The sequence below is a fragment of the Pongo pygmaeus genome, chromosome 4 (genome assembly GCF_028885625.2).
Source record: "Pongo pygmaeus isolate AG05252 chromosome 4, NHGRI_mPonPyg2-v2.0_pri, whole genome shotgun sequence".
Taxonomy (NCBI): Eukaryota; Metazoa; Chordata; class Mammalia; order Primates; family Hominidae; genus Pongo; species Pongo pygmaeus.
The window spans coordinates 143781040-143847500 of NC_072377.2; the positions used below are offsets into that span (position 1 = coordinate 143781040).

At 41.2% G+C, this 66461-nt stretch overlaps 1 protein-coding gene, 1 long non-coding RNA gene and 1 other non-coding gene across 8 annotated transcripts; all 3 read left to right on the forward strand.

Moving 5' to 3' along the window:
• Positions 1 to 3839: 3839 nt before the first annotated feature.
• On the forward strand, positions 3840 to 15000 carry LOC129037050 (uncharacterized). The gene is made up of 4 exons (XR_010126484.1): positions 3840 to 4260; positions 6217 to 6246; positions 8423 to 8504; positions 9146 to 15000. It is a non-coding gene; the product is annotated as an uncharacterized LOC129037050 (long non-coding RNA).
• Positions 8877 to 9077, forward strand: LOC129037694 (small nucleolar RNA SNORA74). The gene has a single exon (XR_008502922.1). It is a non-coding gene; the product is annotated as a small nucleolar RNA SNORA74 (small nucleolar RNA).
• Positions 15001 to 20540: 5540 nt separating the features above from the next.
• MATR3 (matrin 3) lies at positions 20541 to 60544 on the forward strand. 6 transcript variants are annotated; one of them, XM_054488864.2, is made up of 15 exons: positions 20541 to 21089; positions 23232 to 24102; positions 44809 to 44870; positions 45836 to 45877; positions 46209 to 46321; positions 47191 to 47243; positions 47731 to 47856; positions 49035 to 49160; positions 49435 to 49602; positions 52009 to 52140; positions 52584 to 52627; positions 52719 to 53088; positions 55390 to 55756; positions 56254 to 56375; positions 59450 to 60544. In XM_054488864.2, the coding sequence occupies exons 2-15, from the start codon at positions 24055 to 24057 to the stop codon at positions 59498 to 59500; spliced, it is 1824 nt and encodes a 607-aa protein (XP_054344839.1). In that variant the 5' UTR covers positions 20541 to 21089; positions 23232 to 24054; the 3' UTR covers positions 59501 to 60544. The 6 variants fall into 6 exon arrangements, with proteins under 6 accessions (XP_054344839.1, XP_054344837.1, XP_054344832.1 ...); XM_054488862.2 differs by lacking the exon at positions 20541 to 21089 and adding an exon at positions 37392 to 38479 and having other exon boundaries at positions 23735 to 23846; positions 55534 to 55756; XM_054488857.2 differs by lacking the exon at positions 20541 to 21089 and adding an exon at positions 37392 to 38479 and having other exon boundaries at positions 23741 to 23846.
• Positions 60545 to 66461: the final 5917 nt, after the last annotated feature.

Consider the following 66461-nt stretch of genomic DNA (forward strand, 5'->3'; position numbering starts at 1 on the left):
AAAATGCTGGGATTACAGGAGTGAGCCACCATACCCGGCCCCACATGCTTTTCATTGTTGTTATTTAAACAGTTTTATTGAGATATAATTCACACACCTAAAACCTACACATTTAAGGAGTGCAATTCAATGGTTTTTATTATAGTCACAGTTACGTGCAACCATTGTCACAATTTCAGAACATTTTCATCACATCAAAAAGAAACTCCAAGCCCCTTAGCTATCACCTTGTCCCCCACTCAACCCTAAGCCACCCCTAATCTACTTCCTGTCTCTACAGATTTTCCTATTCTGGACTTTCATATGAACGGGATCAAACAGTATGCGACATTTTGTGACTAGCTACTTTATCTTAATGTCTTCTTTTCTTTCTTTTTTTTTTTCAAATGGAGTCTCACTCTGTTGCCCAGGCTGGAGTGCAGTGGCACAATCTCGGCTCACTGCAAGCTCTGCCTCCTGGGTTCACGCCATTCTCCCGCCTCAGCCTTCTGAGTAGCTGGGACTGCAGGCTCCTGCCACCATGCCTGGCTAATTTTTTCTATTTTTTAGTAGAGACGGGGTTTCACTGTGTTAGCCAGGATGGTCTCGATCTCCTGACCTTGTGATCCGCCTGCCTCGGCCTCCCAAAGTGCTGGGATTACAGGCGTGAGCCACCGCGCCCCGCCTATCTTAATGTTTTCAAGGTTCATCTATGTTGTAGCATGAATCAGCACATGATTCATTTTTTCCTTTTTTTCTTTTGAGACAGAGTCTTGCTCTGTTGCCAGGCTGAAGTGCAGTGGCTCCATCTCTGCTCGCTATAACCTCCGCCTCCTGGGTTCAAGCTGTTCTCCTGCCTCAGCCTCCCAAGTAGCTGGGACTACAGGCACAAGCCACCACACCCAGCTAATTTTTTGTATTTTCAGTAGAGATGGGGTTTCACCATGTTGGCCAGGCTGATCTCAAACTCCTGACCTCAAGTGATCCGCCTGCCTCAGCCTCCCAAAGTGCTGGGGTGCTGGCATTACAGGTGTGAGCCATCACGCCTGGCCTCTTTTTTTTTTTTTTTTTTTTTGAGACAGTTTCACTGTCACTCAGGCTGGAGTGCAATGGCATGATCACAGCTCACTGCAGCCTCAACCTCCCAGGCTTAAGCAATCCTCTCACCTTAGCCCCCTAAAGTAGCTGGGACTACAGTTGTGTATCACCATGCCCACCTAATTTTTTTATTTTTTGTAGAGATGGAGTCCCATCTCTATGTTGCCCAGGCTGGTCTTGAACTCCTGGGCTCAAGCAATCCTCTTGCCTTAGCCTTTCAAAGTACTGGGAATACAGGATTAATTTCCTTTTATGGCCATGTAATAGTCCATTGTGTGGATATGCCACATTTTGTTTATCCATTCATCAAATAATGAACATTTGGATTTGGGGGGCTATTATGAATAATGCTGCTATAAACATTTCTGTATAGGCTTTTGTGTGACGGGCTTTAATTTCTCTTGGGTGCATACCTAGGACTGGAATTGCTGAGTCATAAAGTAACTCTATGTTTAATCATTTGAGGAACTGCCAGACGGTTTTCCAAAGCAGCTGCACCATTTTACATTCCCACCAGCAGTGTATGAGGGTTCCAATTTCTCCACATCCTTGCCAATCCAACTATGCTTTTGAGAAATAACAAGGACAACTGAAGAGCCCCACTCTAATTGGGTAGCTAGTACATAGCAGCAAGAGGAGTGCAGGGATGGAGGATGAGTCCCTCCTCTACTCTAAGCTCTTAGGATCAGCCAGAGAGAATACAGCTATCTCTAGTACTCTTCCTGACCCCCTAGGCTATGTTAGCTGCCCCCAGACATGTGACCAAGTATACATATAGTACTTGTCATTCTCCACTAGACTGTAGCTTTAGGCAGGCAGGAATCTCTATTGTTCTGACTTTATCTGCAGCATCTGAACAGAGTCTGGCACATGATAGATGTTTCGTAAATGTTGATTGTCTGAGCGACTGACTAACTGAACAAATGACTAGATATTTCTCTACTGGTGGTTTTTCTCCCTGTCCAGGGAGAGAGAAAAAGAGCAGTCTTAGAGGCAGAAGGCATCAAGGAGGGAAGCAGGAATGAGAGGAGAGATGGAGGAGAAAGGGAAAGCCAGGCAAGAAGCTTGGGGACCTGGTATCACTTGAGGTCAGCTTTAAGTTATGAGGTCAAACTCAGAGCTAATGGACTTCCCCTAGTCCTTTGCTTTCCATCTAGCTGCATTTTTTTTTTCTAGAAATGTTCCCTTTTATTTTTTGTTATTATTCTCAATAATTTTGTCTTTGCAAGAAGAAACAAAAAAGCAGAAAAATAGTTGATATTACAGGTAAAAGAAAACATAAATGAACCCATCAAAATTAATTCAGAATTTAAAAGGATGGAAGTCAAAAAGGTTGACTATGAAGGATTTTTAAGTTGGAAACAAAAGAAATCATCATCTAGGTTTTTCTCCAAAGGTCATTGAAAGACCTATAGCCCAAAAAGTTGACCACTTGTTCAACAGGACATGAAAATATGGCTCACCTCACAGCCTTATTTATAATGGCTGGCCTTCCACACAAATCCTGCCTTCTACCTGGACTAATCTGAATCCAGTCATCACCAGGTTATTGGTCCCTCTCTCCCCAAAGGTCTGCATAGCTCCCTGTCCTCAGTTACTTCTTGTCTGTTCTCTGAAAGCACACATGCACATACACACACACACACACACACACACACACACCCTATCTTTCCTTTTCATGAATCTTCAGGGTAGCTCTGCCCTCTCCACTTTGTGTGTTTGGAAGGAAAGAAAGCGAAATATATGAGATGCCAATGCAATTTCTCCTTTAGCAGAGCTCGGTAGGACAATTACCCACCCAATCTGCCTGGTTTTATAGCTCTCATTACCTTCCTTTATGAACACGCTGTGACAGCCGGATGTAGGCATTGATTATGGCAGCAGTCTTCAGCCACATTCCTATTTAACTGCAAAGCAGAGCTCCTGCCTACCAGCCCAGCACTGATCATGTGACTTTTTAAATTACTGTATTTATGTAAGCTTTTTCCCAACCAGAGCCTATGTCCAACTCCATCAAAACTGGGGAGGATTTGAGCTTGCCACTTGCCCTCCAGTGGCTCTTTGGCCCTACAGCCTAGGGTCTCTTGCTGGAATCAAACTGGGGCTCTGGGCTTTCTTAGGAGAGGTCTGCAAGAGTTGGGGTGCACAAGAAGCATACCTTTTTCATTATGAAAGAGCTGAGGAAATAGACAATGAAACATGTTGGCAGATGCCAAGGGCAGTGGCTTGTTTCCCAGGGGTTCACCTGGCAATGGTGCCAGGTGCAAGAGATCAGCAAAACTTACAGGATTGGTCGTTGTTGTTGGGGGGCGGGTGTCGGAAAGGAATTTGGGGGAATTAGAGAATGGAGTTAGGAATTACTGCTTGTAGGCCTTCCACTGTGGACCCCAGCAGAATCATATGGACTCTAGCCACTGGGAGAGGGAAGTTTTAGTGTTCCAAAGAAATCCTGGTAGCCTTGCAGGCAGTCTGTCCTGACCAAGGACTCTGCCTGACTGTGCCATGGTGCAGGGCAAGTCTAGCAGAGAAAGCCAGTGTTCTTCAGTTACTGCAGCTCGGCGAAGAATCCCACTGCAGGGCACTAGGGATGTCGGTCCTGCAAAGGTAAGCAGTAGGAGTGACTGGCTTAATCTCTTCGAAAACCTCCTGGAAAGATCCCGAAGACCGTGGACCAAGGTGACCTGCGTGGGTGGGCGATCCATTAGCCGAATGACAGCGCTGCCGCAGAAAGCCAGAAAAAGGATATGCGTGGGAAGCGCAAAAGCGTGGGCTGGGCCTGCAGCAACGGAAAGGCGCCACGCTCGTGAGGGGAACCAGCGTTCCGGGGGCGCTCAGTGTGGGCAGGCAGGAAGCCTGGCTCCACTAGGACACACAAATTCTCTCCTGAGCAGCTGCGAACTATGCGCCCCTTCTACCCTTAAGAGATGGGATGGGAGTCCAACAAACGCAGCCATTACTCAGACCCCAGCCCTTCTCTCCTCTAAGAAGCAGGTTCACCTCTGCCACCGCACTCGCATTTTTTTTTTAAAGCCCGGCCTTTCCTAGGCGGGGTCAAGGGCCCCGCCCACCGAAGCCACGCCCAGTAGCCGCCCCGGGGCGGGGCTCCCCTCGGCTCCCGGCTGCCCTTTCCCCTCCGGCCTCTGCCGGTGCTGCTGCGCCCCGCGGAGCTCCGAACACGTGCGCGTGAGTAAGGACCCAGAGGGGAGAGTCCTTGGAGGTTTCCCAGCCTGGGGAAAGAAGCAGTGCAGGGTGGTTTCTGCCGGGGCACGGGACGAAATTGGGGTTCGTCTCCTCGTGACCCCGAGCTTGGAGGGCATCTGAAAGAGACCTGGGCCCCGGAGTCGTCCCCTGTTTTTCTACCATCCCTCTTCCCTCTTCTCCCTAGGGAGTCCCCTAGAGCCTGACTCCGAGAGCCTCGATCTTCCAGGGCCAGGGGCAGGGACTTTGGAAGGTTTGTGAGGAACAAATGTCCGGTGGAACTGAGTCAGCCCCTTTAACCCGAGCCTTGAAAGGGGCAGGCTATTTTTAGATCTGTTTTTAGACCCAGCGAAAAATGAACCCTCTCTACTCATTTTCCTGTTCCTCTAAATTATTTGGAGGAAGTTAGGAGTGAAATTTGGGGATGGCTGGAAAAACGTATGATCTTAGCCTTACATAAATTATAATGGTGACTGTGAGGCCGGGCGCGTGGCTCACGCCTGTAATCTCAGCACTTTGGGAGGCCGAGGCTGGCGGATCACGAGGTCAAGAGAAGAAGACCATCCTGGCCAACATGGTGAAACCCCGTCTCTACTAAAAATACAAAACTTAGCTGGGCGTGGTGTCGCACGCCTGAAGTCGGGAGGCTGAGGCAGGAGAATCGCTTGAACCCGGGAGGCAGAGGTTGCAGTGAGCCGAGATAGCACCACTGCATTCTAGCCTGGTAACAGAGTAAGACTACGTCTAAAAAAAAATGGTGACTGTGTAGGAATATTTATTATCATTTGTGCATTTTGGTTATTTTTATTTTTTTTTAACGGAGTCTGGCTCTGTTGCCCAGGCTGGAGTGCAGTGGCGCGATCTCGGCTCACTGCAACCTCCGCCTCCTGGGTTCACGCCATTCTCCTGCCTCAGCCTCCCGAGTAACTGGGACTACAGGCGCCCGCCACCACGCCCGACTAATTTTTCTTTTTTTTTTTTTTTTTTTTTTGTATTTTTAGTAGAGACGGGATTTCACCGTGTTAGCCAGTATGGTCTCGATCTCCGGAACTCGTGATCCGCCAGCCTCAGCCTCCCAAAGTGCTGGGATTACAGGCGTGAGCCACCGCGCCCGGCCTAACATTTTCGTTATTGCTTTTAATCAGTAGTTGAGGTCTTGGCATGACTACTGCCTCCAATTCCCCTCACATCCAATACTGCAGTTATTTTTCCAAGTGCTGTTTTTATTGTCCTTCAGGAAGTATTGGAGGCCCTCCTCTATCTAGTTTTCCCACTGTTCACTGCCCGTTTCTCTCACTGGATAACTTTTCCGTTTTTACTCACTCATATTCACCATCTAAGCCTTTTTTGGAATGTAGCTCCTCAGGTGTTTACTGAGTGCCCACACTATACCAGACATTATCCTGAGGGTTAGCTTATATTTCACTTAAGACTCCCAACCACCCTATTTACAGAGTACTATTAGTAATATCCCCATTCAGCTTGGTGTACTCGCTTGCGCCTGTAGTCCCAGCTACTCAGGAGGCTGAGGTGGGAGAATCACTTGAGCCCAGGAAGTGGAGGCTGCAGTGAGCCATGATTGTGCCACTGCACTCCAGCCTGGGCAGCAGAGAAAGACCCTGTAATATAATATCTCCATTCTACAAATGAGGAGACTGAGGTATAGAGAGGTTTCTCGCCCAGTGTCATTTGGCTAGACACTGGTTAGGGGATAGAGCCAGGCTCCCTGATATTTGTTTAATCGACTGTTTTGCTACTGTTGAACTGCTGTGGTGTATAAGTAACAAGAGGTGAAAACAAAGCTAAACGAGGATAAGCTATTGGTTTTATTGTCTGCTGTTTCTGTGGCTCAGGCCTAAGTTACCGTGTTTTGAGGGCAGGGACTCTGAGCTGCACACGTGTTCACTGTTGGCTGACTAACCTGGAGTTGTTTCATTGCAGAGAGGCCGGCTGTGGCAGATGCAACTGCAGGTGAGTGCAACCCCTTCAGCTCTCTTGGCTCCAGCTGTAGGCAGCTGCCTAGGTTGTCTTGTACCTAGGCAAGTGTTACACTGCTGGGAGAACAGCAGCCAATAGCTGGTTGGCATTCTGGCCCTGGTTCATGCCAACTCTTGTGTTGACTACCCCAGGATGCCAGCATAGTTGCTTATCCATTAAGGCAGGGGTGTTTTTTGGCTTCCCTGGGCCACATTGGAAGGATAAGAATTGTCTTGGGCCACACATAAAATATAGTAACACTAACGATAACTGATAGCTAAATTAAAAAAAAAATTGCCAAAAAAAACTCCTCATAATGTGTTAAGAAAGTTTACCAATTTGTGTTGGGCTGCGGGTTGGAAAAGCTTGCATTAAGGTTTAATCTGTGACAGCATGACTTTTTGCAGAGAATAAGTCCAGACCTTCCGGAATAATTCTGGTCCAACAGGTTTGGGTAGCATGAAGTTACTTGAATCATACCTTGGAAACAGAACAAAGCTAATGGGAAGAGGGGGTTGGTAAAAATAGACGGAAAAGTCACACCTTCATTTTTAGTGGCTACCAAGTGCTCAAAGGGGGCCAGATACAACGAGATTTTTGCTAATTTCACTGAAATTAAAGTCCATGGCTCCTACTACCCACCATAAAAGCTAGTCATGACACCCTTTGTAGAGGGATGGATTCCCTATTTGGGAAACATTGATGGTAATGCACTTTAACATTATGGGCATTCTCTAGCTGTTGAATAAAATGTTAAAATATTGATTGAGGGAGCTCTGGGAACTGAACAACTACAACCACACTACTTTCTCCTTTGGGCTGACAGTATATTTGCTTTAGTTGTTTACTGATTTTCGGAAATGAACAGTTGTTGCCCCATTAAAGTGGTAGATATTGAGTTCCTTTTGTAGTAATTTTGTTTTGGAATGCTTTTTCCCAAGTAGTTGGGATGATAGGTGTGTGCCACCACAACCAGCTAATTTTCTTTTTTTTTTAGTTTGTAGAGACAAAGTCTCATTATGTTGCCCAGGCTTTAGTAGAGACGAGGTTTCACCATGTTGTCCAGGCTGGTCTCGAACTCCTGGGCTCAAGTGATCCTCCTGCCTCTCAAAGTGCTGGGGTTACAGGCATGAGCCACTGCACCGTTCCTGGCCTGGAATGCTAATCTTTTGAGAAGAGATGACCCTCGGTTGCTGTGAAAAGTGACATGCTAGTTTCCACAGGAGGAAATGGGGAGGATGTTAGGGGGCAGGGGAGTTGTTTATCAAAGCTTGTTTTGTTAGATCAGTTGGCATTCCCTTAATAGGATTCTCTCAACTAAATGTGAGTGCTTTGTGTGAATGCCTCAACTGTGAATAGCCTTTTACATATGGGGTCTTGAGGCTAGTGATATCTGTATGGCTTGGGGGATGGTTAGCTTTATAGTACTATAGGCAGGGAAAAGGCAAATAATGGTAAATAAAATAATTCCTGAGGCTATAGAAATGGGGGTAAATGGCAAGCAGCATTCTATTTCCATCTCTCCAGATAAGGGTCCTTAGGAGCTGCTATTTTAGACCGGGGTGCCAAACATTCAAATTCATGGGAAATATACCATGTCTGCTCGTCTTTTTTTTTTTTAATTGACAGTAATTGTATATGTTATATGGGGTACAATGTGAGGTTTTCATACATGTTTACATTGTGGAATGAGTAAATCATGCTAGTTAACACATCTAGCACCTCACATACTTATATTTTGTTGTGGTGAAAACATTTAGTATCTTTTAGCAATTTTGAAATTGCTAAAATTGTGAGCCAGGCACGGTGGCTCACACCTGTATTCCCAGCACTTTGGAAGGCTGAGGTGGGAGGATCATTTGAACCCAGGAGTTTGAGACAAGCCTGGGCAACAGAAAGAGATCTCATCTCTATGAAAAACAAAAAAGAAATTAGGTGGGTGTGTTGGCATGCACCTGTAGTCCCAGCTGCTTGGGAGGCTAAGCTGGGAGGATCACTTGACCCAGGAGATTGAGACTACAGTGAACCATGGTCATGCCACTGCACTCAGTCTAGACAGAGTGAGACCCTATCTCAAAAAATATATATATACACACACACACACACAATGCATTGCTATTTATTATATTCTGTGTACTAGATCACTAAGTTTGCTTGTCTTCCGTTTTAGGATGACTTGAAAGTAGGGCATCCTTCACCCATCTGAAGGGAGGAAATAGTGGCAGGTGACAGTCTGCATGTGCAGTTTTCAGGTAAATATCCCTATTCATTCCAACATTGACTACCTTCTCTGTGCCAGGCCTGTGGGCTAGTTGGTATCCATCAGGAAACAATTGGAAGGTAAATTAACCTGTATTTGTAAGATCCATGAAGGAAAGGACAATATATCTTGTTTTATTCACTACTAGATCCCAATCACAGTGCTTGGCACATGGCAGGATCTCCCTGAATGTTGGATAAAACAACTGAAAACACGGAAGAGGGTTCCTGTTAAAGGGTTTGACAACAGGGTCTGCAATCAGTGCTTCCATGCCTGTTTTGCAGCCAACATTCAACTGATACGTCTTCTACCTGGAGTGCCTAGGTATCTGAAACAAATAATGAGAAAGCTGTTTCAGGAATCATCCAGCGGTTGTCAGCTATCCAGGCTCATGTGGTGCCTGTGATGGTGTTACACTGTTGGAAGAGCAAACACTGTCTTTATTGAGGTTTGGCCCCAAGCACTGTTTTGGTGTTGTAGCTGAGTACCTTTGGGCAGTGTTTTGCACCTCTGAGAGTGGAATGACTCCTCCTGTGGAGTTGATCCTAGTCTGGGTGCAAACAATTTTTTTCTGTTAGAAAAAGGACCCTGTCTTAGGGACAGCCTGTCATTCTTTACCTCTTTGAATCCTAGATGCCTTCACCTGAATGACATCTACCTCCATCAGGACCCCAGATGTCTGATAGCCCTGTGTGACACCAAGATAAGTAATGTGTGTAGTCTTCTTGTCATGTAGGTCCCAATTAAACTACTATAGCTCACATGGGGGTAGGGGACTTAAAATTATGATTTGAAAAATTATGTAGAGTATCAGACTTTTTTTTTTTTTTTTTTTTTTTTGGACGGAGTCTTGCTCAGTTGCCCGGGCTGGAGTGCAGTGGCTCGATCTCGGCTCACTGCAACCTCTGCCTCCTGGGTTCAAGCGATTATCCTGCCTCAGCCTCCCGAGTAGCTGGGACTACAGGCACCTGCCACTATGCCAGGCTAATTTTTTTATTTTAAGTAGAGACGAGGTTTCACCATATTTGCCAGGCTGGTGTGAAACTCCTGACCTTGTGATTTGCCTGCCTCGGCCTCCCAAAATGCTGGGATTACAGGTTTTTTTGTTTGTTTTTTGAGACGGAGTCTCACTGTCGCCCAGGCTAGAGTGCAATGGCGCTATCTCGGCTCACTACAACCTCTACCTCCTGGGTTCAAGCGATTCTCCTGCCTCGGCCTCCTGAGTAGATGGGATTATAGGCTCGCACCACCACACCCAGCTAATTTTTGTATTTTTAGTAGAGATGGGGTTTCACCATGTTGGTCAGGCTGGTCTCGAACTCCTGACCTCGTGATCTACCTGCCTTGGCCTCCTAAAGTGCTGGGAGTACAGGCATGAGCCACCGCGCCCAGCCAAGTATCAGAATTTTAGAGAATTCTTAGAATCTAAAGTCCATCCCTCACTTTTCTAGAGCTCTGCTGTGCAGTAGCTATATGCTACATGTGGCTGTGTAAGTTGATAAAAATTAATCAATTTCTTAATCTCAGAATCTGTTTGGCTGCTGACTACCCTATTGGACAACTCCAATATTAGAGAACATTTCCACCAATTCAGAAAGTTTATTATGCACTGCTGTTCTAGAGCAGGGATCAGCAAACTTGCTGTAAAGAGCCAGGTAATATTATGCTTGTTCAGCCATGTGGTTTTTGCAACTATTTTTGCAGCTCTAGTACAAACACAGGCTTAGACAATATCAACACATGAGCAAGTCTATAGTTCTAATAGAACATTATTTATAGACATTGAATTAGAATTTCATAAAATTTTCAGTGTCAAAATTGTTTTCAATGATTTACAAATTTAAAGACCATTCTTATTTTGAGAGCCATACAAAAACAGCAGGCTGGAATTGGCCCGTAGGCTATGGTTTGCCAACCTGTGTCCTGGAGAATGAAATTCAGGCCTTGAAAGTTGAACAGCTCATTAGTGACAGGTTCAGAGCCAATAGCAACGTGTCTTTCTGAAAAGTTTAATGTTATCAATAGCTTTGCCTTAGAGCATCATACTCTTCATCTTTTAGGGCACTAAGGTGACTGCAAGAAATTAACCAGTAGTAAAAATAGTCTGTTTTTTGTGTGTTTGGGATTTGTTTATGTGTTTTTTTGCATGGGTTACTCATAGCAGTTCTCTCCACTTTTAATGTGCCCCAAAGGGAGAGGTCTTAAGAAAGAATAGCAGTCTGCACTTATCAAACTCAGCCACAATCTCAGTCTGAGTTGGTAAAACCGAAATGGCTCCTAAGAGGAAAATTTTGTGTCATGAATAGTCACAGTATTTTAAATCTGAGGCCTCAAGTTCTAAGCATACAGGTTGTCTTCCTGACTACAGTAGTGCTATCCATGTGCAGAGATGTTCCTATGTTGCTGCTTGAAAAGAGATAATTCATTGGTATTTCTGTTCCTGTGTTCAATATCCCAAAAGGCATCAATGGTGTAATCATGTGCATTTAAATAATTTGATGGGATTTCCTACTTGATAAATAAAGTTAATTACTCACCTACTTATCCCTGTCAATTTTTTTTTTTTTTTTTTTTTTAAAGCAAAGAAATTATTTCCTGGTGAGTCTAAGAAGATTAGTTTTTAAAATCTTTTTTGATACAGGGTCTCAACTGTGTCACCCAGCCTGGGGTGCAGTGGCACAATCACAGCTCACTGCACCCTTGACCTCCTGGGCCAAGCAAACCTCCTGCCTCAGCCTCCCAAGTAGCTGGGACTATAGGCATGTGCTACCATGCCTGGCTTCAAAGTAGTTGTTTTTTTTAGAGACAGGGTCTCACTCAGGCTGGTGTGCAGTGGTGTGGTCACAGCTCACTGCAGTCTCAACTTTCTGGGCTCACGTGGTCCTCCTGACTCAGCCTCCTGAGTAGCTAGGATTACAGGTGTCACTGTGCCTGGCCTCGAAGTAGTTTGTTTTTTGTTGTTGTTGTTGTTGTTGTTTTGAGATGATGTCTTGCTCTGTTGCCCAGGCTGGAGTGCAGTGGCACGATCTCAGCTCACTGCAACCTCCGCCTCCTGGGTTCAAGCAATTCTCCTGCCTCAGCCACCCAAGTAGCTGGGACTATAGTCACACGCCACCATACCTGGCTAAATTGTTTTTGTATTTTTAGTAGAGATGGGGTTTTGCCATGCCATTTCGGCCAGGCTGGTCTCAAACTCCTTACCTCAGGTGATCCACCCGCCTCAGCCTCCCAAAGTGCTGGGATTACAGGTGTGAGCTACCACACCCAGCTGAAGTAGTTTTTTTCTGTTAATCTTTTCCCATGCTGCAATGGAAACTTGAATGAGACTGGCAGGGTTACTGGTCTGTAAATACCCAGGCTGCCAGCTGCCATAGGTAGCAGTAAACACAAGTGCCTCTTTTCATTGCGTAGGCCAAGTTTCAGGTCTTAGGCCTGTACCATATTAAGAGGAAAAACTAAAAATAAGGAGGGTTTCCAAACACCCTCACCACCAACCTTGAATTTTTTAAAAAATGAGGGTACCACAATTAATAAACACTATTCCTGGCACCTGTCCATGATTTCACTTGCTGGGTTGAAACAAACTAGTGTCAGTGGGATTTTATGTTGAAATTTTGGATCATGTCTCACTCAAATTTCAACCAGAAAAGCAAAACCCAGAGGGATAAATTCTGCAAGTCCCAAAGGGATACAAAGAGGTGGCTAAGTGCCTAGGAATTCACACAAAGGAAAACACCATGTTAAGAGCAACTAATTAAGAACTTAAAAAGAGTGACAATGACGCCTGTGAATGTTGTTGCTTAATTAGGGCTTTATGAACACAGCTCCAGTTAATGGACCTGTCAATACACTCTTGAAAAACAATTTCACTGAATTAACAAATTAACTGTAATAACTTAAAATCTCTGCTTAGCAACATCTTTCTCCTTAATGCTATTTAGGAACACTTGTAATGAGCCAACTTGATGAGTCATAAATTTGTCAGTTTAGTAGCCTAAGGCTTGTTCAGAGGAGTCCCTGTTACTTGTTTGGCCTTCCTTGCCCTCCAGTAAAGGCCCTTTAGGGTGTAAGAATGTTCTATGCTGCTTCTTAAGGGTGATATACTAATTGGGAAAGTACAGTAAAAAGGACTTTAAAATTTATTTTATTTTACAATACTTTTAGATTTATAGAAAAGTTGGGGAGATGGTACAAAGAGTTCCCATATATACCATACCCCGTTTCCCCTAATAACACCTTACATTGGTATATTATGGTTGTCACAATTAAATGGGCTAATATTGATACATTAGTATTAACTAAAGTCCATACTTTGTTCAGATTTCATTAGTTTTTAATGTAATGTCTTTTGTCTGTTCCAGGATCCCGTTGAAGATACCACATTACACTTAGGCTCCTGTTGGCCATGACAGCTTCTTAGACTTGTTTTTAATGACCTTGACAGTTTTGTTTTTTTGTTTTTATTTGAGATGGAATCTCTGTCATCCAGGCTGGAGTGCAATGTAATGGCTCAATCTCAGCTCACTGCAACCTCTGCCTCCCGGGTTCAAATGATTCTCCTGCCTCAGCCTCCCCAGTAGCTGGGATTACAGTCACGAGCCACCGCGCCCAGCCGCCTCCTAAATTCTTAAAACATTCCATTTTTATTCTGTGGTCTTAGTTTATTCTGTCATGTAGAGAATAGTGGTTGAGCCTGTTGTCTTTTGAGAGTGGATGCTGTAGTCCTTACATGGCTGATTTTCACCCCGTAAGCTTATAGTAGAGGATGGGGATTTTGTTATCAGCTGCTAAAAGGGAGAAGCCAAGCCCAGAACTAAGGGTTCTGATGAGTTGAAGGAGAGGGAAGATGCCCCTCAAGGCAAAGAGCCTCTGAGTTAGAATCTGTGCTTCACCAGAGTGACAATGGTAGAACTTCTCCTTCTCAGTATTAATTCTCCTGGAGAGAACTCTAGGGTTGTCTAAACCTGTTCAAATAGGCTGACTACCCCAGCAAGTCATGGGTTGGACATAAGGCAACGAACAGGAGGGGTGAAAGGGGGCAGAACAGACATTCTATCCTTTTTCTACACTGGGCTTCCATTTCTTACCCCAACCATGATCTGTTCTTCCAGGTGCTATCATTTAATTTCCCAGACACTTGACCTCCTTCTGATTTGTGTACTCCCTCCAAGGCTGAGTTGCAGTGAGTGACAATAATCTGTGCTAATTACTTATCTTGCCAGAAGACTCAAAGGGTTTATGGCTTTTATTAACTGAACTCTATGCTAGATGTTAGGGATAAATGGTTAACAGGACACAGTTCTTGCTTATCTTGCTATGGTCTGTCAAGCCTTATACAATCTAGCCTTATCTCTCTCACCCTCTTCTCTTTATCACCCGTAGATTCCCTTGCTGGCCACGCTGGTTTCTTTCAGTCCTTAATTAGCCTTTTGTCACTACCTGTCTACACATGCTGTTTTTCCCTTCTCATTCCATCTTGACATTGTCTATTTTGAGATCTCAGCTCAGTTGCAGAGAAGCTGCCTTCCCCGTCTGGCAACCCATTATATGTGTCATAGTACCATGTTGTACCATAGAGCTAGACACAGGTGCCATGTTGTGTCTTGAAATGTATTCACCAGCGTCCAAAGGTTTACCTCAATCCCCTTTACTCAAGAAGCCTCAGTTCTACTGACAGTTGGTAATAATAACCTCTCTGTCATAATGTACCCAAAATACAGTAAGAATATCATGCTTTTCAGTAATACTCCAGTGAGTGAGGCTAAGAGTACCATTTTTGTTCTTGTAAAAGAATTTTTTTGGACATGAATACAAAGGTGTCAGGTTACCAAATCATTTGCTAGTAGACCCTAACAATATCACCTATAGGAAACTAAATGTAGCCTTTAAACATTAAGTGATGATAATGGATTTGGCCGGGCGCGGTTGCCTATAAAAAAAATCCAGCACTGAGAGGCTGAGGTGGGTGCATCACTTGAGGCCAGGACAAGACCAGCATGGCCAACATGGTGAAACCCCATCTCTACAAAAGAAAAAAATACAAAAATTAGCTGGGTGTGGTGGTGCATGCCTGTAATCCCAACTATTTGGGTGGCTGAGGCACGAGAATCACTTGAACTTGGCAGGCAGAGGTTGCAGTGAGCTGAGATCGTGCCACTACATTACAGCCTGGGTGACAGACCGAGACTGTCTCAAAAAAAAAAAAAAGAAAATAATGGATTTGCAGAGACTTGCTATTTAGATTTCAGACATCTGTTAACTAAAACACATGTGTAGGCTTTTGTTACTTATTTCAGTGATCTGTAAATATCTTTATATTTGAGAAAAGTTGTGAGACATCTTTGTGTGTAAATTATAACTTGCGGAACCTCTCTTACAAGCAGGCATATTGGTAAGTAGCTGCCAGGATATAACTTATAACCAGATTGAAGTGTATAATTATATGTTATTATTCTGGGGTTCTATAAAAAATAAAATCTTTGAATCTATGATTTTTGTCATTAGGATATACTTTGGGACATATGGCGCCATAGAATATCAACACTATTTACTACATGTTGACCATGTTAAATACATTTAACACATCTCTTCAACAGCCCTACAAGGTACCTGTTACTTGCCCAAAGTCACAGTCACACAAGAACTTGTGTGGTGTTGAATGAATCTGGCTCCAAAAGTAGTGTTTGGTTTAGGAGCTTTCATGTATAGTGCTCTCAAGTCTTGTAAATTTCTGCTTCAATCATCAACCTCGTTCAATCTAACATCTTGAAGGAACTACTCAAATGCCCTACTTACAGATTCTTACAACTATTTCAAATGCCAAATACCTTGTTTCAGACGGTCAACATCTTGGCTACTCTTGCTGTAGTGTGCAGTGGGTTCTGTTTGTCCTAACAGAACAAAACATAGTCTTTTAGATTTTTTAAAAATATTCCTCTGGGAAAGCCTTAATGAATGCCACATTCTAATCCCTAGTCTTGCCCCATGATATGATTTATCACTTTTTATTAAAATTCCTCAATGCTTGCCCTGTTGTGTCTTGAAGAAACTATGAGCCAGAATAAGAATTTCAAGACATTTTTTAAATTTTTATTTGAGACAGAATCTTGCTCTGCTGGTGGCACAGGCCTGTAATCCCAGTTACTCGGGAGGCTGAGGCAGGAGAATTGCTTGAACCTGGGAGGTGGAGGTTGCAATGAGCCAAGATTGCGCCATTGCACTCCAGCCTGGTCAATAAAAGCGAAACTCCGTCTCAAAAAAAAAGAGAATTAAATGAGATCAGGAAAACAAGACATGAACAATATGAAATTCAACAAAGAGAAATCATTAAAAAGAACCAAATTCTGGAGCTAGAGAACACAATGACTAAATTGGAAAATTCCACAGACGTTTCAACAACAAAGAATCAATGAACTTGAGACAAATCACTTGAAATTAGTCAGAGGAACAAAAAAATGAAAAAGTGAAGAAAGCCTATGGGACACCATCAGGTGAACCCATATACGCACTTTGGGTATTTCAGAAAGAGCAGAATAAAGGGCAGAAAGTTTATTTAAAGGAAACTTCCCCAACCTAGAGAGACAAATGAATATCCAGATCCAAGAACCCCAAATATATTAAAGATATCTTGACCAGGACACATAATTAAACCCTCAAAAGACAGAGTTTTGAAATTCATATATGTATAACCTCTTCAAAAACTTTGTAAGACCTGACCCCATCCTCTTGCCACTGTTAGAAGAGCAGCTACTGGTTAAGTTTTCTGTTTTTAAATAGCCTTAAAAAATGACCTGGTTCCAGGGCATTAAAACTGTCCCAGTAGATTTCTGAGGTGTCAACTCTGCTGCAGACAGCATAACATTCAAGGCTCTGCATTTGTCTCTAGCTGCAAGATCATAGGCAATCTTCTTTTTAAAAGCTATTTATTTGTTATAAAATAGAGATGGGGTCTCACTGTGTTGATCAGGCTGGTCTCGAACTGCCCTCAAGTAATCCTCCCACCTCGGCCTCCCAAAGTGCTATGATTACAGGTGTAAGCCACTGTGCCTGGACTTTTTAATTTTATTATTTATTTCTGTAGACCTCCTCTGTGGACAAGCTTCTTGATATCTTATGTGAAATAGGAATAATGGTACATTGGCCAGGCACAGTGGCTCACGCCTGTAATCCCAGCACTTTGGGAGGCTGAGGCGGGCAAATACGCTTGAGGTCAGGAGTATGAGACCAGCCTAGCCAACTTGGTGAAATCCCGTCTTTACTAAAAATACAAAAATTAGCCAAGCTGGTGGCACGGGCCTGCAATCCCAGTTACTTCGGAGGCTGAGGCAGGAGAATTGCTTGAACCTGGGAGGCTAAGGTTGCAGTGAGCGAAGATCATGCCACTGTACTCCAGCCCGGGCAAGAGAGCCAGACTCCGTCTCAAAAAAAAAAGGAATAATGGTAATTAAAATGTGTTATCAATTGCTTAGTAGAGCATGTAAATAGTGGTCTATTCTACTAGACTCCTGAGCTCCATGAGAGCAGAGACCTTTTATTTTGTTTTATTTTGTTTACTATTATGTACTGGCAAGTGCCTAGTATACAAGAGTAACAAATAATCTCTCAAATATTAGTTGGCTGCTGAATATCAAATGGTTGACCTCAAAGGTGTGAATTCCATTTTGTCATCTTTTAGGACTTTTACCTTTGTCAAGCTTAATTTTCTCATCAAAAGAAATTTCAAGAAAAATAATGTCATTGATGACAGGACTCCTCATATTCACATAATATATTTTAATGGATTTTGTGGTGTCAAAATACATGCCCCCAATCTTTTCTTGCTTTTTCCTCTACCAAAATTGGAAAAGGTCCTCATTATAATCTCAAATCCATACTCTATTCCGGCATTGAAAGTTTCATTACAGGGCTGGGAGAGGAGGCTCACGCCTGTAATCCTACCACTTTGGGAGGCCAAGGCGGGTGGATCACCTGAGGTCAGGAGTTCGAGACCAGCCTGGCCAATGTGGCAAAACCCCATCTCTACTAAAAGTACAAAAATTAGCTGGACATGTTGGCGCACACCTGTAATCCCAGCTACTCGGAGAGCTGAGGCAGGAGAATCACCTGAACCCAGTGGGCGGAGGTTACCGTGAGCCAAGATCGCACCATTGCACACTAGCCTGGGCAACAAGAGCAAAACTCCATCTCAAAAAAAAAAGTTTCATCATTAAGCTGTACCAAACTTGCCACTTAGACCTTTCAAAGTCTCACCAGCAATTCTTGCTTTGAAAGGCCCCATTCTTTACCATTCCTGATGCACACCCACTCCCACACCCAAATGTGAATACAGCTTTTTACCCATGCCTGCTCACAAACAGGCCCACTTTGAGGTCAAATTCCTTGTCAATCTCCATCAAACCAAGATCCTAAGGGCTGGAAGTTTGTCTTTTCCACCATTGTAGAATGTCCTTCATGAAATAGGCATTTGATGAATGAAATCTTGCATTAATTTTGGTGGCCGGGCATGGTGGCTCACACCTCCGATCCCAGTACTTTGGGAGGCCAAGGCAGCCGGATCACATAAGCCCAGGAGTTCGACACCAGCCTAGGCAACATAACGAAACCCCATCTCTACAAAAAATACCGAAAAAAAATTAGCTGGGTTTGGCGGCGCGCTTCTGTAGTCCCAGGTACTCGGAGGCTGAGGTGGAGGAACACTTGAGCCCAGGAAATCAAGGCTACAGTGAGCCAAGATGGCACTACTGCACTCCAGCCTGGGAAACATGAGACCCTGTCTCAAAAAACAAACAAACCAACAAACAAAAACCAAACTTTTGTTTCCTTTGTGTCTTTTTGCTGATAAGCCCCTAAGCACCTGTTATATTTCTTTTGAATCTCCCACATCATCACTAAGTTCCTCAATAAATAATTACTCCGTTGAAAAAGTTTGACTTGCTCTGCACGATCACCAGATGGCATTAGAACCTTATGCAAACATGGGTAGGTGTGCATCTGAACTGAGATTTGATAGGCAGTCATGTTTCTGTCTGCCAAAGAACCAGAGGCTGTTGTTTCATCTAAGAGTTGAGAACAAGATCAGTTGGAATCAGACTTGCAGAGTAGAAAGCAGATCAGCTTTTGAGTGGAAGACTCAAGAGTCACTGAAAAGTAAGATTCCCTCCAAAAAAATTTTGTCTTTCCAAAGCTAGCTACATGGTGGGTTTAAACATCTTTTTTTTTTTTTGAGACGGAGTCTCACTCTGTCGCCCAGGCTGGAGTGCAGTGGCGCAATCTTAGCTCACTGCAAGCTCCGCCTCCTGGGTTCACGCCATTCCCCTGCCTCAACCTCCCGAGTAGCTGGGACTACAGGTGCCTGCCACCACGCCCAGCTAATTTTTTTTGTATTTTTAGTAGAGACGGGGTTTCACCATGTCAGAAAGGATGGTCTTGATCTGACCTCGTGATCCACCCACCTCAGCCTCCCAAAGTGCTGGGATTACAGGCATGAGCCACTGCGCCTGGCCACGCCCAGCTAATTTTTTGTATTTTTAGTAGAGACATGGTTTCACCATGTTGGCCAGGTTGGTCTTGAACTCCTGACCTTGTGATTTGCCCGCCTCAGCCTCCAAAGTGCTAGGATTACAGGCGTGAGCCACCACACCCGGCCAACATCATGAGGGAAGCCCCAGCCCTTGATGAATCCTACCAAATTCCTTTTCCAAGCCTGTCAAATGATTGGCCTCAAAGATATGAATCACATTTTGTAAGCTTTGCTCAAACCTTTGAAAAACAGAACATAACATACAGATGTAAGATTGCAGTTCCACTTTCACAATGGCTATTTAAACATTTTCCTTGCCTGGGCGTGGTGGCACACACCTGTAAGTCCCAGTACTTGGGAGGCTGAGGAAGGAGGATAGCTTATAGCCCAGGAATTAGAGGCTACAGTGAGCCACAATCAAGCTACTGCACTCCATCGTGGGTGACAGAGCAAGACCCCATCTCTAAATATATACCCTGTCTCTAAATTTATAAATATGATAAAAAAAACATAAATATGTAAATTTCCTTCTTGCAGCTCCAGCTCTCAACAGAAGATTTTCTCACAGAGAAAATTGATGTTACCTGACTATAATGTCCATGTCTTCCTTCTACCAATCTAATGAAATTTCAGCACTATCTGCTCCATACCTCCTGTTACTGTAAAGGAAATTATCTTTCTTCCCTATCCTTTCAGGAACCTTTGTTATGGATTATCCCATCTCTTTGTCTTTCCAACAATTCCTTCACTAAGATATCCTTACTGCCAGTTAGTTGTGCTGAAGTCCCTCATGTAGTAAAACAAAAAACCCTTAATCCTGCTTTCTCTCCTCTAGTCTCTTCATAGCCAAAATTTTCTGCATTCAGTAGTTTTTGTCTTCCTTCTTCGCATATTCAGCCCTTCCAGTCTATTTCACGCTTTAGTGGAAGCAACTCTCAATGTTACCTGATATCCATGTTGCTAAATCTTGTAGATGTCATTGGTCTCCATCTTGACCTCTTGGTAGCATTTGACTCTGTTGATCACTTTGTCCTTGAAGTATTTTGTTGTTGTTGTTTTCAAGGCAACACAATTTCTGTGCTTTCCTTCCTCTGCCTTCCCCTCACATATACATATATTTGCTTTTCTCCCCCTACCTCTGTCCACTAAGTTTCGTTTGCTATACTTGATTAAAGTTCCTCAAGGATTGGCGCTCAGGCCTCTTTTTTCACTGCATCCACTTAAGGTTCTTTTTTTTTTTGAGACAGAGTCTTGCTCTGTTGATCAGGCTGGAGTGCAGTGGTGTGATCATGGCTCACTGCAACCTCAGCCTCCCAAGTAGCTGGGATTACAGGCGAGCACCACCACACCCAGCTAATTTTTTATATTTTTGGTAGAGACGGGGTTTCACCATGTTGGCCAGGCTGGTCTTGAACTCCTGACCTCAAATGATCCGCCTCCCAAAATTCTGCGATTACAGGCATGAGCCACCGCGCCTGGCCACTCTTTTTTTTTTTTTTTTTTTAACAGGGTCCTGCCCCCTCCCAGGCTCAATCTATCCTTCCACATCAGCCACCCCTGACCCTGTCTACCCCTGCCCCGGAGTAGCTGGGACTACAGGTGGTTATGCCACCATGCCCAGCTAATTTTTGTATTTTTTGTAGAGACATGGTTTCACCATGTTGCCTATGATGGTCTTGAACTTTCTGGCCTCAAGCGATCCGCCCACTTTAGCCTTCCAAAGTGCTGGGATTACAGGTGTGAACCACTGCACCTGGCTTTATTTTTCAACTCCTGTTACTTCATTTATGGCATTAACTTGTAAATTTGTCACTAACCCACAATCTTTCCCTGGGCTCAAGACCCATATATACCACTCGTTACCTTAAAATTCATGTGTCCCCAACTGAACTTGCGTTGGATAGTATTAAATAGGACTTGTATTACCCAGTTTATCTTAGATTCTGCATTTGAATTTGTAACCCCAGGGAAATGGCCCTTTCCTACATCTCCAGCCCTTTTTAATGTCTATGCACAGGAGGCTGAGGCGGGAGGATTGCTTAAACCCGGGAGGCAGAGGTTGCAGTGAGCCATGGTCACACCACTGCACTCCAGCCTGAGCAACAGAGCAAGACCCTGTCTCCAAAAATAACACAGCAAAAATTCTGCAGTTTCCCAAAGTCTACCTCAGAATTTTCACACATTCTGATCCCTCTGCCTGGGGATGCTTTATTCGCTTCACCTAGTTAATTGCCTACTCGTCAGATATTAGCTCAAACCTCAGTTTCTCAGGAAAGCTTCCCATCCCGTCAGATTATTCACTCATCTCAAATATGTATTTATTGGTTCAATGTCTGCATAAAGTGTAAGCTCCATGAGGGCAGTGCCTTTGTCTCCTTTCCTGCTCTTTGGCTGAGGCCTAATATATTGACACAGTAGGTACTCAAGAAATATTTCTTGTATCACTGACTAAATTAAATTGAGATAAAGTAATATTGTGAATCAGTGGCTTACTACTTATTTTGTAGATAAAGCAATTTACCCTGTCCTGAGATGGTAACTTCATTTTTTTCTGAAACAGAGTTTTGCTCTTGTTGCCCAGGCTGGTGTGCAATGGCGCGATCTTGGCTCACCGCAACCTCCGCCTCCCGGGTTCAAGCGATTCTCCTGCCTCAGCCTCTCGAGTAGCTGGGATTACTGGTATGCACCACCATGCCCGGTTAATTTTTGTATTTTGAGTAGAGACGGGGTTTCTCCATGTTGGTCAGGCTAGTCTCGAACTCCCGACCTCAGGTGATCCACCTGCCTCGGGTTTCCAAAGTGCTGGGATTACAGGCATGAATCACCACGCCTGGACAAGTAACTTCATTTTTATGGCTATGCCATTTCAGGTAGTGCTTCATTGAGGCATCAAGACTCCACTGACTAGCTTTTTCACTTTATTGAATTACATAACCTTTTTTTTTTTTTTTTGAGAAAGTGTCTGACTCTGTAGGCCAGGCTGGAGTGTGCAGTGGTGCACTAAGCTCACGGCAACCTCCGCCTCCGGCTCAAACGATCCTCAGCCCCGTCCTCCGTACCAGGTGAGTAGCTGGGACCACAGGCGTACACCACCACGCCCAGCTAACTTTGTGTTATTATTATTATTATTATTATTATTTTAGTAGAGACGGGGTTTCGCCACGATGCCCAGGCTGGTCTGGAACTCTTGAACTCAAGTGATCCACCCGCCAAGGCCTCCAAAAGTGCTGGGATTACAGGCGAGATCTACCGTGCCTCAAATTACATAACCTTTTAATGTCTCAGTTTTGTGATTTACCAAATGGTATCCCACAGTAGCCGCCTCTCAAGGTTATTGTAGGGTTATGTGTAAACTGCTTATTGCATTGCCCACCCTATAGAAAGCACTCCATATTATAATCATTAACTGTGCCGGAAAATTCCCAACTCTCCAGATGCGGAGTTCTGCAAGGATGGTTGGGGAGAGAGCTGCAGCCAGATTATGTCTCCAAACAATTTACTTAAGCCTCTGAAGGCCGGAGCTCAAATCCCGCCAACCCGGGTACCTAACCAGTACCTCAGTCCCAAGAATGTACTGCATTCAGTCAAATTCACCAAAAGGCGGCGGTGGTCTTTAGAAAGGAAAAGGCTCGCGGTCCTCCGCCTCAACGACCCTCCGCCTCAACGACCCTCCGCCTCAACGACCCTCCTGCACAGAATTCCTGATTTTAACAACCAGCTGGTCACTTTGGGAGGCCGAGGCGGGCGGATCACGAGGTCAGGAGATCAAGACCATCCTGGCTAACACGGTGAAACCCCCGCCTCTATTAAAAATACAAAAAGAAATTAGCCAGGCGTGGTGGCGGGCGCCTGTAGTCCCAGCTACTCCGGAGGCTGAGGCAGGAGAATGGCGTGAACCCGGGAGGCGGAGTTTGCAGTGAGCCGAGATCGCGCCACTGCACTCCAGCCTGGGTGACAGAGTGAGACTCCGTCTCAAAAAAAAAAAAAAAAAAAAAAAAAAACCACACAGCTGGCTGGGCGTGGTGGCTCACGCCCTTAATCCAATGCTGAGAGGCGGAGGCGGGAGCACTGCTTGAGCCAAGGAGTTCCAGACCAGCCTAGGCAAAATAACGAGACACTGTCTCCACGGAAAAAATAAAAATACAAGTTAGCTCGGCATGGTGGTGCGAGCCTGTAGTCCCAGCTACTGGGGAGGCTGAGGTGGGTGGATCCCTTGAGGATAGGAGTTCGAGGCTGCAATGAGCCGTGATAACGCCAGCGCACTCCAACCTGAGCGACAGTTTATTTATGATAAATAAATAAACATACCTAAATAAAAACCAGCCAAAATGGTATCGTTTTCCCTTCGTGGCTTTGTAGCCCCAATATCTGGCGCTTTCCACCATTCCTTGGCAAACAGAACAACCAGAGAGCATAAAAGTCGGGTCTAAGCCAGGAACTCTCGCGAATCGCTTCTAACGCATACCCTATTTAAATTTTGTATTACGCTACTCAGGAGGTTGACAAACAGCCTTTTCGGGAATGGGACTCGAACTCGTAAGCCACGGCTGTTCCTCCATTTCCCGCCTCAGCTGGATGACTGAGAGGGATCTCCGGGATTAAAGAACAACGACCGCAGGCGAGGGCGCGAGTAAGGTGCGCGCGCTGGGTAGGGGGAGGGGCCTGGAGCGTGCCGAACCGGATCGAGGGGGTGGGGGCGAGCTCTCTCGCGAGAGTGGGTTTGTTCTTGGGCTGCAGCAGCTGCCGCCACCTCTCGCCAGCGCCGTTGCTGCGGGGGATTGTGGGAGCCTCGGCGTCCCGCTCGCTGGGAGAGAGGTACCTCTCCTTTTCCCTCTCCCTTTCCCTAAGGTAGGCGTGAAGCGGGTAAGAGTCGGGGTGGGGTGGCTGGGGGCTCTCCTTGTCCGCCGGGAGGGGACAACGACGGCGACAGGGGCTGCGGGGAGCCGGCGGCGCGCCTTTCTTGCTCGCTCCCGCTCTGCCTCCCTCCGCGTTGCGTATGTGAGCCGCCTGATCGGCGGCCGCCATGTTAGGAGCGCAGTGGCGGCGCAACCAGCCTTCTAGGGCGGCGGAGGTGAGCGGTCCGGGAGGGAAACACGCGGCCGACCAAGGGCCCAGGGTGCGGCGGGAGATTTTGGGTGAAGAGGTGCGCTGACCGGCCGAGCTTGCTGCGCGTCCTGGGCTCGTTGTGGGCGGGGGCGGGACGACTAGCCCGTTACACGCGGGCCGCGGCGCTGAGGGGGAGGGAGGAGCTCGCTCGAGGCCTGAGGGACAGACTGTCCATTGGGGGCTTGCCGTTTGGGGAGGATGGTTAAGATAGCTAAGTCCTTGGGTAGCGCCAGTCCCAAATAACCCGTTCGCCTTTTTTTCTCTGAAAATGTTCCCCAAAATGGAGGATTTCGCAGACTCCAAAGAGCCTGCTTGTTTGAGCAGCTTTTTTTTCTTTTCCCCGTGTGTCGGCCTTCACGCCGCTCCTTGCCCATCGCCTCAGAGCGCCCCCTAAGACTCCCGGCCCACACGCGCGAGCGCGCGCGCGCGCGCTTCTTTAGCTGGACATCAGAAACGACTCCTCCCCGCCCCCCATCGCGTAAAAATGGCCGAAAAATGAAACGTTAACGCTTGTTTTTCGTACTGCGTCGTGGAACAAGCCGCCTGCAGTACGGTGCGAGGCGGGTGATTTGCACTTGTTTAGTCAAGTCACCTCACATCCTTTTTCTCTTTATCAAAATAGTATTAGTTCAGGTTCCTCCAGAGAGGATCGTGTGGTGTGGGACCTTCCGGTTTCCAGACAAAGGGTTCTGGAGTACCGTGGTGTAGTCGCCGCATCGTTCTTTGCATTTCGAGCTCTGTGCCATGTTCTGTGTTCGGCATTTCCCGTGGATGAATATCCCCTAGGTGTTTATCCTGCTCTGTGGCCCTGTTCTGTGGAATATTCCTATTGGATCAGTTACAGTTTTTTAGCCAGACATTTCTAGAACGGTTATGGTGGTTCTGAAATGGCTAGTCTTTCGGGCGCGCTGGAATAATGTGAAGAATCGTTTATTTCGTAGGTAGGGGTCACGAGATTTTGTATTGGTATTGCGTTCTGTGTTTTAAACCTTGGCTTAAGATTTCTGAATAGTCGGTAAAATACATTTTTCTCCCAGGGAAATCTAAACAGTTGACTATGCGGACAAAAATGATGTTTCAGGCTATTTTAATAAATGTTTAAAATTTCCCTTTAAAAACATTTGTTTACTAATGGCTCAGTCATCTACGCAGTCTGTCGACGTTTTTCACAGTATTGTTTTAAAAATCAAGAAAAGCTTGACATTTTCGTTGCAAAAACGCTCTGGATGATGCCTTTTCCACTTAAATAGAATGTTTTTGCAAATTCGAAATTAAACAACATTAAAATACTGCATGAAGTTTCTTGGTTATGTAAGATTTGGAAAAGATCATTTAGCCAGATGTGTATGTTGAAGTGCTTTAAATTTGTATTTCTTCCTTTGCACTTAACAGTATATACTTAGAACATTACTTTGTACTTTACCCAGAGAAGTTTCGCTTTATCATCTTTATATATTTTTCAGCCGTGTACAGCTTTTATATCACATTTTGAACTAACTTGGAAGGATTTAACTACCCTTGATTTGTGCATTTGTTTTAGTCTTTAAACATGCTAATTTTCTTACTAATGCTTTTAGAGTTTGTAAACGCTAATATTACAAGTCAGTTAATGGTTTTTACTGAGGAGTGCAACGATGGTGTCATATTTTAGGAGCATCACGTAGTTCAAATCCCTAATTTTATAGAAGAGAAGGTTAAAGCCCAGATAGGTCGTGACCAGTTGCAAATAGTAGCAGTGCTGTCAGTGTGGTCCACAGAGGCCTTGGATCTTTTTTTCCCTCTGAAACAGGATCGCTCTGTTGCCCAGACTGGAGTGCAGTGGTGTGATCAGTGGCTCACGGCTCACAGCAGCCTCGACCTCCCAGGCTTAAGCAATCCTCCCACCTCAGCCTCCTGGGTAGCTGAGATCACAGGCGCGCGCCACCACACCAAGCTAATTTTTTGATCGTCTGTAGAGACGTGTTCTCGCTGTGTGGCCCAGGCTGATGTCGAACTCTCGGAGCTCTTAGATGTTGATTCAGACGCCTTCATAGTATAATAGGCTTAAAATGGAAAGACTGTGCGTACAGGAATTTATCCTAAGGGAGTAGTGTGTCAGATTTGCGTGTATAAATTTAATATCAGTTATTAAGAATGTTTTTTAAAAAAAAATTCAAGTTTTGGGAATCTGCTAATTCTGTTGTGGAAGTGGAAGTCTATACAGCTACTTAAAACAGTATCGTAGGTGAAGAGTATGATGGGAAAATGGTAACGGTATATAGTTTTAACTGGAAAGGAAAATGTTGTAAAACTGCTAATGTCGTTTGATTGTTTTTTAAAGGACAGTGTAAAACATGAAAGTAGAGATATACCCCAAAATGTTTGCTCAGATGTTGGCATTGTTTCCTCCCTGATGTTTTTCTGAATTTACCACGAGAAATAACATCTACTTTTGTAATGAGAGAAAAAAATGAAAAACATATTTTGTAAATGCTGTAACTGCTTAAAATATTAGAGTCTTCTGTATTTTTAAGCGAAATTGGCATAGACATAAACTAGCTGCTTCAAGTCTGAAGTGAAAAGTACTGAGAAGTGACAGAAAGTAGTGCTTGTTGTGTAACATTTTGGATATTGGGTATAAGCAAACACAGGAATCAGAATATTCTTAGGCAAAAATGTTAAAATCATTATTATTGGAAATAGTACTAATTAGCTTAAAATATGAATTGCAGCCAAAGAATTGAATAATGGTTAGATGTTCTTAGAACATCTTTTAGTTAGGGATACTTGATTTTATATACCTCGTTTAGTTAGAATTACAGTACAGCTATCCCACACTTCTGGCAACAGGTTCTAAAAGTGGATGATTGCGGCCAGTGGCCCGTGATCCCAGCACATTAGGAGGCCAAGGAGGGCGGATCATCTGACGTAAAGAGTTCTGAGACCAGGTTACCCAAGATGGCGAAACCCCATTTCTACTAAAAATTACAAAAATTAGCCGGGCGTGGTGGCAGGCACCTGTAATGTAATCCCAGCTACTTGGGAGAGTGAGGGAGGAGAAATCACTTGAACCCAGGAGGCGGAGGTAGCAGTTAGCCCAGATGGCGCCACTGCATTCCAGCCTTGGCAACAGAGCAGGACTCCGTCTCAAAAAAAAAAAAAAGTAAAGTGGATGATTGACTTAACATTTGGGATGGACAGTGCTAAGTTTGTTGGGATGGATTGGAAGGGTTATAGGCTGGGAGTGTAGTTTTGCCATTTTCTGTATATGTGGTTGGTTATTCTAAGGGCACAACGCTGTCCAGGAAATAAAGTGCTGTAATTTATAATTATTAGCTATGTAGCAAACCTTTCTCATTGGATCGTTAGGATTAAGGGCTCTGAAGTTCTTGATAAAAGTTTATGTGTAGAAAATTTAATGGATAATTAAAAGCAAAACAGAAAACAAGCCTATGGGTTGAGTTTTAGATATGTACCTTTAAAGGGGTTTTATGTGTAATTTAAAAAATTGAGTTGAGTACAAGTGTTAGGTTTTAACGCATTTCTATTATAAGCCTATTTGTAATATAGTAAAAGTTACATGATAAAGTGCTGTTATCTGACCTAACCTGAATGTAATTTATTACTGTGGCACTTCTGTGTGGATGGAGTGCGGAGTGCCTTTGATGTGATGTATAATTTTCCAGTTTTACATCAAGCCCTAATGTTCCCTGTATAGATAAAGCTCAAGGCTCTTTGGAAGTGGGAAAAAAAAGTGAAGTAGTTCAAGCTTTTTTCAAAAGCTTAGGTTTGAAAAAATTTTAAAGCTATTCCAAAATTTAAAAGTATGCTTGCTCCCCACCCCCCAAACCTTAAAAACATTTTATCTGACATTGTCTTTAATCTAGAATCCCACTAACGTGTGGTTCAGGCAGAAACAGGTTAGTAGGAAAATAAGAGGAGAGCATGCCTGTGGAGGAGAGAGTAGTTCTCAACTACGCAGATGGATAAGAAAAGTAAAAGCAACAGAGTGCCTATGGTAAATGTCTTAGCGGGCCAGCAGTAAATGCAGCAAGTATGGAAAGTAATCATTTAATTAATATTAGGGAGCAGTTATCTGCATTTACTTCATGAAGATGCGTAACTTTCAGATCTTTTAGGATGATGTGTTTGGTTTTTTTCCTCCTTTGTGAGGATTATTAGGATATTAAGCGTCCCTCTTTGGTATAGTAACACACGGGAACCTATACCATATGTGAAAATTAAAAGTCAATTATTTGAGCACCCAACTTAAGCAGTAGTTGGGGAAAGAATAATGTCAAAGAAATACAAACATTTGGCTGGGTGCGGTGATTCACACTTGTAATCCCAGCACTTTGGGAGGCTGAGGTGGGCAGATCACTTCAGGCCAGGAGTTCGAGACCAACCTGGGCAACATACTGAAAACCCCATCTCTACTAAAAATACAAAAATTAGCCGGGCGTGATGGCGCGTTCCTGTAATTCCAGCTATTGGAGCCGCTGAAGCAGAATTGCTTGAACCTGGGAGGCGGAGGTTGCAGTGAGCCGAGATCGTGCCACTGCACTCCAGGCTGGTGACAGAGCAAGACTGTCTCAAAAAGAAAAGAAATACAAACATTTGAACTCCAAATATTCTGTGTGTGTAGAAAAATTTAATGGATAATTAAAACTAGAGCAGAGAGAAAAGCCTAGGAGTTGAGAGATTTTTAGATATGTGACTGAAAAGATTGGAAAACCCCATCAGTTTTAATGCTTGTGTCTGTCTTTGTGTGGGCCATGGTATTTTGGAAGAGCACCATGGAGGAGGAAGTTTTGCAGTTATGCACCAAGGGACGCCAAGAAACATTAGCGGCGTTGTTGGTAATGGCAAGAAATTGAAAACAACTTAAATGTTCATCATCTGCAGAATAGATAAGTACATGTGCATACATAATGATACCTATATTGCAGTGAAAATATAGGTTTAACTCACTTATAATTGTGGATAAATCCGTTTTTAAAAGCAAATCAGAACAGTACATTTTAAGTCAATTTGCATGAAGTTCAGAAATGCAAAAATAACACTTTTTAAGGGTACATACATTAAGTAGTCAAACTTAAAAACAAGGGGAGGGAGTCATTGGAAATTGCTACATAGATTTATTTGCAAAGTCTCGTTAATGTTTTGTTTCGTATTTTTATATACACTGGTTTGTATAATATATTGAATGATTAAAAGGGGATGCTGGGCCTTGAGAAAATTACTGGTATTACATGAAATGACAGAAGGATGCATCCCAGCTAATAATTTTATTTACACAAGCATTGAGTAGTTTCTGTAAATGGAATAGTAAGCAGACGTTTCTATAAGGTGTTTGGTTATGGTTGGGGAAAAGGTTTAGAAAAGTAGAATGGAACCAATATATGAAAGGCAGTGAAAATTATATGTGAGGCAGGGCACAGTGGTTCGTGTCTATAACCTCAGCATTTTGGGAGGCTGAGGGAGGAGGATCACTTGAACCCAGGAGTTCATGACCAGCTCAGGCAACATGATGAGACTTTGTCTCTACTAAAAATGTTAAAAATTAGTCGGCTATAGTGGTGCATGCCTGTGGTCCCTGCTGAGACCAAGGAGGATCACTTGAACCTGAGAGATTGAGTCTGCAATGAGCCAAGATTGTGCCACTGCACTGGGCAACAGAGCAAGACCCTGTCTTGAAAAAGGAAATCATAGTGTGGATTTCATGTGGTAAGTGGTAGGGAGTAGTAGGTTTTTGAGCCAGAAGTGTGTGAAATGAGTGATGTTTTAGGTTGTTTATGTTGAAAGATGATGAGGTGTGAGCTTTGATGTCAGGAGGCTAGCTAAAAAGCAGGAGGACTAAGATTATGGCAGAGAGAATAGAAAGGTAAGATCTATAGCCATACCACCCTAAACTAGCACCTGATTTCATCTGATCTTGGAAGCTAAACAGTGTTGGGCCTGGTTAGTGCTTGGATGGGAGACAGGTTAAGGACTGCAGGGTGAAGGGTGATTTAACACAGGTTGGCAATACAGAATGAAGAAGGAAGATGTTTAATTTGTCCACTTTTACTAGAATTACTGCAATATAGATAGTGTATTGTTCTTTAGCTTGTCTGTTGAAAGTTGCTACCAGTTGGCTCACACCTGTAATCCAGCACTTTGGGAGGCCAAGGTGGGTGAATCACAAGGTCAGGAGTTCGAGACCAGTTTGGCCAACATGGTGAAACCTTGTCTCTACTAAAAAATACAGAAAATTTGCCGGGTGTGGTGATGTGCGCCTGTAACCCCAGCTACTCCAGAGGCTGAGGCAGGAGAATCACGGGAACCTGGGAGGCGGAGGTTGCAGTGAGCCAAGATCACGCCATTGCACTCCAGCCCTGGCAACTGTGCGAGACTCTGTTTCAAAAACAAAAGGTACTACCAGTCTTTAAATCTGTTTTTGAAAGCTGATTCCTGGTGACCAGTATGACATTAAAGTTGACACATGAAAGAGACTACGGTGAAGATGAAAAGTTTATAAGCTCTTTATTCATTTGTCTTTGGATCTTAGTCCTTTTACCCCTAAAAGTTTTTCTCATCTAAAAATAAAGAAAAATAGATTTTACCTTCTTAGTTTTATGAGGATCAGATTATACCAAATGAGATGATAACTACGGTGCTGTGTGCCAGACACTAGATGTTTTATGTAGACTAATTTATTAAGTCTTCTTTTTGAGTCAGACTCTCACTCTGTCGCCTAGGCTGCAGTGGCTCACTGCAACCTCTGCCTCCAGGGTTCAAGTGATTCTTCTGTCTCAGCCTCCCCAGTAGCTGGGATTACAGGCACAGGCCACCACACCTGGCTAATTTTTGGTGTTTTGTTGTTTTGAGACAGAGTTTTGCTCTTGTTGCCCAGGCTGGAGTGCAGTGGCATGATCTCAGCTCACTGCAACCTCCTTCTTTTGGGTTCAAGTGATTCTCCTGCCTCAGCCTCCGGAGTAGCTGGGATTACAGGCGCCTGCCACCACACCTGGCTCTTTTTTGTATTTTTGGCAGAGACAGGGTTTCCCCATGTTGGCCAGGCTGGTCTCAAACTTGTGGCCGTAAGTGATTCTCCCACCTCAGCTTCCCAAAGTGCTAGGATTACAGCCATGAGCCACCGTGCCTGGCCTAATTTATCAAGTCTTTACAGCCTTATGAAGTAGGTATTATTTTTATTTCCCACCACCCTTTTTGGCTCAAGGTCACACAGCTGTTTGTAATAGAACCAGGATTCGCACGAAGGCTTTTGGGCCCCCAAAATTCAGTATGTATGAAATAGTTGTAGAAATGTTTGTGGAAGTCGAGAGAACAGGACTCTTAGGGATACAGAATGGAGCCTTTTTTCTTTATTTGAGACAGAGTCTCACTCTGTCACCCAGGCTGGAGTACAGTGGCACAATCTTGGCTCACTGCAGCCTCCACCTCCCGGGTTCAAGCGATTCTCCTGCCTCACCCTCCCAAGTAGCTGGGACTACAGGTGTGTGCCACCACACCCGGCTAATTTTTGTATCTTTAGTAGAGATGGGGTTTCGTCATATTGGCCAGGTTGGTCTCGAACTCCTGACCTTAAAGTGATCCTCTTGCCTCGGCCTCCCGAAGGGCTGGGATTACAGGTATAAGCCACCGCGCCCAGCCCAGAATGGAGCCTTGAAAGAAATCACTGATTTTGCTTAAGCAGAGAAGAAAGTAAAGAGTCAAGTTTATGTCGTAGATCAAATAGACAACATTATCAGGTAAACGGGGTAACTTTCTATCTTGTAATACGGGTTTACTTCATCAATTCTGTGTAGTTTTAATCTGAAACTATTTCTTGCGTGATTGAAGGTCACTGGGAAAAAATTTTAAAGCCAGGAAGAAGACAATATTATTCCAGGTCTGAGTGGGAATTTCTTACACTGGTTAACAAGTAGTTTTCTGTCTTCTCAGCAGCTGACGCCACTCTGCAACATTCTTGTCACTCATTAGCCTAAGAATCAAGAACTGGACTAAAAATTGACTTCACGTCTGTTAGATGGATTAAGAACAATGGTCTTAAAGCACTTGAAAATATTCATGCTTGTATTTCAGCCTTCCTGGTACTACACTTTTTTATCTTTTCTATTGTATGGTGACAAATGCTACTTTACCACACCCAGCTAATTTTTGCATTTTTAGTAGAGACGGGGTTTCACCATGTTGGCCAGGCTGGTCTCAAACTCCTGACCTCAGGTAATCTGCCCACCTCAGCCTCCCAAAGTGCAGGATTACAGGTGTGAGCCACTACGCCTGGCCTATTTTAAAAACTCTTAAGCTACTCAAGGTACATGCCATACTGAGATGAGATTGTGACACTCAAAAACATAGATTAGAGAGCATAAGATTTGAAAGTGGCTGAAACTCTAGGGAAAAAATGGAGTAGTTCTTCAGCACACTTCAAAAAACAAACCCTTAAATGAAATAATTGATTCAAAAATATTAGGAAATATTATATACACCATTAAAATGAAAACTTCTAGTACTTTTAAAATGGAAACTATGGTAAATTATTTATAAAACCATTATAAAATTTAATAAATGAAGAAAAATTTAAATAGTAACTGAAACCTGTTCTTGAATTGAAAATAAGTTGGATGCTTGGTTTGAAACTCGTGACCACAGGAATCAATATTTTTGTGTGATTTATGACAAAAATCAAGCAGCTACCTTTCCAAATGGTGCTGCTTTGAAATTACTGATAGTCAACTATGTCTGCCATCTATCAGTGACATGGGTTAAGACATTTTTACTAAATTGGTATTGTTGATTGGTACCTAAAACATATTTGGTATATTTTCACATGAATAAGCTAATAAATGATCAAGGTGATTGGCCTTGATAGAACATTTGGAAAATCTGAGCATTTCTTGCAATTCAGAAGAGGAAAATATAAGAAACTGTAGTTTTCTAGCTGTTGCTTGTAAGTTTCAATGTGAAGTTAAAATAATGTTATTATGAAGGTATTTCTTTCCCTGAGTATCTCTACTTTTATGGTTAAACCATAAATAATCTTTTATAGTTTTATGGGTAAACCATCTCAAATTAGTTGTTTTTTTTTTTTTTTTTTTAGTTCTGACTACAAAGACTGAGAAGAGAAAAATTATTTTTTTATTTGTTTTGTTTTTTGAGATGGATGTTTGCTCTGCCCAGGCTGGAGTGCAGTGCCCCGATCTCGGCCCAGTTCAGCCTCCGTCTCCCAGGTTCAAGCGATTCTCCGGCCTTAGCCTCCCACATAGGTGGGACTACAGGTGCGTGCCACCATGCCCAGCTGATTTTCATATTTTTAGTAGAGACGGGGTTTCACCATGTTGTCCAGGATGGTCTTGATCTCTTGACCTCGTGATCAGCCCACCTCGGCTTTCCAAAGTGCAGGGATTACAGGCGTGAGCCACTGCGCCCTGCCAGAGAAAAATTATTTAAAGGAGTGATTATCTCACACAGTTGAGAGCATAGCTGAAGATCCATGTGGAGTAGTAGATACCTCTTAGCATTTTGGGAGGCCAAGGCGGGAGGATTGCTTGAGCCCAGGAGTTCGAGACCAGCCTGGCCAACGTGGTGAAAACCCCCTCTCTACCAAAACAATGAAAACCAGCCGAGCATGGTGGCATGTGTCTGTAGTCCCAGCTACTTGGGCTGAGGTGGGAGGATGGTTTGAGCCTGGGAGGCAGAGGTTACAGTGAGCCTGGGCAATGCACTCCCAGGTGTGATGCCATTCCACTCCAGCCTGGGCAATGAAGGAGTCAGACACTGTCTTTTTTTTTTTAAACAGCTAAAGATCTTTTCATTTTTTTCTAATACCTTCTAAGAAACTAAAGTTGGCTTGCGCTTATTTTAGTAATTCTGCTAGATAAACCTCTGAAAGAATGACTAAGGACTTACCGGTAATCTTTAAGGAAATTTAGATCTGGAACAGCTGTTTGCTTCTGTTCTTCGTGAATTTTCAGGGTATGTGAAATTTTTCAGAAATATTTTAGTACTCTAGTTCTTTTAATTGGAGAAGAAAAAGCCAATAACAAAAATCAGATTCTCATGTAATGGGAGGTAGAATACTAACTGAAACGTTTCCTAACCATACATAGGGATGATATTCAGATTTGTTTAGATGTTGAATGTGAAGCTAACATTTTTAAACAGCTTAAAATTGTATCATAAAATAATTTTAAGTTACAGTTTAAGTTGCCAGTAAAAATCAATTTTTAAGCTAATTTGTTAAGAATTTGGTTATCGGGCCAGGCGTGGTGGCTCATGTCTATAATCCCAGCACTTTGAGAGGATGAGGCAGGGGGATCACCTGAGGTCGAGACCAGCCTGACCAACGTAGAGAAACCCCGTCTCTACTAAAAATACAAAATTAGCTGGACGTGGTGGTTTGTGTCTGTAATTTCAGCTACTTGGGAGGCTGAGGCAGGAGAATCACTTGAACCTAGGAGGCAGAGGTTGCAGTGAGCCGAGATCATGCCATTGCATTCCAGCCTGGGCATCAAGAGTGAAACTCCATCATAAAAAAAAAAAAAAAAAAGAATTTGGTTATCAAGATTGTAGTAAATGGCATTTGTGTAGTGAAATTATGGGTAATGTTGATAGTTTTTAGGGGGGTGCAGGTGCTTTCTTTTTTGGAAGTGAAGGGTTCTGCATTGATGGGCATTTACACTAGTATATAGAGATTTTAAATAGGTAAATTGGATTTTGATAATAAATGTTCTCCCAAAACTACTATATTCAAAATTGTTTTAACCTCTAGTGCAGTTTCCTATAGAAAGACAATTTTATAATTACAGGAAAAAACAATATAGTAAAAGGAGCTAATCTTTTGTAAATCTTTAGTAAATGTCTCCATATTGTGCTGCCTTTGCTAATAGGCAGTGGGGCCCGTGTGAATGAGCCTTCAAAAGTGGCTTGTACATCTTAGGTTCAGCATTGACATGATAGAGGAACTGTTTTAATAAATGCTTTTTCAGCAATGCTGCCACATCTGGTTTCTCCCAACTTTGTTCTAATAAAACCATTTTTAAGAATTTGGTTTGTGGTTTAATCCAAAATCTAACTTAAGTTGCTTTTCACTAATTTTACCCTAATATCCTTGATGGAGCTGTATTTTACATTGAAACTGAGTATCTTAAAACTACTAAGGTGGTTGTTACAGAATTACACGTTGTCATGGGATTTACATTGTTTGTCTTGACCCTTTTCTGAGTTTTTCTGACATCCATTTTCTGTTTGTCTTAAGGTTATCCTTTACCTTTGCTTCTCTTAACTTTTTCCTTTTGTAGATCCACTGTTTTCCTATGAGCTACCAAAAAATGTAATTCAGAGCTCTGTAGTCTTAACAATCACATTTCCTTAAAATATGGCCGTTTTAAAAATTTTAAACAATTTTAATACCATTATATAATTTCTCTTAGGGAAAAAATAATTCAAAAGACTGACTTTTCAGTAATACAAAGCTTTGGCTACAACATGAAGGGCAAAGCTGCAATTAATAACCCTGATACTTCAACATTTTTATTTTGAAAAACCCTCTAAAGGATTTGATTTTTAGAAATATGTGTGAAAATTTAGAGGGTCCACCACCATTTACATAGCATCTCAGCCGCCATTCTGTGTGGCATTTATAAGACATATCAAAGAAACTTTCATCCAAAGAAGTCCACTTATTCTCGTCTTTATTAATCTTAAAGCTTAAGTAGTTTACATAGTGGATCTTGTCTAGAACTAGTAATAGTTTCTTTGGTGTATTTTCTCAAATTCATCTTTCTTGGTGTGCAAAAACATCTTCCTGTAACTCCAGCCACCTCTTACAGCATTTCTGTCTTTTAAAACTTGATTATATCTATTTTTAAAAATCTAGTCTAAATCTTTCTTGCCTGCAACTTTTTTTATACTTCCTTTGCCACTGTATTTGTCCATTGTATCCTTGCTTTAATCCATCATTGGTGAAATTGGTCCTGTAATAGACTTGTAACTACTGGATATTGTCTGGTTTTACTGTTAAAGTTTAACATATTAAGCTACCAGTGCTGAGTGTATTGGTGATCAAAAAATAGAAAATTTAAGCAATGCCTCATAGAATTCTGTACCAAACAACTTCAGATTTACCTCTGTATGTAGTTGTGATTATAAAATTGTTTCACTGAAGATGTTATGTATATCTTTCAACTAATATTTTATGACAATCATGATATAAATGATTTGGAAATTCTTATGTGACAGTTTCTGAGGTACAACAATAATGATTTAAGAAAGAAAACAATTTCATCTGGAAACACGTCTTGGGGGATCATAATCAGAACATAAATTTACCAGGTGATTTGGGCCATTCTTGTGAAAAGTTTACAGGAAACTGTGTAACCAAGATCTCATTTTCATTTTTACCTGTTTTGTGCTCTAGATATGCTGTAGCCCTGAGTGTTAAATGAGTACTGATGGATGCTAATTTGGGGAGTTCCCTTCTTTAAATCACCTGTATTTCCTGTACCTAGTTTTTTTCTTGGGAGGGTTCCTATTCCTGTACTGACCAGAGTTAGTTCTCCTTACTTTAAAAGACTAGATATGAAGTAAACACTGCCTGATGTAGGATGGTCAGTAAGAAGGCAATTAGTGTATAACTTAAATTTGGGCAGCAATCCTTAAAACTATAGGAAATGACTTATTTTTCTTATTCACATCTATCTTCACCTCAAATTGATTTTGCTGTATAAAGGTCTCAGCTATTATGTTTGGTCTTATATCTTATATTAGGTACTTGAAACCTAAGCTTCATTTACTTGTGATTTTACTTTGTTCTTTCTGTTAGTGATAATAGGTCTCATTTTCCAAAGCACAGTACAACTGATTCATCTTTGACTTGCTGACCTTGATTTTTTTGTTTTTAGTCTTCTCCTGGAACTTAAGCATCATACTATAGGGTGTATTTTTATTCTTCTAAAAGAAGAAACCCATCTATATTTTTACTGAAATTTTGATGTACTCAGACATCTAACCTTTCAATTTACATGTTTTTAAACTCAGTATGAAAGTCCCTTTAATAGTTAAGCTTTAGCATGAAATACTACTTTTTAAATATCTATATGCAGGCTCTGCATACATCAGGAATCTGTTTAAGATATGTAATAAATTTCTTGTAAGTTTGAGATCTTAAATGTTTTTTTTTTAATCAACATGATGCATAAGTTTTTTTTTCTTAAAAAAACGGCATCTGCTTAAAGGGATTTATGACTAAAATTGCTTATTTTTCTACAGAGTTGTCTGCTGGTTCTCAGCTTGAAGAAGATTCTGCAGTCCTTATTGATCCTTTTTCTTGGCGTTACCATTTTTTGAAGCAAAGTTAACCTAGCTTTCTAGTTTGAGCTTTCTTTTTGGCCGTCTTTAAAAAAAATTTTTTTTAATCTATAAAATAGACAAGAGCTAGTTCTACAATGTCCAAGTCATTCCAGCAGTCATCTCTCAGTAGGGACTCACAGGGTCATGGGCGTGACCTGTCTGCGGCAGGAATAGGCCTTCTTGCTGCTGCTACCCAGTCTTTAAGTATGCCAGCATCTCTTGGAAGGATGAACCAGGGTACTGCACGCCTTGCTAGTTTAATGAATCTTGGAATGAGTTCTTCATTGAATCAACAAGGAGCTCATAGTGCACTGTCTTCTGCTAGTACTTCTTCCCATAATTTGCAGTCTATATTTAACATTGGAAGTAGAGGTCCACTCCCTTTATCTTCTCAACACCGTGGAGATGCAGACCAGGCCAGTAACATTTTGGCCAGCTTTGGTCTGTCTGCTAGAGACTTAGATGAACTGAGTCGTTATCCAGAGGACAAGATTACTCCTGAGAATTTGCCCCAAATCCTTCTACAGCTTAAAAGGAGGAGAACTGAAGAAGGCCCTACCTTGAGTTATGGTAGAGATGGCAGATCTGCTACACGGGAGCCACCATACAGAGTACCTAGGGATGATTGGGAAGAAAAAAGGCACTTTAGAAGAGATAGTTTTGATGATCGTGGTCCTAGTCTCAACCCAGTGCTTGATTATGACCATGGAAGTCGTTCTCAAGAATCTGGTTATTATGACAGAATGGATTATGAAGATGACAGATTAAGAGATGGAGAAAGGTGTAGGGATGATTCTTTTTTTGGTGAGACCTCGCATAACTATCATAAATTTGACAGTGAGTATGAGAGAATGGGACGTGGTCCTGGCCCCTTACAAGAGAGATCTCTCTTTGAGAAAAAGAGAGGCGCTCCTCCAAGTAGCAATATTGAAGACTTCCATGGACTCTTACCGAAGGGTTATCCCCATCTGTGCTCTATATGTGATTTGCCAGTTCATTCTAATAAGGTGAGTTAACTCAACAGATGCTTCTAATTTCTTTTACATTGTAGTGCCTATTTACCTATATCTTTGACTCTAATTCTGTAGTCTGATGACATTGAGTTGATCAAGCATTTTTAAACTTTTGAGAACACTTTATTTGGAAGGTAATTGTTTTTGAGCATTTTAAACCAGGGCTTTACATTAATATATTCTACCTAGATTACTTCTGGCCACAAAGCTGTCATCCACTGAGATTATCTTGTTGGTTTTTGGCATCAATATGTTCTTCTTAATCATATATTTAAGCAGGTTTTTTTTGTCTGCTTTGTTGAATTGTTTTAAGTATTTTTTTTGCAGTCAATGTGCTCTGCCATTCAGGATGCTAGATTTCAGCTCTCCATCTGTCTTGATTGCTGATTTGTATGTAGTAAAGATGTATTCTTGAACAATTCTCTTTTTTTCCTTATCTGTGGCTACAGGGAAAGAGTTAATGTAGAGCCCTGGTGTTTGTTTCAGTATGTTTCATATTTTAGATTAGTTCATTCTTCCTTTTTTAATTTCCCTTTAACACAAACTCTCATACTATGACTGAAATTTTTCATCATTTTTTTTCTCCTTTTCCACAACTTTCTTAAACATACTTCAAAACTCACTTTTTATTATCCCATATTACATCTATCCCTTCAGAGACTTGGACAAATCAACTACTACAGTATCCTGCTCTGTGTTCCTCATAAACAAATTCTTTTTCTGAGTTAGGCTTAGACTTCTGAAGTAGTCATTTGAAAAGAAAATCTAATTCTCCTTTGCTTTAATTATCACATCTGGCAAAATGGGAACTTTTTCAAAATGCCCTTTTAAATATGTTGTCCTTTCTCTTTCAACTTTTTCGGTGTTACTCATTCTGACTTTTTTTCCCCCAATATATGGTGCAGTTGACTTAAAGTCATTGTTATAGCACCCCACTAGCTTGATCTATAATCTGTGACCGTCCATTTTTTCCTGATGTGCTCTACTTAACTGGAACAAGTTGCTGCCATGAAATTGATTTGATGGTTACTGTTACAGGGTTTTTCTTTACAGTAACATCTGGAAGGGTCATTTTCTTTTCATAGCTAATCCTTTGATAAGCATTTTTTAGTAAATGAGTATGGATTTTTTTTTTTAGTAGACTAAATCATACCATTGTTTTTAATATTCTGTTAAAGAGTATTACCAATCACTCCCTTTCCTTGTGTTTGGATCTCAGTATTTTTGTCTTTTAATCTTTAATCTGTACCAAAGTAAATTAACATAAATGCTAAATTTAGATTTATTTGAACATTTAAGAAGATGTATTTTCATTAAGAAATACAACCCCAAACTCACAAAAGCCAGCAAATTTTAATGGGTATATGTTTTGGGTGTTACCTTTTCCTAAATTTGTTGGCTCTACTAAATATATCATGGAATTCATTTTAGTTTCTGATGAGCACTAAACTTTAAATTTTAGGTCCCGTGTGAATTCATAGAATGAAAAGGTCCATTAAACATTGGTGACTCCAATTTTTTCTACGTTATTTCTTGCCTGTTCATAAGGAAATAATAGCAGAAATGTCAATATGACCAATATTCTCAGAAAGGGTCTCTAAATTCTGAGGAAAATAGATAGTTACGGTGTCTCAAATGAGAGTGATGTGAAGGGACTTAAAAAATCTTCGCTACTGGAGTCATTAAGCTGTTGGGACATCATAAAGGAACACAATGGAACCATGAGAGGACTTAGAGAAAAGTTTGTTTTTATGTATGATTATGCTTTTTTCCTCCAAATTTTGCTACTTTCTAGTTCCTGAAGAAGGCTAATAACTTAAATGGATCTAAATTAACGAAAGAGCAGTTTTTACATATTTTGATGAAACTATGGATTCAAGAGTAAGGTACACTACCCTAGTGCAAGAGGTACTTTTAGCCTGTAAAAATGCTTAGGTCCTAGCTAGTTTTGGTATTCTGTCAAAATACTGAGTGCATTTGAGAACTATTTTAGAGGCCTTTTGTTTAATTCTGTGGTTTAAATGTGTAAATTGGACCAACTTTAAGAAGTTTAAACACATGGATTATCTGAATTTCTAGTTTTCTAGTTGCTTTACTATGTTTTTTACGTATATGCATTATATTGAAAAAATATTTAAATACTCACTTTAGCAGTGGACCCTCTATAACCGCTATAGAAATGACCTTAGAGAAAATTTCTGTGATGGAAGTAGATAATGAAAAATTTTTAAACATTTAATCCTGCTCTCTGGTATTGCTGCATAACTTGGAAAATCTGTTCTTTTTACTTAGTGGTATTGTTAGTAACATTTTGTTAAATAGTCTACATGATCAAAAATTCTTACTGTGAAGTAGGAAACTTCACTTGAAAATAATTTGTCATGGAGTGTCATTATTTTTAGGTGACTTAAAGTGATGGTGTTGCTTCTATTTCTTTATAGGTCATTTTAGATCATCAAATTTCTTTTCTTCTCTTTTCTTTTTTTCTCTTTTTTTGAGACGGAGTTTCACTTTTGTTGCCCAGGCTGGAATGAGTGCAATGGCGCGATCTCGGCTCACCGCAACCTCCGCCTCCCAGGTTCAAGCAGTTCTCCTGCCTCAGCCTTCCGAGTAGCTGGGATTACAGGCATGCGCCACCACTCCCGGCTGATTTTGTATTTTTAGAGCCAGGGTTTCTCCATGTTGGTCAGGCTGGTCTTGAACTCCCAACCTCAGGTGATTCACTGCCTTGGCCTCCCAGAGTCCTGGGATTACAGGCATGAGCCATCGCGCCCAGTCATCAGATTGCTTTTCTATGCAATCTCAAGCTTTCTCAGCTTCTTTTCACTTAAAGAAAATTACCCACTACAGCACTTTGGCTGTCTTGTCACTTGAGTTTATATTAAGTTATACTTTTTTCTGCCGTTCTGTAAGTGCTTCCCAAATTCTTTTTTTTTTTTCTATAAGGTATCTTAGATACATCAAGGTGAATGTAGTTTTCCTACAGAAATGTCTGAATTTAAAAAGTGCACAAATCCTTTATTAATCTGATTTTGCAGGAGTTACCTCAGTGTAGAGTCCAAGGATATAGATTTTTATAAAACTCTCACTTAGTCCTCACCGTAAACCAACCAGTAATAGATCAGTAGTACAGATTAGTGATGGGTGAGTTTGGGAGGTATGTCATTGATTTTTTTGATCTTGGCCTTCCTTTTATCGCTTTGAAAGACCAGACACACTTTTCTCCTAAGTTTGAACCTTTAAAGAGCGTGGAGGATTGGATATAATTTCTGTTCAGCTACGTACCCTTTCTAGCTCCTATGAAATAGAAGCATGCGTAGTAGGATAACATTTATTCCTCTCCCACAACTTAAGGATATTTTAAGTAAAATCTGAATATTTTTAGTTCAGAGAATTAATTATAAGTCATTAATTGGTATTTGTTTAATTAATCCTTTTTTTTTTTTTTGAGAAGGTGTCTTGCTCTGTGTCCCAGGCTGGAGTACAGTGGTGTGATCTTGGCTCACTGCATCCTCCGCCTTTCAGGTTCAAGCAATTCTCCTGCCTCAGCATCCCGGGTAGCTGGGATTACAGGCGTACATCACCATGCCCAGCTAATTTTTTTGTATTTTTAGTAGAGACAGGTTTCACCATGTTAGCCAGGCTGGTCTCTAACTCCTGACCTCAGGTGATCCGCCTGCCCCGGCCTCCCAAAGTGGTGGAATTACAGGTATAAACCACCACGCCCAGCCAAGGCTTCTAAATTTTGTGAACTTACCTGTGGCTCCTCTGGCTTACAGCCATTTTTATTTTATTTTATTTTATTTTGTTTTATATTTTCGAGAAAGGGTCTCTCGCTTTGTAGCCCACGCTGAAGTGCACTTACGTGATCGCAGCTCATTACACTCTCTACCACCCAGGCTCAAGTGAGGCATGTACCACCACCACATCTGGCGTTTTTTTCTTGATAGAGATCGGGTTTCACTATGTTGCCCAGGCTGGTCTCAAACTCCTGGGCTCAAGTAATCTGCCTGCTTTGGCCTCCCAGAGTGCTGGGATCGTATGCGTGAGCCACTGTGCCCGGCCCTTACAAGCCATTTTAAAACTGGTCCCCAAGAAGGCAGTGGTCCATTACTTTCCAGTTGAAACTTTAGATATCCCAAATAGCTGATGATTAGAGAGCCAGCTGGAGAGATCTTGAGTTCGTTAGCTATTAGCCATTATTTTAAAAAGATAATCTAGCTTTGAGAGACCTGGAAATAGTAGTTTATAGCTTCCAACATTTTAAGGAAGGTACCATTCTATTTGGATGAGTTCCATTTTAGTTCACAGGATTTTATTTTTATTTATTTATTTTTTCTTGAGACAGTTTCACTCTCGCCCAGACTGGAGTGCAGTGGTGTGATCTTGGCTCACTGCAACCTCTGCCTCCCAGGTTCAAACTATTCTCCTGCCTTAGCCTCCCAAGTAGCTGTAATTACAGGCACCTGCCACCATGCCCGGCTAATTTTTGTATTTTTAATAAAGACAGGGTTTCACCATGTTGGCCAGGCTGGTCTCCAACTCCTGACTTCAGTTGATCCTCCCACCTTGGCCTCCCAAAGTGCTGGGACTGCAGGCCTGAGCCACCGCACCTGGCCTTTCACAGGATTTTAGATAATTTTAGTAGAGCATAGGAATGTACCTAAACTGTCGTCAGGTAAATATAAACCAGTGTTTTTTTTTTTTTTTCTTTTTTTTGATCCCACTTATAAAATACCAATCCGCAGCTTTTTGAAAGCATGTTATCTTGTAATTTGGTACCTTGCTCTAATTTAGTTCAGCTGTCAGTGAGACATCCCCCTTTAAAAACACATCGCCTGACCATGTTTTATATTCCAAATACAATTGTATTGGGTAGTGTGGGTGTTAGAGAAATTACCTCAATTTGTGGGAGTTTGTGAAACATCAATAATAGTTGTAAAGCAGGAATGTAAAACAAAACTGCTTTATAATCAGTGTAATAATAGTTCTTTTTTTTGCACATTCCATGTGCCTGGCAAGGGTCTGATAAGCAGTTTACCTTTATTGACTCATTTGCTTTTCACAACAACCCTATGAGACTATTGTCCCCGTGAATTTAAATAACACGGACCAAAGATTCACATCTTTGTAATTTGGGAGTGAACCTAGGCAGTCTAATAGCAGAGCCCACGTTTTGTAACTTCTCTTTCTTACATTGCCTAAAAAGTTAACTCATTTATATCTGCATTTTTTTCCTAAAGAAATTTATTTGAATAAAATAAGAGTTACTTCTTCAATTTAAACTAAACCATGAAAGAGTGAATAGTGATAGAATGTCATGTTTCCCTCCCTAAATTTGGAAAGAGGCATTCCTTAAATTTGCTTATTTTGGGGAAATACAAAGGGAGCTTAATATTTTGATAAATGGGATTCGTTTTCTAGAAAAGCCATTCCTGTTGAATCATTTTAGCATTTTATGGTAATGCTAATCATGGTGCATTTTTCATTCACTATGTATTTAGTAGGTAGTAAACCTGGAACATCATCAAAAGCTGGATGTGATTAAAGTTTTTGGTTTTGTTTTGTTTTGTTTTGTTTTGTTTGAGACGGAGTCTTTGTCACCCAGGCTGGAGTGCGGTGGCACAATCTCAGCTCACTGGAATCTCCACCTCCTGGGTTCAAGAGATTCTGCTGCCTCAGCCTTCCAAGTAGCTGGGACTACAGGCGTGTGCCACCACGCCTGGCTAAATTTTCTATTTTTTGTAGAGATGGGGTTTCGCCATGTTGGCTAGGCTGGTTTCAAACTCCTGGTCTCAAAGTGATGCATCCACCTCAGTCTCCCAAAGTGTTGGGATTATAGGCATGAGCCACTGTGCTCGGCCTAAAAGATTCTATTTTAACTAATTGTTCACATTTATAGTATATAGTTTCTAGAAAAGTAGATATAAACATGGATGTTTTATTCAGAGTGCTATTAAAGTAGCATACAATGAATATTTCAGTTTGGTCCACAGTAAAAATTAATAAGCCTTGCTGATCTCAAGGTTAGTTACTACTCTTGATCTTTATTAACTCTATATCTTTTCCCTGTCAAATATCTTAAGTATGTTGACAAGTTAATCCAGTTTTTCCAAGAATGTGCATAGCGTATTTGAGGGCAGGATCAAGTCTCAAGGATTCAGAGAAATGGTTTTAAATTAAATCAATGTGATTTAGTGAATGGGCAGGTGTTTGTACAGCCTATGATACTGCATAAACATTAATATCCTAGAGTTTGAATGGTTCAGATGAAAATATTTTAGCTTTATTTTTGTTAATTCTACTAATTTACTTTGCTGCAGGAGTGGAGTCAACATATCAATGGAGCAAGTCACAGTCGTCGATGCCAGCTTCTTCTTGAAATGTAGGAGTTTGAAATACCTTTAAAACATCCTTATCGTGAATCAGAATCAGCCATTATTGGTTTTTGGGAGTTCATCATTTACTTGTAATATCCACAATGTTAATATCACATAGTGGTATTGTATGGACAATACTATTTGCAAGTAAAATGTTTAGATCTGGAAATTTCATATTGAATATTAGATGCAGTAATGATATTTTGTTATTTAACATTTCTAGGATACATACATATTGGTCATTATACAAATTGGTGGTTTTTACTAGACATAGTGAAAGATAGTATTTGATATGTAGAGTGGATTAAACAGTAGCATTTTTAATAATACATGCTCTAAAAATGTAAAAGATACGGAAAAGAGGGTAGGTTATTAAAAGATTCTAATTCGTTGTCCAGCAAAATCCTTGGTGATGTATTTTTTTTTTTTTTTTTTTTTGCTTTTGAGATCTTTGGTTTTGAGTTCAGGCTGCTACCTTGAAATGGAATTCCTAAAGAAACTCCCTGCTTAAGCAGCACACAGTGCCCATTGTTCACTGGAGTTGGAATTTTCACATATGCCTAACTCTGTTGGGGCCATTCTTTCTTTCTAATGTCACAACTCAACTATGCTCTTGGTATTAATACTGGAGAAGGAAAATCTGTGCTCTGTTCTTGTTTCTATGTAACCCACATTTCTAATTCTTTGTGCAGCACTTCCTCCTTACAATTTAACAAATAGAGGAAAAACTTAATTTCAACATTATCTGCATTTGTAAGCAATACAAAACAAGTTTATTTTCGTGGATTATTTTGAAGTTCTGAAATTTTTCTTTTGAAATATCTATAGGAAATGCTTTAAAACTGTGTTTCTAACACTTAGACTCTCAGATAACTTTACTAATAAATGATCTCTACTTTAGAGGCCAAACAAGGCTGTTTTGTGAAAAGGACAGTTTTATTTTAAAGTTAATTTTCTGGTCTTTTTAAAGCTACCCAGAATGGAATCCTGACAATGATACAGGACACACAATGTAAGTTAAATTTTTTAAGCTACCATTTGTAAAGGAGATCAATGTAAGGAATTCAGGTTTAACTTTCAACATTTCATAAAGTATTTTCAGAATTTCTTTACTGAAAATGAGACTTTGATAAAACTCACGTTGGTTAACAATTTTTAGAACATATATTATGTAGTAATTTGTATTTTTATTGTTAATGTAGACTTTGACCTAGTTACTTCACAGATACCCTGAAAGATTGAAGTGGTTGTGGTCATATATTGGGGTGCTTTAACATTAAATCTTAATTCTTTCCTATGGACCCCTTTATTATGATTTATATTTTATGTCTTTACTTTACTAGGGGTGATCCATTCATGTTGCAGCAGTCTACAAATCCAGCACCAGGAATTCTGGGACCTCCACCTCCCTCGTTTCATCTTGGGGGACCAGCAGTTGGACCAAGAGGAAATCTGGGTAATTATATAAAATTCATGTTACTTTTCCCTACAGAGCCCTTACTGAAAATTTTTCTTTTTATTTATTTATTTGAGACGGGGTTTCGCTCTTATCGCCCAGGCTGGAGTGCAATGGCGCGATCTCGACTCACTGCAACCTCCGCCTCCTGGGTGCAAGCAATTCTCCTGCTTCAGCCTACCGAGTAGCTGGGATTACAGGTGCCCACCACCACGCCCAGCTAATTTTCGTATTTTTAGTAGAGACGGGGTTTCACCACATTGGCCAGACTAGTTTCGAACTCTTGGCCTCAGGTGGTCTACCCGCCTCAGCCTCCAAAGTGCTAGGATTGCAGGCGTGAGCCACTGTGCCAGGCCGCAAATTTTACTTATTTGTTTTAGACAGAATCTCACTCTGTCACTCAGGCTAGAGTGTAATGGTGCAATCTCTGCTCACTGCAACCTCTGCCTCCCGGGTTAAAGCGATTCTCATGCTTCAGCCTCTCCTGAGTAACTGGGATTACAAGCATGTGCCACCACACCTGGCTAATTTTTGTATTTTTGGTAGAGGCAGGGGTTTCGCCGTGTTGCCCAGGCTGGTCTCAAACACCTGGCCTCAAATGATCTGCTCACCTCCGCCTCCCAAAGTGCTGGGATTACAGGCGTGAGTCACCACACCCGTCCCCATTCTGAAAATTAAAGGCAATGATTATAGGTGAAGGAAGGCTCATTCAAATATTACACAGAAAAAACATTGCATGAAAAGTGATGGTAATCATATATTTGTAAGAGCTTTTCATTTGTGTTTGGAAGATGCACATTTTTCAGTAAAATTGCTTTTTTAAGCAATTATAGTGATTACAAGACTGAAAACTTTCTCTTCCCATAAAGGTGCTGGAAATGGAAACCTGCAAGGACCTAGACACATGCAGAAAGGCAGAGTGGTCAGTAATGAAGCTTTTGCTTTTACTGTATTTACGATCTTCGGGAATATGATTTGACCTAAATCCTTATTAGTTGAGTATGTATCGTGGTCCTCATGGGAACATTGCTATAATTTGAAAACAATCACGTTTTTATAAGCTTTGATAACAGTTAAAACTTTAAATTTTGTATGCCCATAGTCCAGTGAGCTCACCTTGATTCAGCATCTTGGAAACTTTGCTGTCCAGTTATGCGTACAATATTTAATTTAAAAATCACTGCAGAGTATGTTTTGACACTTTGAAGTAGTTTAACCATTTGGTTATGGTCAGAAAGAACTTACCCAGTGATGTTTGATGTGTAGTTTTAAAATTCTCTAGAATGTTATGAGTTGTTTTACTTACACTCTCCTGGTTAATTATAGATTATAAAAAGTCCTAATGCATAATTGGTTTCATATTGCTTTAAAGAGACTTAATTGCTTGGTTTTTTCCCCCTAATGGATAGGAAACTAGCAGAGTTGTTCACATCATGGATTTTCAACGAGGGAAAAACTTGAGATACCAGCTATTACAGCTGGTAGAACCATTTGGAGTCATCTCAAATCATCTGATTCTAAATAAAATTAATGAGGTATGAATTGAAATAATGGTATTATTCATTTATTCATGCCACTAATATATGTTCTGCAAGAATTAAATGATTTTGTATTAGAAAAATAAAACTCAAGGTAATTTTATCAAATGCAGAATGTAGTAGAGGAAAAGGCCAGTAGTTGATGAATATAATAGAGTACTAATGGATTATTAGTAACTATAAATTATGATCCTTCGGTAGTAATTGTCATTATACTACTATAAAAGTTGTAAAAGGAAAATTCTGTGGAAAGCCATTTCAAATCTATACCAAAATGATGGTTTCAAGTCATTATTTTTAGTCCAATTGGCATAGTAAATGATAAAGTAATGCAGTAGAAGATTAATCTGAGGTGGCCTTTGTAATAAAATAGCAAACTGGCAACATTGTTTTTTGGGGTTTTTTTGTTTCTTTGTTTTGGGAGACGGAGTCTTGCTCTGTCACCCAGGCTGGAGTGCAGTGGCGCGATCTCAGCTCACTGCAACTTCCGCCTCCTGTGTTCAAGCGATTCTCCTACCTCAGCCTCCCAAGTAGCTGGGATTACAGCCACCCACTATCATGCTCGGCTAATTTTTGTATTTTTAGTAGAGATGGGGTTTCACCATGTTGGCCAGGCTGGTCTCGAACTCCTGACCTCAGGTTATCCACCCACCTTGGCCTCCCAAAGTGCTGGGATTACAGACGTCGGCCATTACACCCGGCCAACATTTTTTGTTTGTTTTTGTTTTGTTTTGTTTTTGAGTGTCACTCTGTCACCTGGGCTGGAGTGCAGTGAGGTTCACTGCAGCCTCCACCTCCCAGGTTCAAGCCATTCTCCCGCCTCAGCCTCCTCCAAGTAGCTGGGACTACAGGCGTCCACCATTACGCCCAGCTAATTTTTGTATTTTTAGTAGAGACGGGGTTTCACCATGTTGGTTGGCCAGGATGGTCTCGATCTTTCAACCTCGTGATCTGCCTGCCTCGGCCTCCCGAAGTGTTGGGATTACAGGCGTGAGCTACTGGACCTGGCCTGTTTTTTGTTTTGTATTTTAATTCTTGAAAGTATTTTCTACTTAATGATTAAATATATCTGGAAAGATTTGGGGCATTGTTATTTTTTAGGAAAAAAAATCTTTAGTTCAATGTGAGAAAGCTGATTGGAAAAAACAGAGAAATAACTTTTTGTATAATTTCAGGCATTTATTGAAATGGCAACCACAGAGGATGCTCAGGCTGCAGTGGATTATTACACAACCACACCAGCGTTAGTATTTGGCAAGCCAGTGAGAGTTCATTTATCCCAGAAGTATAAAAGAATAAAGGTAATGTTTATTTTTTCAAGTTGTATATCAGTTTAACAAATCATTATAGTATTTATTAACTTTGGTTATTTAAAATTATTGCTAAGGCCAGGTGTGGTGGCTCACGCCTGTAATCCCAGCACCTTGGGAGGCCCAGGAGTTCGAGGCAAGCCTGGGCAACATAGCAAGACCTCGTCTCTATAAAAATAAAACAATTGGTAAAGACTAGGATGTTTTTAACTGTTAACTAATAATTACTGCACATTTGTCCTTTTATTATTGTTATTTATTAAAGAAACCTGAAGGAAAGCCAGATCAGAAGTTTGATCAAAAGCAAGAGCTTGGACGTGTGATACATCTCAGCAATTTGCCCCATTCTGGCTATTCTGATAGTGCTGTTCTCAAGCTTGCTGAGCCTTATGGGAAGATAAAGAATTACATATTGATGAGGATGAAAAGTCAGGTAATATACATAAGGAAGTTTTAGAGAAGATAATTTATTAAAATCCTTTAAGATTTTTCAATATGGGGCCGGGTGTGGTTCCTCACACCTGTAATCCCAGCACTTTGGGAGGCCAAGGCGGGCAAATCACCTGAGATCAGGAGTTCGAGACCAGCCTGGCCAGCATGATGAAATCCTGTCTCTACTAAAAATACAAAAATTATCCGGGTATGATGGCGTGTGCCTATAATCCCAGCTACTTGGGAGGCTGAGGCAGGAGAATTGCTTAATTGTAGGGGGTGGAGGTTGCAATGAGCTGAGATTGCACCACTGCACTCCAGCCTGGGCAGCAGCAGAGCGAGACTCCCAACTCAGAAAAAAAAAAATTTTTTTTTTTTTTTTTTTTTTTTTTCAGTATATCCCTATTTTTAGTGATGAAATCTGGAGGACTAGTTGTTTGCTTTTTTTTTTTGAGACAGGGTCTCAAAAAATTAATATTTCATACTTTTTTTTCTTATATTTAAAAAAATTAGAGTTAGCTGGTCGCAGTGGCTCACGCCTGTAATCCCAGCACTTTGGGAGGCGGAGGCAGGCAGATCACGAGGTCAGGAGATCGAGATCATCCTGGCTAACACAGTGAAACCCCGTCTCTACTAAAAATACAAAAAATTTAGCTGGGCGTGGTGGCATGCGCCTGTTGTCCCAGCTGCTGGGGAGGCTGAGGCAGGAGAATGGCATGAACCCGGGAGGCGGAGCTTGCAGTGACTCGAGATTGCGCCACTGCACTCCATCCTGGGTGACAGAGCAAGACTCCATCTCAAAAAAAAAAATTTTAGAGTTAGGCTGGGTGCATTGGCTCATGCCTATAAATCCCTAGACGTTGGGAGGCTGAGGCCGGAGTTGCCCAGCAGTTTGAGACCACCCTGACAATATATTGAGGCAACATCTGTACAGAAAAAAATTTTTTTAACCAGGCAAAGTGGCATGCTCGTACAATTTTAGTTATTCTGGGAGTCTGAGGTCAGGTGGAACACTTAACCCAGGAGTCCAAGGTTGTAGTGGGCTATGATTGTGCCACTGTACTTCAGCATAGGCAGTGGAGTGAGACCCTGTCTCAAAAAGGAAATAAGGATGAGGAGAACATCTTTTCTGTTTTTCTTTTTTTGTTTTAAACACTTCTGTAATTCAGCATTGCAAGTTTGTGTCCTTCCAGACTTTTATTTTTGTTACACTATTTTAATTATCTTAAGCTTATTACTTTTTTTTTTTTTTTTTTTTTGAGACGGAGTCTCGCTCTGTCACCCCGGCTGGAGTGCAGTGGTGCAATCTCAGCTCACTGCAAGTTCTGCCTCCCGGGTTCATGGCATTCTCCTGCCTCAGCCTCCCCAGTAGCTGGGACCACAGGCGCTCGCCACCACGCCTGGCTAATTTTTTTTTTTTTTTTTTTTTTTTTTTTTAATATTTTTAGTAGAGACGGGGTTTCACCATCCACAGGATGGTCTCGATCTCCTGACCTTGTGATCCGCCCGCCTCGGCCTCCCAAAGTGCTGGGATTACAGTCTGAGCCACCGCGCCCAGCCAGCTTATTACTTTTTTGCAGAAAGAGTGTATATAGATGGTTTAGTATTTGGCACTACAGTGATTCTTGGGGATTTTGTAAATCTGACAGGTTGGTTTTTTGGTTTTTGGTTTTTTCTGAGACGGAGTCTCACTCTGTCGCCCAGTCTAGAGTGCAGTGGTGCCGTCTTGGCTCACTATAAACTCCGCCTCCTGGGTTCAAGCAATTCTCCTGTGTCAGCCTTCCAAGTAGCTGGGACTACAGTAGGCACACTCCACCAGGCCCAGCTAATTTTTGCATTTGTAGTAGAGATGAGGTTTCACCATACTGGTCAGGCTGTTCTCGGAATTCCTAACCTCAGGTGAGCCACCCGCCTTGGCCTCCCAAAGTGTTGGGATTACAGGTGTGAGCCACTGCACCCAGCCCTGATATTCAGTGACTTTTTAACTCTGTGCTAAAGATTAAAATTTTTAGCCAGGTGTGGTTGCTTTCACCTGTAATCCCAGCACTTTGTGAAGCCAAAGCAGGAGGATTGCCTGAGTCCAGGAGCTTGAGACCAGTCTAGGCAACATGGCGAAACCGCATCTCTACAAAAAATACAAAAATTAGCCAGGCATTGGTGGTGCATGCCTGTAGACCTAGCTACTGGGGGGCTAAGGTGGGAGGATCACTTGGGCCCAGTACATCAAGGCTTCAGCAAGCCAGGATTGTGCCACTGCATTCCAGCCTGGGTGACACAGTGAGACCCTGTCTCAAAAAAGAAAAAATGTAATGAAAATTTTCTAACCAGTAGGTAGAATACATAATAAGGTTTTATACAATTTTGTAAAATATAATGTGCTTTGTGGTTTCGTTTCTTTCTTTTTAAGGCTTTTATTGAGATGGAGACAAGAGAAGATGCAATGGCCATGGTTGACCATTGTTTGAAAAAAGCCCTTTGGTTTCAGGGGAGATGTGTGAAGGTTGACCTGTCTGAGAAATATAAAAAACTGGTTCTGAGGGTACGTAGTATTTGATTTGTCATCATTTAACAGCTTGTTTTTACATATTTAAAGCCACAACATTCTTTTAAACATTTTTGTATGCTAAAAATACAGGATTATTGAAATGTAAGTTTATTGAAAGAGGTAAATCTATTGAAATAAGTTATTGAAAAAGAACAACCTTTTTTTCTGGTCTTTAATGGCAGAAGTTTTTAAACGAGTCTTCCCTAAAGGACACCTTTATTGCTCTTATCTGTTTAAGTTTTTAATAGCGTTCTGCTACCAGAATGTTTTATTTTCCGCTTCTCTGTTGGTATGGTCATGATGAATGTCTGACTGTAGGCAGCTTAGGTTCTCAAATAAGGTTACGGGAATTGAATAAGCTGAGTTGATTATAGAGATTGTCTCCAATTATTAATTCACTGGATAATTGTGTATTCTGCAAAACTTTTGTCTTTTAGATTCCAAACAGAGGCATTGATTTACTGAAAAAAGATAAATCCCGGTAATTTCATTTTGTTTTTCATATGTGTGAGTATGTTCAACTTTACTTTTTCAGACGACAAATTAATTGTGGTGTGTCCTTTTGATATCAGAAAAAGATCTTACTCTCCAGATGGCAAAGAATCTCCAAGTGATAAGAAATCCAAAACTGATGGTTCCCAGAAGACTGAAAGTTCAACCGAAGGTAAAGAACAAGAAGAGAAGTCCGGTGAAGATGGTGAGAAAGACACAAAGGATGACCAGACAGAGCAGGAACCTAATATGCTTCTTGAATCTGAAGATGAGCTACTTGTAGATGAAGAAGAAGCAGCAGCACTGCTAGAAAGTGGCAGTTCAGTGGGAGACGAGACCGATCTTGCTAATTTAGGTGATGTGGCTTCTGATGGGAAAAAGGAACCTTCAGATAAAGCTGTGAAAAAAGATGCAAGTGCTTCAGCAGCAGCAAAGAAAAAGCTTAAAAAGGTAAAGAAAGATATATTGATTTGTTTTAATAGAACATTAGATCAGATCAGTATTTCAAGTTATTTACCTAAGCAGGATCAGATAAAGAGAATTATATGATTTAAATCAGAAAATAAATCAGATATGAACCAGAATATAAACATTTAAATCTAAACTCTGCAATAAAGAATTAAATAAGAGATTTTATTATAGTTGGCAAAAAACATCAGCTCAAAGAGGAAACTTTTTAGTAAAAATGAGGGAGAAAGACTCAAAATATATATGCTTCTGTATTGTAGTGGTAGCATATAGGTAGGCAGCCTTATAGTGGAGCTTTGAAAAAAATATATAGGACATGAGTTTGCAGTAAGTTAACTGACCCAAGATAGTTAAAACTTTTGCCACTCATTAAAAAATTATTGAATAATTTTTCCTATTTGAGAAATGTTGGCCTGATCATAGTATCCTTTAAAACAATTTTATTTGAACATGTAAGTTATTTAGAAGCCACGTACAAAGTGAATATAAATATAAAAATACATGCTATAAAGAAGAGTAAACCAAAGACCCATATTGAGCTGACTCCTTAGCTTAAGGAGTAGGGCATTAAAATGCCTTTGAGGCAAACTTTTTATGTTAAATGGTTCATAAAATGTCGGAGTCAGTCAGGCCCAGTGGCTAACGCCTGTAATCCCAGCACTTTGGGAGGCCCGCAGATCACTTGAGGCCAGGAGTTCAAGACCAACATGGTGAAATCCCGTCTCTACTAAAAATACAAAAATTAGCCGGGCGTGATGGCACATACCTGTAGCAGCTATTTGGAAGGCTGAGACAGGAGAATTGCTTGAATCTGGGAGGCAGAAGTTGCAGTTAGCCAAGATCACATCACTGTACTCCAGCCTGGTTGACAAGAGCGAGACTCTATCTCAAGAGAAAAAAAGTAGAGTGAAATGAGATTTTTGCCATCCTATTCCGTATTCCATTGGTTCCTTTTATGCAACATTCAACTCAAAACCAATATTTACCTCGGTTTTTATTTGATGGTTTGGTCAAATAACTTCATTTATTTTTCTAACTAGAGCTGATATTATGTTTACATTTGTAAATGCTAATAATTACTGATGTTTATGGCATTTAATGCCATACGTTTTTCTAAGTTTAAATTTATTAATTTAATCCTCACAACCATATGCATCTCATACTGTGATCTCCAGTCCATAAATGAGGAAAATTGAAGTATGGAGAAGTTAAATAATCCCATACTGCTTATAAGACACAGCCAAAATGTAAACTTAGGCAGTCATTCTTCAGAGCATGAATTTTTTTTTTTTTGAGATGGAGTCTTGCCCTGTCACCCAGGCTGGAGTGCAGTGGCGTGATCTCGGCTCACTGCAGCCTCCACCTCCCAGGTTCAAGTTCTGCTGCCTCAGCCTCCCAAGTAGCTGGGATTACAGGTGTCCACCACCACACCAGGCTAATTTTTGTATTTTTAGTAGAAACGAGATTACGCCATGTTGGCCTGGCTGGTCTTGAACTCCTGAGATCTCAGGGTGATCCGCCCACCTCAGTCTCCCAAAGTGCTGGAATCACAGGTGTGAGCCACCATGCCTGGCCCAGAGCTTAGTTTTTTAGCCGTTACACTATTTGAGTGTTTGCTCTAAAGAGTAGGTATTTGCAGTATACTGTCTTACAAAGGACATTGCTCAACTTTTACCAAATCAAGTTTTTTACACATTGCCTAGCAGCATTGTAGTCTCAGAAAAGATAAAATATGAATATTCTTATCTCATTTAACTTCTGCTCTTTGTGTGAGGCAGACCTTCCATTTTTTAGTTTTTAAAATAGGCTAAATTATTTTTCAAATTATCAGTAATTTTTTGGGAGAAAGGAAGAAGTTACTATTTTGAGCCAATGAATAAAGACACGCGGCCGGGCACGGTGGCTCATGCCTGTAATCCTAGCACTTTGGGAGGCCGAGGTGGGTTTATCACAAGGTCAGGAGATCGAGACCATCCTGGCTAACAGTGAAACCCCATCTCTACTAAACTTACAAAAAAAATTAGCCGGGCGTGGTGGCACGCGCCTGTAGTCCCAGCTACTCGGGAGGCTGAGGCAGGAGAATGGCGTGAACCGAGGAGGCAGAGGTTGCAGTGTGCTGAGATCGCGCCACTGCACTCCAGCCTGGGCAACAGAGCAAGACTCCGTCTCAAAAAAAAAAAAAAAAAAAAAAGGCAAAGACGCTATCCATTTCCCTTCAAGTAAAGCAGACGGAAGGGATGCTGCAGGATAATTGTTGCAGAGTAAATTTGTCTTTCTTAACAGCGTCGTTTTCCAGGGAGTATGGAAGGTTTTGTCACTCTAGATGAGGTTGGTGATGAGGAAGATTCGGAACTTCAGAAACTTCGTAAATCGGGCATGGCATTTAAATCTGGTGACAAAAATGATGATGGTTTGGTTGAAATTAAGGTGGACAAGATCGAGGAACTTGATCAAGAGAACGAAGCAGCGTTGGAAAATGGAATTAAAAATGAGGAAAACACAGAACCAGGTGCTGAATCTGCTGAGAACGCTGATGATCCGAACAAAGATACAAGTGAAAACGCAGATGGTCAAAGTGATGAGAACAAGGAGGACTATACAATCCCAGATGAGTATAGAATTGGACCATATCAGCCCAATGTACCTGTTGGTGAGATTTCAGTCTTTGTTCTTCACCTTCCTCGCTCTTCTCAAAACAAACTCTTAGGTTTTAAAATAAGATTTTAAAGTTGGTCTTATATAAGCTGTGATAGCATTTTAAATTTGCTTTGTTTCTATGGGGAACAATTTATAAATCTTAATTGGTATATTTTCCTCTTATGCATGTCTCTGATTTTGTATTATTTTCTGTTGTCATTCCATAGTGTGTTCCCTTTTTTCATAAAATTTCTTGCAAATTACACATGCTTTTGTTTTGCTTTTCTGTGTTGTTTTTCTGTATTCTTTTTTTTAAGAATACAGTTAGGTGAGACCTCAAACATCAATTAGGTAAAAGCAAAATATGGTTCAGTTTTTGTTTTTTTATCTTAGGCTGTATTGGACTTCTCAAAAACATGTTGTTTATTTAAATTATGTTGACAGGTAAAATTGTGAATACTAAATAAAATCTTCAGTTTAATTTGTAAGAATGTATGTTTGTGTTTCTAGGTATAGACTATGTGATACCTAAAACAGGGTTTTACTGTAAGCTGTGTTCACTCTTTTATACAAATGAAGAAGTTGCAAAGAATACTCATTGCAGCAGCCTTCCTCATTATCAGAAATTAAAGGTAAGATTGAATGTAAAACAGAGTTCTTTTGTGAAAACTTAACAAGTTATGGAAATAAGTGGGATCTATAAGTAAAATGTGTATAATGTTCTCTCTAGACTCAGTGCAGTGCTTTCTCCTGAAGATAACTTTTTATTTACTTTTTTTTTTTTTTTTAAAAGACATTTTCACTCTTGTCGCCCAGGTTGGATTGCAGTGGTGCGATCTTGGCTCACTGCAACCTGTACCTCCTGGGTTCAAGCAATTCTCCTGCCTCAGCCTCCCAAGTAGCTGAGATTACAGGCATGCACCACCACACCCAGCTAATTTTTGTATTTTTAGTAGAAATGGGGTTTCACCATGTTGGCTACACTGGCTGGTCTTGAACTCCTGACCTCAGGTGATCCGCCCACCTCAGCCTCCCAAAGTGCTGGGATTACAGGCATGAGCCACCATGCCTGGCCTTTTCTTTCTTTATTGATGGATTATCAAAACATCTATTGAACCTCTTGTCATAGTTTACCCTTGTTACGTAACAATTTAGTGTTTTCTAACCATATTACAAATTCTGTGGTAGAATTAAACTTATTCAAGTATTCTCAAATTGTTGTTGGGCTATACTTTCTCTAATTTGGAAGATGCTGGGAGTCTGAATACTAAAAGTGGCATGACCATTCATATTAAAATAATTTTTAATACTGACATTATTAATGACACTTCAGTTATTTTTATGACCAAAAGTATATAAAGATCAAAAGCGTAAATACATAAACCACAACATCACTAAAGAATAATTCCTATTGAGATATATTGAAATTTGTTTTTGTAAATTATCAGCCTCTTTGGACTACCTATTGAAATAGTGACTAAAACTTAAAAGTAGTTGCTAAACAAGTCAATTATAGATACCTTGGTTTTTCACACTGCTTTATAATAAGTTAACTATAGTTATTCAATCATTAGATATGTTCTCTGTTGACTAAATGGATGAATATAATCTTTAATTTTGGAAATAATTCAAGTTCTTGGCTGTGTATCACTTCTGTTGTTGTTTTTTTTTTTTTTTAATGTAACTGCTCTTTGCCACCTATATGTCTTTTACCATCCTGTATATGAAGAAAGAATTGTGGCTATTTGCAATAGTAGCAGCAATGTAGTACAAATTATTTTATTTTATTTTATTTTTTTGAGACAGTTTTGCTCTTGTTACCCAAGGCTGGAGTGCAATGGCGCGATTTTGGCTCACCCCAACCCCCACCTCCCAGGTTCAAGCCATTCTCTTGCCTCAGCCTCCTGAGTATCTGGGATTACAGGCATGCGCCACCATGCCCAGCTAATTTTGTATTTTTAGTAGAAATGGGGTTTCTCCATGTTGGTCAGGCTGGTCTTGAACTCCCAGCTTCAGATGATCCTCCCACCTCAGCCTCCCAAAGTGCTGGGATTACAGGCCTGAGCCATAGTGCCTGCCCTGGTACAAATATTTTTATCTGCTTTGATTTTAAGCTGTTTGGGGTCAAAAACTATATGTATTGTCGAGAAGAATATGGAAATAATATAAAAGATTGCTAGGTGCTTTTTGTGGCTCCTTTTATTATTTCCTTATATTTTATTTATTTTTTTATTTTTTTATTTGAGACAGAATTTCACTCTTGTTGCCCAAGCTGGAGTGCAATGGCACAATCTCAGCTCACTGCAACCTCTGCCTCCTGGGTTCAAGCAATTCTCCTGCCTCAGGCTCCCGAGTAGCTGGGATTACAGGCGTGTGCCACTACACCTGGCTAATTTTTTGTATTTTTAGTAGAAACGGGGTTTCACCATGTTAGCCAGGCTGCTCTCAAACTCCTGACCTCAGGTGATCCGCCTGCCTCAGCCTCCCAAAGTGCTGGGATTACAGGCGTGAGTCATCATGCCCGGCCTGTTATTTCCTTTTATTTTAAAAAAACTTTGTCACCTTCATCAAGAAACTATTAAGCAATACAGTAACTTGCTAATGGTAAATTGATACTTTCCTAACTGGATGTTTGTGGGGTGATTTTTTGTTGTTGTTTTTCTTTAAAGGATATAATGGCTTTTAATTCTTACTATTTTGCATTAACTATATAAAGTTGAAATTCCAATGAGATGGAAAGAAACTTTGGACATTTTAGATTAGATTTTTGAGTATGTCTTTTGTACTTTCATTAGTGTCTTAATGGAGCTCCCGTGTCTAGAGACTCTAGCAGTCACAGGTTTAATGGCAGGCATCAGCAAGCTACATTCGTGGCTCAGCCATCTGTTTTTGTAAGGTTTTATTAGAACCCACAGCCATAATCATTTAAGTGTCATCTATAGTTGTTTTAGTTTATAATTGAGTGCAGGATTGAGTAGTTGTAACAAAGACTGAATGGCTCAATGAGTCTAAAATATTTACTGCTGGCCTTGCAAGAAAATGTTTGTTCAGGTGATTTAATGAGTAGTGCATTGAGGCCAGATGTGATAGCTCTTGCCTGTAATCCCAGCACTTTGGGAGGCGGGACCGGCAGATCACCTGAAATCGGGAGTTTGAGACCAGCCTGGCCAACACGGTGAAAACCCCGTCTCTACCAAAAGTACAAAAAGATTAGCTGGGCTTGGTGGCGAGTGCCTGTAATCCCAGCTACTTGGGAGGCTGAGGCAGGAGAATCACTTGAACCTGGGAGGTGGAGGTTGCAGTGAGCCGAGATCACGCCACTGCACTCCAGCCTGGGCAACAGAGCAAAACTCTCCCTCAGAAAAAAAAAAAAAAAGGAATAAAAATGCATGTCATTTAGACCCATAGTTCTTGAGTAGTGTCAGTTCAGTGTGACTGTGGTCTTTGTTTTCTCATCTCTAAAAATTAGGGTTAATTATAACATTTGAAATACCCATTTTTTACCTTTTACCATTTTTCCCCATGGCTTATTGTAATGTCCTGAAAGTTTTTGTGTGCTGATGAGGATTAACTAATTGTTGAAAATATTGACAAAATTATAGTTTAAGTCCCTAAACTTGCATATAGGATATTTGATTTTGGAATTAATCCATTTTGCTGTGTTTCTCTTAGGTGACTTAATGGCTGTAATTCTCTTTCTTTATAGAAATTTCTGAATAAATTGGCAGAAGAACGCAGACAGAAGAAGGAAACTTAAGATGTGCAAGGAGATTTAATGATTTCAAAGAAAATAATGGTTCTTTGTTTTTAATGTTAACCTTTTTTAAATACAATACTGATAGTTAGAAGAAAACTATTGTACTCTTTTGTTTTAGTGGAGAAATAATAGATGTCCATGTGTTAAGTGTTATAGCAAAAAAAAATACATATATGGTTAAGTTAATGAATAGTTTTTGTTTTATCAGAATGGCAACGGACAGAAGTACTTTGTAGAGAGATTGACTTCCTGAGCTACTTAAAACAACTTGCACCACTAAGAAAAAAATGTAGAACCATTTGGAAAAATGAAATTTAGTAGTTCCAAGTTTCAAAGAAATGTCAACATTTTATTCCATTCAATAAAGAACAAAACCAATAGTATTTTTATTACTTTCATCTGAAACATTCCATGTTTTAATCTGAGCCTTGCAGACTTTCATTTGGAGTTTGAACCCGTTTTGGTTGCATTTCATTTTTGGAGAACTTCATTAACGTGAGATTGGCAATTGAAATGCAGGTGCAGTTTTCTGTTAATGTCATGCTGTTGTTTAGGTAATAAGAAATATTAAGTAATTGGCTTTAGATTTTGTAATTTTTTCCCTGAGTTCCTGCTAGATTTCGTATTCTAGTAGTCGACGTATTTTCAGTGAAATGTAAAAATATTCCCGTTCTCTTTGACCAGTATTAATTTTTGAGATCTTACTGCTTGTCACTTGAATCCCGTAATTGTCATATATCTCTGGTATAAGCAACATTTGATTTTTGAAGTGTGTAGACCATCTCTTCATATTTTCAAGATGTAATTTTACATTTATGCATTTTTAAAAGTTTGGCCATAATCCTAGATGCACGCTTCTAATTCATGTACCTGCACATGTGACCTTTGTGAACAGAAATTTGCATGTATAATTTGTGTTTACTTGTAACTTTCTGGTTATATACTGCTTATATCTGTGGATTCAAGTTACTGAAGTGAATACCAATAAAGAGAAAACCCCCTAGGCCATGTTAATTGGTTATACATGTTTGGAATGTTAACCAACGTATTTGTCAGTTGTGGTTTTTATTCGCTCTTAAACTTTGTGCATGCTTTAACAATTTATTACTTTTAAATCTAGAGTGAATTCTAAAGACTGCCGCTAAAGATCTGAGTTTTAAAAATTTTGTTGCTGGTGGATTTCTTGTTCCTGTTACATAACTAAAAGTGAGCCCATTTGTGGTTTTTAAAAACCTTATGAATTAAAAATGCTACAGGTGAACAAACAGCAGAAGCTTGTGTTTAGACATATTGATGACTTAACACTACAATTGGAAGTAATATGGATGAGCAAGAATTAGTTCTGCCAGCTTTTCAAAATAATTATGTAGAGACTGTTGGTATATTGGATTATCTGTTGTAAACAATTTTTTTTTCTTCCCTGACACAGGGTCTCACTCTGTCACCCAGACTGGAGTGCAGTGGCACAGTCACAGCTCTCTGCAACCTCAGCGTCCGGGCTCAAGTGACCCTCCTACCTCAGTCTCCTGAGTAGCTGGGACTACAGGCTCATGCCACTGTATCTGGCTAGTTTTTGGGTTTTTTTTTGTATAGATGGGGCTTTGCCATGTTGCCGAGGCTGGTCTTGAATTCCTGGGCCCAAGTAATCTGCTCGCTTCAGCCTCCCAAAGTGCTGGGACTGTAGGCATGAGCCACCATCCCTGGCCAAGAAACAAAGTTTTAATTTCAAAAAAATCTACAAGAACAGGATAGGCATTGTCTTTCAAATGTTCAGACCCAAATGTATTAAAGGATACTTCAAATAGTTGGATAAATTTTATGATCTCTCCCATTGAAAAGTAGGTGATGATTTTAATGTGACATGCACAAAAAATCCTTGCCAGTTTACTTCTGCAGTTTAATTTTAGCCTTTACTAATTACCCACTTCTGTTTAATTCCAATTTTTAACTAACAGCAGGTACATTATGTGCACAATGGAGTTCTTCAGTGTTTCCTGTCAATGATGGCTTTTTCATAGCTTCTACTTTGTTGGATTTAGCAAGTTGAAGGAAAGAATGCTATGTTTTTAATACCTACATTTGAGAGCATTTAGAAATCAGAAATTATAATAAGCTGTTAGTGATAAATCTGTAACAGCCCTTAGATTATGAGAAAACCTCTTTTTAATAGGAATGTTTCCACTCCAGTTTTCTGTAAAGTTTAAGAACATTTTTCCTACAGCTATGTCAGCCCTTAGTTTAATCTTACATTATTCTACAAAAGTGAATGAAACTTTCAGAAGTACCTTGAGTTTGTTTTACAATTCTTTTTTATTGACCCATTGCTAGTAAATTTGGGATCTGAGAGTGTCCTTTATAAGACTTTAATTGGATAGCTGTAGTATTGCTTTGAGTATTCCAAAAATAAGTTCATTTGAAATGTTATTCAAGAATATGAATTTCCAACCATAGTGTGTGTACATCAGTACCTCTAGAGATTTATATATTTTTTTAATTATTTATTTATTTTTTTGAGACTGTCTCGCCCAGGCTGGAGTGCAGTGGTATGATCTTGGCTGAATTCTCCTGCCTCAGCCTCCCAGGTAGCTGGGACTACAGGTGCATAACTGCCACACCCAGCTAATTTTTCTGTTTTTCTTAGTAGAGGCGGGGTTTCACCATGTTGACCAGGCTGGTCTCAAACTCCTGACCTCAAGTGATCTGCCTGGCCTCCCAAAGTGCTGGGATTACAGGCATGAGCCACCGCACCCAGCCCCTCCAGTGATTTTAAGTGGTAACATCCTGAGGAGCTTTTTAGGAATAGCCATTATTTGAATTCCCTAAGGACAAGTTCCCCTGCCACCTTTTTTTAAGGTGATGGGGACTGGAAAAGGAAATAGTAAACTATTGAATGTTGTACAGGGAGAAGAGTGTACTGAAATTGTTTACTTTAGCTTTGTTCACAGTGGATTTTTTTTCAGCCTAAAGATTGTGACAAAAGCAGCTCATGGTATGTAATAGAAATCTGCTGGGACACTGCAGAGCAGCATATGGGCTGTTTAAGATAACTTGCATTAGGACAGAAGCAGCTCTGAGTATAGTCTGTTGGTTGCCTTCCATCGTAGATAAAGTTTAGTGTAGCTGAAAGCCTGGGTATTCTGTGTTTAATGAGTTTGAAGTTGTTTTATACCCTGACAAAGAACCCTGACCTCATTGTTGAGCTAGCTGGATTTGAATTACTCTCCCACTTTGGCCATTAGATGATAAGGTCAAGATTCTTAAAATCAACACTGGTGCACAAACAGTTACAGGAATTATTTTCCTTTAAAATGAATTGTTTTCAGCCGGGCATGATGGCTCATGCTTGTAGTCCCAGCACTTTGGGAGGCCGAGGCGGGCGGATCACGAGGTCAGGAGATCGAGACCATCCTGGCTAACATGGTGAAACCCTGTCTCTACTAAAAATACAAAAAATTAGCCTAGCATGGTGGCGGGTGCCTGTAGTCCCAGCTACTCGGGAGGCTGAGGCAGGAGAATGGTGTGAACCCAGGAGGCGGAGCTTGCGGTGAGCCGAGATGGTGCCACTGCACACTCCAGCCTAGGTGACAGAGCGAGACACTCTCAAAAAAAAATTGTTTTCAAATGTTTGCATACATCAAAATTACCTACAGGTTAAAGCATTGCGGCTCCCTGCCAGGTTTTCTAATTTCCTGTTTGGGATGAGTACTGATAATTTGCATTTTTGAGAGATTGGAGGTTTTAATGGAAACCCAGCTACACATATACCCTTAAAAGGAAGACCGGTCCTCTATTGGTGATGGTTGTCCTCTTTGACACACTGCACAGCTTCGGGAGGGTCAGGAGGGACACGGAGCATTGAGGGAGTAAGGGGACACCCGTCTAGCCAGCCAGATAGCCAAATCAATTTTTGTATTTTTACTAGAGAGGGTTTCACCACGTTGGCAAGGCTGGTCTCGAACTCTCGACCTCTCCTCCCTCCTTGGCCTCCCAGTCGGCTCCCAGATGAGCTACTGCACCCAGCCTGATTTGCATTTTTAACAAGTTTCCAGGTGATGGAAATGTCAGTGACATCAAGCTTTGAGAACTTTACCTATAACTGAAGATGTGTTGGTGGTAGGTGTTTGTAACCAGATCCTACCTGACTTGGTTACTATTGCCTGAGGTACTGATTTTGCTACCCTTTCCAAAGCTTAAAACTAAAGGAAAAATTAGTCACCTTTAAAAAAAAAAAAAAATCATTTATGGGAGACGACCTCTTTCAGAGTAGATACTGTTACCCTTTATTTTTTTGCCAAACATAAAGTTTTGGAATTTTGTTGGGTATGTGGTAAGAAGTTGCAAGGAATGTTAGTAGAATAGAACTACAACAGGAATTTGCCATTTTGCCTGGCCAAGTGGTTTTATCTTTTTGTTTTTCCTTAATTCTGCACCCTTCAAGCACTACATAGGAACTAATGATGATGCTTGGTAACAGCTAGTTTGTTGAAATTTAATGTGAATGGAAAAATGGAAATGGTTAATTCTGTCACTGGCAGATCTAACTTGCTGATGGATCTCAGTTAAAGCACTAGTAATTGAGTAATAGCAGTCTGAAACTTGAATTTTTGTCAAAATAACTCCCTATGGAGGTTAGTTGAAAAAAATTCTTGATGAGAACAGTCGAGAAGTGACATGATTAATTTTGAAGAGAATCAATTGTATTTTTTATTTTTTTGAGACATGATTTTGCTGTTGTTGCCCAGGCTGGAATGCAATGGTGCAGTCTCGGCTCACTGCAACCTCTGTTTCCCGGGTTCAAGCTATTCTCAGCCTCCTGAGTAGCTGGGATTACAGGTAGACAGGGCTTCACTATGTTGGCCAGGCTGGTCTTTGAACTCCTGACCTCAGGTGATCCACTCGTCTCAGCCTCCCAAAGTGCTGGGATTACAGATGTGAGCCACTGTGCCCAGCACAATTATGTTAATTTTAAAGGATTTGTCCTTAAAGTTTTTGGTCGTGTCCTGCCTTTGAAGTTTTCTTGTTTTTGTTGTTGAGAACAGGGTCTCACTCTGTCACCCAGGTTGGAGTGCTGTGGTGCGATCATGGCTCACTGCAGCCTCCACCTCCCCAGGCTCAGGTGATTCCCACATCTCAGCCTCCACAGTAGCTGGGGCTACAAGTGCATGCCACCACGCCCAGCTAATTTTTGTATTTTTTGTAGAGGGGTTTTGCCATATTGCCCAGGCTAGTCTCTCAAACTCCTGGACTCAAGTAATCCACCTACCTTGGTTTCCCAAAGGGTTGGGATAACAGGTGTGAGCCACCACTCCTGGCCTCTGAATTGTTAATTCTAGCCTTAGTTGTAATTTCACACCCAGCACAGTGGCTCAGGCCTGTAATCCCAGCACTTTTGGGAGGCTGAGGCGGGCGGATCACCCAGGTCAGGAGTTTGAGACCAGCCTGGCCAACATGGTGAAACCCCATCTTTACTAAAAATACAAAAATTAGTCGGGCATGGTGGCAGGGGACTGTAATCCCAGCTACTTAGGAGGCTGAGGCAGGAGAATTGCTTGAACCTCGGAGGCAGAGGTTGTAGTGAGCGGAGATAGCACCACTGCGCTCCATCCTCCGCGACAGACTGAGACTCCAGCTCAAAAAGTTATCTCTATACAATTTTAAGAAGTCTGTAAAGTCAAATATATAATTGGGGATATGAAAATTGGTGAAAAGAGTAAACGCTTTTAAGGAAGGGGGTAGTCTATTGAGTGTAGTAGACAAAAGTCAATAAACATCTCACTTCGGCAGGATTTGTATACTTGAGTTGAAAGTACCTGGTATTAGGTACAGGATTAATGACCTTTCTTTGAACAATGATATGCTTCATACATGGTAATATTTATGAGGAGTTTCTTTTTTTTTTTCTTTTTTTTTTTTTCTTTTTTTTTTTGAGTCTCGCTCTTTCACCCAGGCTGGAGTGCAGTGGCGCAATCTCGGCTCACTGCAAGCTCCGCCTCTCGGGTTCACGCCATTCTCCTGCGTCAGCCTCCCGAGTACCTGGGACTTACAGGCGCCCGCCACCTCATCCGGCTAATTTTTTGTGTTTTTAGTAGAGACAGGATTTCACCGCGTTAGCCAGGATGTTCTTGATCTCCTGACCTCGTGATCCACCCCCCTCAGCCTACCAAAGTGCTGGGATTACAGGTGTGAGCCACTGTGCCCAGTCTATGAGGAGTTTCTTCTAAGGACCTGATGCAAAAGGGTATACACAAAGAGCAGCAGGAGTCCTATCTTTGATTAGGACAAAATGCTTTTCAAGTTTCACTCCTTGCCCCTGCCTATCAAAAACAGGACCAATTTCAGTTGGCTCAACTTTGACAGGGTTGTTAAATCAGAAGTAGCGGTTTCTCATTGGTCATTTGGCTTTTGAGATTTAAATGGAAGAGTTTGTTTTCCTATGTAATAGGAAAATTCGAAGCATCACAGAGCAATTAGATCCCAGCTATTTTCTTAACAACTACCAACTCTACTTACATTGACTTCCTGCCTTTTTGTTTTTATTTATTTTTTTATTTTCTGAGACGGTGTCTGGCTCTGTCACCCAGGCAATGAATGACACAATCATAGTTCACTGCAGCCTCGAACTCCTGGACTCAAGTGAGTCACCTGCCTCCACCTCTCAAGTAGCTAGGGCTACAGCCATGCACCGCCATGCCCAGCTAATTTTTGTAGGGTGTGTGTGTCTGTGTGTAGGAAATGCGGTCTTGCTATGTTGCTCAGGCTGGTCTCAAATCCATGGGCTCAAGAGATCCCCCTACCTTGGCCTCCCAATGTGCTGGGATTATAGGCATAAGTCACCATGCCTGGCACTTTTTACTTTTTTTCCTACACTTGCATAAACCCTAGTTTGTTGGTGGTGGTTTTGTTTTTTGTTTGTTTTTGAGAGGGGTTCTCGCTCTGACACCCAGGCTGGGGTGCAGTGCCG

Bases quoted from the DNA above. Each gene is read 5' to 3' on its own strand.
- MATR3 (XM_054488857.2), top strand. From the start codon at position 37,568: ATGTCCAAGTCATTCCAGCAGTCATCTCTCAGTAGGGACTCACAGGGT. The intron at 38,480-44,808 runs GTGAGTTAACTC...ACTTTGCTGCAG, and splicing joins TGCCAGTTCATTCTAATAAG to GAGTGGAGTCAACATATCAA. The intron at 46,322-47,190 runs GTAATTATATAA...CTTCCCATAAAG, and splicing joins TGGACCAAGAGGAAATCTGG to GTGCTGGAAATGGAAACCTG.